At 31.6% G+C, this 72,089-nt stretch overlaps 7 protein-coding genes across 12 annotated transcripts in view; 4 read left to right on the top strand and 3 right to left on the bottom strand.

Moving 5' to 3' along the window:
- LOC109338539 (protein NETWORKED 2A-like) overlaps positions 1–3,353 on the bottom strand; it is a 4,376-nt gene extending 1,023 nt beyond the window's left edge. Inside the window, exons 1-3 of the mRNA XM_019575806.1 lie at positions 2,820–3,353; positions 642–2,422; positions 1–235 (exon numbers count right to left, since the gene is read on the bottom strand). The exon at positions 1–235 is cut by the window's left edge and continues 1,023 nt beyond it. Coding sequence (XP_019431351.1) covers positions 1–235; positions 642–2,422; positions 2,820–2,913 — 2,110 coding nt within the window. The 5' untranslated portion in view covers positions 2,914–3,353. The remainder of the gene's footprint in view (positions 236–641; positions 2,423–2,819) is intronic.
- On the bottom strand, positions 5,233–8,379 carry LOC109338507. 5 transcript variants are annotated; one of them, XM_019575787.1, is made up of 3 exons: positions 8,363–8,379; positions 6,707–7,250; positions 5,233–5,819 (listed from the first exon to the last, which is right to left on the bottom strand). In XM_019575787.1, exons 2-3 carry the CDS (start codon positions 7,167–7,169, stop codon positions 5,767–5,769), a joined length of 516 nt encoding a protein of 171 aa, XP_019431332.1. In that variant the 5' UTR covers positions 7,170–7,250; positions 8,363–8,379; the 3' UTR covers positions 5,233–5,766. The 5 variants fall into 5 exon arrangements, with proteins under 5 accessions (XP_019431332.1, XP_019431340.1, XP_019431314.1 ...); XM_019575795.1 differs by lacking the exon at positions 8,363–8,379 and adding an exon at positions 8,192–8,329 and having other exon boundaries at positions 5,233–5,816; XM_019575769.1 differs by lacking the exon at positions 8,363–8,379 and adding an exon at positions 8,192–8,328.
- On the bottom strand, positions 15,144–23,890 carry LOC109338500 (kinesin-like protein KIN-4C). The gene is made up of 27 exons (XM_019575761.1): positions 23,503–23,890; positions 23,204–23,350; positions 22,922–23,074; positions 22,581–22,825; positions 22,264–22,403; positions 21,931–22,055; positions 21,607–21,643; positions 21,420–21,511; positions 21,201–21,317; positions 21,010–21,123; positions 20,807–20,890; positions 20,511–20,715; positions 20,174–20,274; positions 19,874–19,972; positions 19,673–19,786; positions 19,484–19,600; positions 19,298–19,378; positions 18,661–18,732; positions 18,488–18,581; positions 18,383–18,405; positions 18,115–18,200; positions 17,535–17,603; positions 17,198–17,425; positions 16,887–17,031; positions 16,620–16,658; positions 15,971–16,534; positions 15,144–15,766 (listed from the first exon to the last, which is right to left on the bottom strand). Exons 1-27 carry the CDS (start codon positions 23,620–23,622, stop codon positions 15,347–15,349), a joined length of 3,831 nt encoding a protein of 1,276 aa, XP_019431306.1. The 5' UTR covers positions 23,623–23,890; the 3' UTR covers positions 15,144–15,346.
- LOC109338491 (RING-H2 finger protein ATL43-like) lies at positions 27,554–29,163 on the top strand. The gene is made up of 2 exons (XM_019575754.1): positions 27,554–28,535; positions 28,566–29,163. The coding sequence occupies exons 1-2, from the start codon at positions 27,787–27,789 to the stop codon at positions 29,128–29,130; spliced, it is 1,314 nt and encodes a 437-aa protein (XP_019431299.1). The 5' UTR covers positions 27,554–27,786; the 3' UTR covers positions 29,131–29,163.
- On the top strand, positions 41,295–42,468 carry LOC109328124 (transcription factor bHLH30-like). The gene is made up of 2 exons (XM_019561427.1): positions 41,295–41,851; positions 41,944–42,468. The coding sequence occupies exons 1-2, from the start codon at positions 41,585–41,587 to the stop codon at positions 42,466–42,468; spliced, it is 792 nt and encodes a 263-aa protein (XP_019416972.1). The 5' UTR covers positions 41,295–41,584.
- LOC109338478 (beta carbonic anhydrase 5, chloroplastic-like) lies at positions 46,803–49,558 on the top strand. 2 transcript variants are annotated; one of them, XM_019575744.1, is made up of 11 exons: positions 46,803–46,821; positions 46,898–46,968; positions 47,100–47,239; positions 47,346–47,395; positions 47,520–47,672; positions 47,773–47,821; positions 48,007–48,120; positions 48,246–48,299; positions 48,534–48,613; positions 48,717–48,822; positions 49,292–49,558. In XM_019575744.1, the coding sequence occupies exons 2-11, from the start codon at positions 46,950–46,952 to the stop codon at positions 49,493–49,495; spliced, it is 969 nt and encodes a 322-aa protein (XP_019431289.1). In that variant the 5' UTR covers positions 46,803–46,821; positions 46,898–46,949; the 3' UTR covers positions 49,496–49,558. The 2 variants fall into 2 exon arrangements, with proteins under 2 accessions (XP_019431289.1, XP_019431282.1); XM_019575737.1 differs by lacking the exon at positions 46,803–46,821 and having other exon boundaries at positions 46,892–46,968; positions 47,100–47,242.
- LOC109338469 (AP-4 complex subunit mu-like) lies at positions 51,445–64,142 on the top strand. The gene is made up of 13 exons (XM_019575727.1): positions 51,445–51,610; positions 52,553–52,647; positions 53,198–53,401; positions 53,821–53,937; positions 54,028–54,156; positions 54,619–54,745; positions 59,829–59,932; positions 60,046–60,150; positions 60,549–60,643; positions 62,353–62,440; positions 62,585–62,645; positions 62,738–62,811; positions 63,770–64,142. The coding sequence occupies exons 1-13, from the start codon at positions 51,553–51,555 to the stop codon at positions 63,866–63,868; spliced, it is 1,356 nt and encodes a 451-aa protein (XP_019431272.1). The 5' UTR covers positions 51,445–51,552; the 3' UTR covers positions 63,869–64,142.

Here is a 72,089-nt window from a genome sequence, read left to right as displayed (position 1 = left end):
AAAAAGGAGTTCTCACAGCATTTGCATCTGAATTCAAAGGTGAGATTTCAGAGTGCTGCAAGTTAGCTCCTCCTTCGGCTGCTTTTCGAAGAGCCGCTTCATGTGGTGTGTATTTGTATTCTGTGGTAAGGGTGTATGGACTTTCATCAGGAGTTGCCTCTGGAATGTTCACCTTCTGTTGTAAATAGTTTATCTCTTTATCTTTGTTGACAACAACATTCTTCAATTCCCTTAGCTGCACTGATAATTCTACATTAGCAGGGGGTAGATAATATGTATAGGTACCACTATTACACATATATATTTATATATATGACTTTTAAGCCTTGGTTTGTATATGTATGCCTTCTTTGTCTATTAGATTTTATTTACAATAAAATTTTATAATAAATTTACTCTATCATTTTACTCTCTTAAAAATGAGTGGATCTTTTCTTTTAACTTCAATACTATTATGCAAGTGGATGTTTGTTCTGTACTTCATGATTTGGACACCATACTTCCAAATCCAATACTAAAGTTATACAAACCATTACAAGATAAAACTATATGTTCTATTTTTGTTGTGAAATCTCATCTTATTTACCCATTTATAGATAATAAAATAAGTTCACTAAGTTTATAGATTAATCGTTGCTTACCTGAAGTGCCAACTCAAAAATGCTGTCCCGATTTTTCTTCTCAATATCATTGAGTTTTATTCTTACATCCTTATAGTTCCTTAAAACTGATGTGTACTCCTCGAACAGAATCTTTTCTCTATCGTCTAATCCACTTATAAACATCTGCTTCCAGTTAGGTTGATCTTCCTCTCCAATGTTCAAATCATGTGATTCGATGTTACCATTACTCACCTTGTTATCACCCTTATCATGTTGCATCAGTTTTTGATTCCTTTCATGCATAAAATTAACATTGTCACTCAAATTGGACTTGTTATTATCTTCATCTGAAGTAATGTCTTTCTTTAATGTCTTGACATCTTCAATTTCTGCCAAGTCACTAAAAGACAATGTGTTACCATGTTTAGGCTCATTTTCTGGTTCACAAACTGAAACACTTCTCTTCTTCTTGTGAAGTAACATGTTCTCTTCCTCCATGTCTGGCTTCATATCATTCAACTTTCCCGAAAGGTGTTCAAGATTGCAGCTAGCTTCAGTGAAGTGTGTTTGAAGGCTTTTGTCTTGGCTTCTGACGCTCCGGTTAAGAAGTTTAACTCTCCTTATCTCCTTCTCCAATTCATCCAGCCTCTTATTAGTAACTTCTGAACCTTCTATGAGCCTATCCTTGTCTTGTTCCAAATTCTTTATGTTTGTTTGAAGTTCACCTGTTTCTGATCTCAGCCTCTTTACCAAACCAGTCTGAGAAGTCACTGCAGTTTCCAACGAAACAACCTTATCCACAAGCTCATCAATTTTCTCAGCCATTTCAGTCACACTGAAGGACTTACCCAAGTCTTTCTCAAGGATTTTCTTCATCGTTTCTCGCAACAGCCCCACATCATGCGACTTTTGTTCCAATCCAACCATCTCTTCATCCATGCTTTCTTGTTTTGCTCTCATGCTTTCAGTTTTCTCTCTATTATTTTGGTCTTGTCCATTCAAATATTTAGAAATGAATTCATCTCTAAGATCTTCAAACATCGCATGAGCTTCCTTGACCCTTTGGTACTCCACTTTCGCTTCTTTAGATGATTGTTCTTGTATCTCCTGCAACTTAGTCAGGGTCTCTTGGCATGACTTTATAGCAGTGGCAGCCATCAAATTCCGAGCATCATTATCTTCTATGATTGTACCAACACCAAACTCATCTTGCAAGCTGCAAACTCTTTTTTGCATTTCTATGATTTGATCTTCAATATCCCAATACTTTTCATAGGTGCGTTCATACAAACTCCTCACAAACTCTTTCTCAGTCTGTAGTGCCAGCATTTCCTTCTGAAGCTTATCAATTTCTCCTATTGCTACATTCTTTGTTAGACCTGATGTTGGACTTGCAACAAAATTTGAAACTGTGGTAGCATTTTCCTTAGGTGCTCCCTTCCTAGAAAGCAACATGGATGGACTTCTAAAATCATTCTTCGGGATCTTCGGAACTTTAGGGATGACTTTTTTATCATGTGTTTGATTGTTTAGGTCTGGAGATGATGCATTTGTGCATGTCTCACTTTCTTCTTCAGAATCTTCATCGACTCGATATTGAACTTGGTCCGGGAAGACACTAGCAATAGTGCGGTTCGCACTTTGAAGCTCCTTTGATAAATGATCATATCTCTCTGCTAAGGCTCTATATGCTCGAAAAGATTCTTCCACAAAACCTAAAAGCTCTGGCCTCTTCTTGTAATACATTTCTGCCCTTTGAGCAAATGAGTCCCCATCATTATCCAGGATTTTGAGGGTATCTGTCACCTTCTCCTCCATATCTGTTATTTTTTGTTTGCATGTTATTTACAATGATTTTCTTCAAAAGATAATGTCTAACTATGTAGGACATCATATGAAGCTATTTCATGGTTTCACTTACTTTAATACTCTTCATACAAATTTACATTCAAATTTCAAAGAAAATCATAGGTGGCATAAGTCCATAAAACATTATTATAGAATGAATCAAATAATGTCGTAGTTTCTAAATAATCATAGTTTGGAAAATCAAGAGAAAATGAGAATGTCATTCTAAATTGCATGAAATTTGATATATCTTTTGCTGATGAACCTAATGACCAACAAAATAAATGTTTTGATGGTACATGTCGTGACATAAAACATGTAGATTGATCATTGAGGAAAATTATCTACATATATACAAATGAACATTACCTTGGAGGCTTTGATCCAACCATTTTGACTGTTTTGTCCTTATGTGGCTTGCCCACCACCATGAATATGCATTGCTTGCTGCTCTATGCAACATTTTTCTATTGGGTAGAAATCATGCACACTCAACCCATTAAAAATAAATCCTTGAAGATGAACCAACAATGTGACATAGACAATATTTTAAAACTTTATGATTAGAGAAAGTTTGTGATTTTCATGAATAATGAAATTATGGTGATAAGAAAAACATGTTGCCCAAAATGCTCACTTATGGGGTACACAAAGATAGGAGGATACTTTGCCAAAAGCATACGTGTAAGGTGTTGGATATTTTGCAAAGCTCAAATGTTGGAGGTTTTTGTTAGTAACATTTCTACACTTGGGAGATTTTGGTTTATCCAACTTGGCAACCTAAGAAAAGAAAATTGTTTAGAGTAACATGTTATGGAGAAATCAATACTTAGAGTTTGTTTTTCTAACAAGAACAAAATCCAATGCTGACAGTTACTTTTTCTAGCAAGGACATATTCAGTTTTAATAGACAGTTTTTCTAAGGAGGACATAGAGTCAACAGTTAAGAGTCAGTTTTTTCTAAGGGGGCATGGCTCTGGAGTCTAGACCTTTTTTTTGGTGATGGGTAAATCTTGAGGTTTGGCAAAGTTGTTTCATTAACTACTAACAAAAAATGGGAGAAAGAATTTGTTTAGCTAATGGAAAATTTTGAGAAAACAGAATTGTCATCAATAAAAATTGTTAAAACTAAGGCTACGGTTTCAAAAATAATTTTTTAAAAGCAGTTCATAATCATTCATTTGAACCAATAGCCATTGATAATAGATTTCATAATTATTCATAGGCATGACAACTGCATGTAGGGGCAATTTTGTCAATCTCATCTCCACCCTTTTGAGATCAAGACATATTTGGGATAAGATCGATGAATAAATTATACCCATCTCCAATTATGATGAAAATGAGAGTCTCGTGTAGGGGCACCTGTACAGTTTTTAAATGATAAGGAGATTCTTAGTGCTAATGTGTCTCTTGTTGAGAATCACATGGCTATCTTTAGTAAGGGTGGTTTCAAGGCTGTGTGTGAGGATGGGTACCTAGCTATATTTTTTCAACAAATTTGGGATGTGGTTGGGGATAACTTCTATTATTCTATCAATTCATAATGGAAGCTTGGCATAATTTTAGCTTAATGAGGATATCAATAACACTTAATTGGTCTTTATTCCAAAGGTACATGAACCTGATTTTTTCTCTCAATTCTGTCCTATAGCACCTTGCAATGTTGTCTGCAAATGCATTACAAGATGTTGTTAATAGACTAAAACCCTTCTTCAACAAATTGATCTCTATTTATCAGCTAGCTTGTACCAGCTAGGAATATCCAAGATAATATCATTACTGCTTATGAATTGATGCATTATATGAAAAGGATGAGAGGCAAGATGGGCTTTATGTCAATTAGTATTTTAAATTCACTCTGCAACCGCAATTATGTCCCTAATGTTACAATTTTGAGAATACCTGCAATGACAAGTGCAATTATGGCAACATTTGCAATTTAGAATACCAATATCGATTAAGCTTGATCTTGGAAATTCTTTGTTTAGAGGATCTCAATCTTCTAACTAATTTTTTTGGTAATAAATCTTCTAACTAATTTGATTGACTTGATGATGAGATGATTACATGTTTCAAAATTCTCTGGAATGGGGACAAAACTGTCAGGTTTCGTCCAACAAGGGGAATTTGGCAGGTGATCCTAATAACCTATCTCCTTATATTTTGTCATATGCGTAGACCAACTTTTTCATTAACAATGAAAGATGGAGACCCATTAAAGGTGGAATGAATGGTCCACTTTGCATATGGCCAATCAGCTTTGGATGGAAGGATGCTCTTGCTCAATTAGTTTTGGGGACCATGGCCACTTTCCACATGCATCACTCTAAGATTCCTATTTCGATTTGTTAGAGAGATTGAGAAACAACAATCAATGATCCAATCTTAATTTTACTAAGTGGGGTCGGCTAAATTGTAGAAAAATTTTATTTGGAGGAGTTCTTCTATGTACAGGAAAGTCCATTTAGTGAATCCGATATATTATATGAAATTGGAAGTCTAGAGTTCAAAAAATCTTTACCTTTTTAATGATGCCTTAATCATGAAGATAGGTTGGAACATGATAACTAACCCTAGCATTTTGGGTTTCAGTTTTAAGTACAAAAAACACATTAAGATTTATGGTGTGGTGCTCCTTGTTATGGCAGTGGAGGAATAAGGTCCTATTTATAATTTACTTTACTTTTGGGCATTGTTGCCCATTTCACTAAAAAAGCAAACAAAAAACACATGATTTTATGCTAGGTAGTAGTAAAATTGGTAAGTGACAAAGAGACCATATGCAATAGGTGTGTAGAGACTTTTGATTAGTTGAGGATCTATACAAAAATGTGTCAATTTAACTCCACACCCATGCCAAAAACACACATGTACATAATAGACCCATGCTATACAAAATTTATATACACGGTTATGTACAAAATTGAATACATCATTGAACATTCAACCAATTCCAATATCTACAAAGATATTTTTACATATTTTTTACATAAATGAATTGCAAGCTCCAAAGCCATATTCCAACAAGCACTTATCCATATCTTTCTCCTCTCTCAATTCCACCACAAATCAATGTTTTGATTCTCTAAGGAAAATAAACATCAGTTGAAGTTTGTAGATTATTCTCAGACAGTGCTCAAGTATCATAGCTGCTTTATTCTTAGACCATATCTGCTCCCCATAGAATTGTATTAACCATGATCAACATCATAGTGTTTCTTTACACAATATTTACACTATACATTGTTATTGTCTATATAAAACAAGGATTTTTCTCAGGAAGAATCAGGGCCAAATGAGGAATGTTTGCACTTCACGTATTTCGAAGAGACGAGAGCCAATTTTCCACATGTTTCATGCTCTCTGCTGAAGGGGAATAAAAAGCACAAATGTTACACTTCAAGCCATCAGAAGAAAAGAAAATGTACATGGCACATAACCACCAATATGCACAAAGTCCAAATGAATATTAAACCTCACATGTCAATCATCAATTTTACTACATAAAAATCACCAAAGTGCACTCCCCATTGGATTTAGTCACTAAAAACCAGCTCATTATTGTTAATAGGATTGATTCTAGCTACTGGCTCATAGCTCATGGACCATGCATAAAGCTAACCATGTAAAGGCCTCATATATCTTACAAAATAGTAAAGTTTCTTCCAAGCTAAGGCAAGGAAAAGTAATTAAGATAAATGAATTAAGAGTTCTGAATTAACACCCTATCATCCTCAAGCCAAATTACATGGAGTCATGGACAAACCTTAGGTGTTGGTACTTGTAGTGTTGTTTTCCAATAGGAACCTAACATGTTTAACACCTCTTCAATATAAATGTACAATGTGTAATAACTGCAAGACATGTTATGTTTTTTTGGAGAACACTACAAGCATCCACATAACAACACCTAAGTTTTGTCCAAATTATATTTGCCTCATATGGTCCTTAAATATAAAGGCGTAAAACAAGATTGCCAAGTTATATGCTCATCTTCATTTATAACAAAACGAAATAAAATCCTAAAACACAGTTATTTTGTACTTAGCAGTTAATAAAAGGTCACCTATCTTTCAAGAATAAAAAAGTGTGAACTTCTATGATGTTAAAAATAAAGAACCAATGCTTAGAACTGAGCTCTGAAATCAGTTTTACATACACAAACTCCAGAAAAAATTTTAAAGGCTTCGAGAAAATCAATTTCACCGCAGCACAAAGGTAACTCTGGTAGATGTTAATGGAAGTGCTCTTACCGTCTGAATAACTATCTGGAAAGTTCCCAGCACCATTTGGCAAGTTTCTTCTTGGATCATCCACCATTCTACCATAATCTTTTCCATAACAGGGAACCAGCACGGCAAAACTGTTATCTGTTTCATCATCACTTGGGAAGCCAGGTCCATGAGGCTCTAACCAGCCAATTGACCAGTCAGAATCATCAGATTCAGAACCAGAAACACATCCACCATCCGACGGAACCAGAACAACATCATATTCCCTATCTACCTTCCTCTCTTCCCTACTATGCCATTTGCGCTTCACCCTTCTTGACGAGGAACCTATATTTTGCTGCATAACCAAAGGAAACCTCAAAATATCTGATTCCCACACATTCGGATCGGCCGAAGAATTTATAGAAGAACCATTTGGGATCCCCGAGTCCTGATGCTTTCCACTCCACAGCCACCATGAGAGATTGGTAAAAGCCACAGCCATATGCAAAATGGTGTCAAAATTTCGCAGCGAACCTCTTCAGAAGCCAATAGGCACAGCCGCACAAGTTTTTGTTAGGGAATCCTAGTAAAAAGAAGTCGGTTAGTAATTAGAAATCATCATCTAAATTGAAGTGAAAACAATGCTTACAACTAAAAAAGTAAGAATTCTAACATTTTAATGAATCACCTTAAGCAAAAGCAAACCTTTGAAAAGATAAAAGAAAAACCCCTTTTCCTCTTTAATGGTTTCTCTACAACCTTGGACTTTAAAAATGCAGGTTTAACCAATCAAAACCAAAAGGTTCTTGGTAAAACTTAAATTTCAAGGACAAAAAACAAGCTAGTAGACCTGAATTTATAACTTTTATAATCACAATGTTTTAGCCACCAAAATAGTTACATGGTTCGTTGCACCAGTTCCGGTGCACGTACCTTTTCTCTACGGCTCGTCACTTTTTACATTATTATTACAAAACTTCAACTATATACAACCTGACATGGGTTGGTTGGGGTACGTTAACTAACAACAATCCTAAAATTTGCATGTGATACATTGAATGTGTACACCCAAAACCAAAAACCAAATCAATACTCCTAAATACATTGAATATAGACACCTTTTTTTCAAAACAACCAGAATCAAGAGGATTATAACCCACTTGACACATAATCAGTACAATTACATATTCAAAGCAGAAAACAAAGATAAAAATACAAATATAGTAAACACATAAAAAATCTCATCGAGGGAACCACCACTGAGGTAAAAGCTTCGGTTATGCTTCACCAAAAGTTTATTGAAAAGAAAAATTATAACCTTTTTCTTTAAATAAGCCAACAAAATTATGTCTTTTTTAAAAATGAAAGAAAACAGGCTGAAATAAAAGGAACTCAAAAGCTGAAATGAAAAATTTTGTCTTCAAAGTTAGAATTTTTAACAAAATCCAGAAACTTCTATTTAAGGAAAAAAATGAAAATGGAAATCAAGAAATAGAAAATCACCCTTAACCAGCGTATATATACCTTAAAAGTTAAACTGAGAAAGTAAAGTTTCAATTTTTCAATAAGTGCAATCTAATCGGAGCCCTAACTTAGATGAAAATTTGATCTATAATAATGGCTTTTTTTGAAGCTGCAAAATGGAAGAGGAAGAAAAAGAAAGAGAGACATAATTTCTATATAGTATGTAGATACCGTTCGATGATTTCAAAGTACACGTGGCTTGTTAAAAACCGTTGAGTTATCTGAGCTGTTCAATAATGTCAGTGGATTAAACAAGTAACAAATGACTACGTGTACGAAAAGAGAGTTTCACAGAACAAAAAAGGAGTATTATAAGGTGCGGCAAGTTCCACGGAATCAAAAGATGATTGTGAAATATCAACGACAAAAATAGAGAGGATTCAAGTTCACGTGACATGTGTTGATGATAAAAGTGTCAGTTCATTCATTTTTAATAACAATTAACTTTTTAGGAAAACTAATACTTTACGGAGTAAATTATATTAATATTTCCTGAATTTTAGCTAACTTATATAAACCATTTCTTACTTTTTTAGTTTTTACACCTACACAAATCTTCTACTTTTTATATTTTTATTACACTGATTACCCTACACGAGAAATAAGTGTGATTTTTTAAACAAAAATGTGATAAATGTAATTTTGTTAAACAAAATATGGTATATTGTGGATACAAATCCAAATAATATATGAGTCAATAGCTTTTTATTATTTTTGGCTCCTTATGATATAATATAATAGCGATTTAAACAATATATTTTTAGAATTGTTGATGCATTTTGTAACAAAAAATAATAAAGATACATTGATTTATATATTATTTGAACTTGTCTATGTAATATACCATGTTTTGTTTAACTTAAGTGCATTTATCATATTTTTTGTTTAAAAAATACACTTATTTCTCATAATGCTTAATGTAATGAAAGTATAAAAATTATGGGGTTTGTGTAGGTGTAGAAAAGTGAGGCGTGACTTGTGTAATTTCACTAAAACTCATGAGGTATCAGTATAATTTACTTTTTTATTTATTATTAAAGATATTCATTCCTCTTTGATAAGGAACTATCTTCTAACAAGTGTGACTCACAAAAATTTAATTTTGATTTTTTTATTTTCCCAGGAACTTTCACAACAGTAGATTAACTTCTTGTTAATAAACTAATACAAATGAATTGATACAGTAGATGTGTACAAAATTTTACACTTTGACACTACGTATTTGTTACACTCATACATTATTCACTTCAATAAAGGAATAGTGTTTAACCTATTTCTGTATGCATATTTTTCTAGGCAAAACCATGCATAAGACATTAATATGTGTAATATTGTTATTAGAAAACATTATGATAGATGCCTAGATATAACACCTAATTTATGAATGATTTTGGTGAGAAACAGAGAATAAAGGAGCACGTGGAGCGTAACACATGTGATCAAAACATGATGGGTAGAAAATGGCAAAGACGAAAGAAGGTGGAAGGGAAGTACATGGTCATAGAAGTAGTGCTGGTTGGCTGCTGAGAAAGTAATTTGGTGAGTTGAACTTCACCTAAGTTACAGGCTTACAGCTAGTGCTTTTGTATTTTGAGTGGATGTGTTGTTCAAGAAACATTACATTTTTTTCTTTAAACTTTACCCACTTGCAAAACAAGCCTTATACTTAGATTCTTTTTTTTGGTTTCCCATATATATCCTTGTATTGGAGATAGTTCTGTCCGAGTCGAGAACATCAATATGTATATAAGGCTAACTTTTCCAGCGAATATTTTTTCATCCACAAGACTCGAACCCAATACCTAGTTTAAGAGGAATCAAACATTACCACTTCAATCAACGCATGTTGGTAGCTTAGATTCTTTTGATGATTAGAGTCCAATTTAAATAAAAGATATGGTTAATTGAATATTACATTATCAAATATATATATACACAATCACTGTAATAATTTTATGTATTCTTATTGCATCATCTATTGTTCATATTGTTAACTTTACCCACTTGTAAAACAAGCCCCATGTGTGCTTAAGTTCTTTTGATAATCATACTGGAATTTAAGTTGAATGTTACTAAAAAATTGTATACACAAATATTGTAATAGTTTCATACATTATTATTGACTCTTCACAAAAGTATTACAAATAGTTAATGATCTAGTAAGTGTGTATTACAAATAGTTAATGATCTAGTAAGTGTGTGTAACTTTATATACTAACACTATATAGATATTACATACTTAAGTTAATTCAATTATATCTTATAGTTAAAACTTTAACGTCCTTTAAAAAATTATTTTATCGCTTATTGTAATTATATGAACAAGATTACCTCTTATTATTAGATAATACATCCGATTTAAATAGAAAAAGGGACATGTAATATTTTTTATAAATTTTGGACCTTTAATTTTTTTGCACCGAAGCTCGTTTTTTAATAACACATTTAATTAGAGTTTGAATCTTGTGGTACACTTCTACATTATTTTATGATCAAATAGGAAGTAAATATTGTTTTTGATGCATACTTTTTTTAATAAACCAGTTAAAGTTTGTCTAAAAATCTAATAAATAATTTCAGCCTTAACTAGTTTTTGATTTTTTGTTTACCAAATGTATCCTTTTACGTAAGAAACCAATCTATTTTAAAATGTGTAATTGTCTCTTCCAATAAATAATTGAACTATTGAACTTTTGGTTTATATCAAAATTTAGTTACATCTTATACTACTGGACCAAAATCTTGTTGGTTATTTAATACTAGTATAAATTTTCAATAGTTATTAAAACATATTTTATCATACTCTTAAGATAATAACTAATGATATCCATATAGAAAGATTTATACTAAGAAAACGTCAAAATAAAATATGAAAATATGGTCTAACAATGGTCACTGCCCACTGGGTCTAAAATCTTTGTTTGTCTTTCTTTGTTTTTGTAGCCAATCATGTTGCTACCCTATCCAAATGTGGCCAAATCATAACACCAAAGGTATACCCATCCTCAAAAGTGTTTGTGGTTGATTTTTAAATCCTCATCCACATCCAAGTCACTAAAAGCTTAGGTTTAGGATAGGTACACTCTTATATCTTAGTCTCAACCTAAAATAGATCCACAATTCTCCACCACATGTACAATTATTGAAAGTATAGTTTTTGCCTCATCTATGTTTTTTCTCAATCATTTGTCTTTATTATATTATAGAAACTAAAAAAGTAGACACAATTATCTTTTCTATTCTTAATGTCCGATGAAAGTTGTTTGTAATAAATTCAAGTTCATCACCCAACCAATTCACATGTACCATGTGTTATGTACAAGTGTGCAACTTGCTTTCTCAAAGAAACATCAACATCTAATTTTTCTTAGTTGGGTCCACAACCAAACATAATCAAAATTGTTTAATTATTAGATGTTTTATTTATTTGGAGGAAGAAACAGTAGAACGACCTTGCCGCTATTTTCTTGCTTAATCCAACAGTAGATTATACACAAAATAATGTATGAAATAATGTAAGAATTTTTTAGATTATCCGATCTACAATTTATATTACATTAAAAAAGTAGTGAAAGTATGTGAAGAATAAGCTATAAATACTTTAATATCTTCAAATCATAATCTTAATTATAATTTGTATTTTTTAATATAATTAAGGGTTCTCTAATCAGTTTAGAGTAGATAGCCCTCCAATGAATATTTGTTTAAATATGTGTAACTAATAAATACTATTCTCTCATCCTATTTTCATGACTATAAAGAATTGTTGTTGGCTAGCATGGGCAATTAGGGTTGCTCTGCCCGTCATGCTTGTTTTTAAATAGAGCATGAAATCATGTCCGCTCTAACTTTGGGCAGGGCGGGCTTGCAGGGCACCCTAAATTAAAAAAAAACTAAAAATAATATAATACATGGAACATTGCAAGAATATATTATATATTATCTCTTATTTTTTATTTCACTGCATGAACATTGCAACATTCATGCTATCATACTTGAGATTACATGGATGTATAATGTGACACTGTTATTCAAAACAAAACATAACACCTTGTTTTACATAAACTGGACAACAGTTAATTGGTAAGATATTATATTTTGAAAAATTATCATATTGTATTTGAGTGGTAAAAACATGAATTTTTTTGTCATATTTGACCCATCAAATTTCTTATTTTAGTATTAATTGATGTCTGTGGACCGCCCTACCTAGCCGTTTGAATGCCTATGGGCAACAAATACATGTTGGACGGAAATTTTAGATCAGATAGACATATTTTTCATACTCTGCCCACCCAAAACATATGGGCGGCCCATGGGCATGACCCAAATTGCCAATGACAATGGTGGCATATGATATTTATTATCTAGGCCCAAGAAATTGTTTTCCCTTAATAATTATGATGATTGTTAATTTAGATAGTAGGGAATTAAAGTCATTGTACAAATATTTTTTTCAATGTTGTAAGGATTGGATGATTAATTATTCGATTGTTGACCAGACTTAAAAATGACTTCAGTTTGTAGTGTTAACTGAATAAATGGTTAGACGGTCTTGAACCGAAGAAATTATGATATGATTATATTAAATTCGGTTAAAATAGACTAACTTGGGAAATGAATCGAACAATTCACTTAAAATATAAATAAAAAAAGTAGAATAATACTCAAATGTTTTGTTTTATTTTGGTTCCAAAAAATAGAGAGATATTATTTCAATATAATTATACATAATTTCTAATTATATAAAATTTTGTATTTATATATAATTATTTATTTAAATATAATTGTTATTTATGTATACATAATCTAATCCATCCGGTTAAACATAATACAATGCATGTAATTTGATGTCTAAGTGATTTTATTTACACTTTTGAATATTTTCACTTTAAAATAATTTTATTATTGGAAATTTTAAACAATAATTAGTGTAAACTCTCAATTTTAGATTTAACTTATTGGTATGATGTTGTTAATAATTTTACCAATTAACATTTATACAAATAAGATATTGCTCTAGTTATGTTAGATTTTGCTAGATCCCAAAAACTTAAAAGGTCAAAAGTTTAATTAATGAGAGTGATTATTGTTGAGAGAGACAATCACACACCTTAAAAGAACTAGTTTCTTATGCATATGGTAAAGAGATAACTTTGGTAGTATAAAAAAAATTAACATTTTTATTTTTAAATTTCATGAAAAGTATGTGATCTATAAAAAATGACATTTTTGTTCCTGATTTACCTATACTACTATATAAAGATAAAACATACCTAATGGGTGTTTAGGTAATTGAACCTGTGTAATTTCTATATTCTAATTTTATCTTTATGTAAATGCAAAATGTGGCTAAATGACATTCAGGTAATTGAACTCAATGTTATGAAACCCGAACCAGACATCAACCTAGAAGAGATTTCGTATAGGTTCTAACAGGTTAGATCGGTTAAATCATTTGTTCAGACTGGATTTTGCTCTAAATAATAGGAATTATTAGTTAAAGTTGTATTTGTAGAACTTGTGTAAATTTTAAACTCTATTATAAAAAGTCATTATACATTATTAATTTATTATAATGGACAACTTCTCTTGCAAACTATTCTATTTTTTTTACTTACTATTACAAATTGAAATAGTAAAATAATCCTCACTTAGAGAAGTAAAGCAAGAGAAGAGAATGGATGATGCAGTTTCTCTTCCTCCTTTTAGTTTCCATTCCCCCTCTCCCTTTACATACCATATTACACTTCATCAAAGTTTCATATTTTCCCATATTTTCCCACATTTTCTTCACATCCTATATATCCTTCTTCAATACTCATTCATTCTCTTCTTTCATAGGATTTGGTTTGATGATTCAACACAGGAGTGGGTGAGGAACAATGGTTGGGATGAGCGGTGTTAGTTTCTTCAAGCTTAAGTCTATCCACCTACTTTATTTTTCTAGTTCGACCGGATTTTCAACTATCAGAAGCAGCTTGAAAGAGTGTCCTGGTTGGGGTGAGACAGGGCCGCCCACCATGTCGGGCGACGGTCGGACCGTCCGGTCCGTTCCTATATCACTGATTGAACCTCGATAATTTCATTAAATTCTATTTAGTAACCACCGTAACATAATTTTTATATTCCAATTTTATTATTTTGTACCATCTCAATAATAACTACAAGAAACTTCCACAATTCACTTATTCTTTTATTTTTCCATCAATGTGTCACACTATTCCACACATTCTCATACTTCTACTTCTCTCTCTTCTATAACCCCAAGAAGACCAACTTTGACCAACATGAGAACATCTAATGACACACTAATCATTATTAGAGGCATAAATAAGAAATTTATATAAACTTTATATTTATATATATATATATATATTATATTAGAAAAATAAAAATGTAGGTTGACAGATATAAAGTGTCGGTCAATACATTAGTTTTCATGAGGAAAAAAGTGTTATCAAATATATTAACATTGATTAGAAGAATTAAACTATTAATAGGACTAGTGACTATTGCCACCATCAAAAAGTATTTTTTTTTAAAGTTGAAATTGCTTGAATATTATTTGATATTAATTATGATATAAAATTTAATTATAAAAGTTTGATAAATGATTTCGCGGCTCAAAAGCGAAAAAGGTGAAATGAGGATTATTGAGGAGGTAAAATGTGCTAGGCTAGGGCTCTCAACATAAATTTTGTCAAAGAACCTTAAAATTCCTAGACATGGTCCCTGTTTATGAATCAATTTTTCTTTTCTTATGCCATTTTTCCTTTACTTCATTTCCCTTTTCCACCCAACCAAACATAGCATTACTAAAAAGAGCAACCTGAGCATGTTCTTCCATAAAAAAAACTCAAGTTAACAGTCACCTCAATAAAAACAAGAACCAGCTTTAACAAGCTTTTTAATAAAACCAACCAATGGAGTAACTAGAACTTGTTATTTCTCGTGAGCTGAAGCCATTACTACATACATGCCGTTATACGTGCACAAAATCATCTTCTATTGGTCAACTGAAGACAAACGAAAATCATTTTAATAGATACTTGTGTTTCTTATCAACAGATAGATTCGCCATAAGAATATGGCAATCTCATGCTCTCAATTCTGGATTATACCCTTAAAGGGTAAGAAAAGGATGCACAAGATTTAACGTCCACTGTTCTCTTTCTCAAGTGTTCTTTTCTGTCGAGAAGAACTTCTAGCATCAACAACTTCATGCTCCTTATTGTTGACAGATTCATCTGGTTTAATAGCATTTATGTCCCCCAATGGAACACTAACTTTTGATGATACTTGCCTTTGCATAGCCCTTGGTATTCTCAAGGGAATATTTGTCCCAATGACATTATTCTCTGCCTTGGAGGGAATTGAAGAACTTTCAGGTCTATATGAGTGCATGTTCTGTGGTCTGCTGGAAGAGACATTTGTTTCACTAATATTATCATTTTCTTTCTTGGGGACCTCAGAATTACTCGGCTGCAAGGAATGCGGTGGATCTGAAACAAGAACTATCGAGGATTTCCTCCATTTCTTTCTCGGATTACCTTTTTGAGCATTTGATTTGGCCTGCAAAGGAAAGTAATAGTTAACAGTGCTACTACTATATTGTTTTAGGTCCAATAAAGCATAAGACATCAAAATAACACAGACATAGAGGACAGCCAAATAAAAAAATGCCAGTAAAACTAATAGAAATTTGAAGTTAAATGATTTTTCCCAATGCAGAGAGACTCGAGTTTCTTAAGTACTAAATAATAATAACTAACGCACCACTGTATTTCCAATGTCCGAGAGAGGCTTTCTTGGCCCACGATCATTGTTTGTCTCAGCAGGTCTCGCAATTAGTGCACCTTGAAGCAACTCAGCACCCTGAGTAGCAAGAATGTGGTCTTTGTCTGTTTCCTCAATTCTAGAATCATTCCCAGTTCCTTCAACCCCATATTGTGTTGGCTCCTGTGACTCATTTGAGACTGATGCTCTGTTGGTACACTTGGTTGCAAGGCAACCACAAGAACTCCCACAACTGCCGCCCAGAGCTCTGCACTTGCATTTTGTTGTCTTGCAAGACGAGGATTTACTACAAGAGCAGCAAACATCTGATGCAGTTTTCTCAGATGCACAATCGAGTCCTTTTGAATTATCTTTGACATCTTCTGAACTGCTATTTGTATGATTATCTTCCATGCTTAAACGTCCACTTTTAGATTTTCTTTTCCGAACCTGTAACTTTCCTGACTCAACCCATTCGTCATCAGTTGCATCTACATCATAACCTTCTGATTCTGCATCAGATATATCCATGTCCTCAAATAACATGATAGATCGACGGTTTTCCTAAATGATAACCAAATGATCATCAATTAGAATACAACAAAGAAAAGAAATTTACAATGAGATAGATTACATGCAAGAAGCCTACCAGCTTGCGCAAGTCATACTTATGTCCTCCCATAGAACTCTGTCATGAAATTTAAATAATATGGTAAATAGAAGTGTCCAATTCTAATTTAATGAAGAATTGAAGTGTCCAATTTGAACAAATGTTTCTTCAATTTTATGAAGTAATACTTAAAATTGGAAAGGGAATTTTTTCTCCGGTTTATTAACAAATTCTAATTTATAAGTTGCAATGAAAAATATATATCTAAAGCTTAATTCGGATTATCTCTCAGCCAATCATTCGAACCTGCAACTTCAACTGATGAATAAGTCCAGCATTGTGCATTTCCGACTGTTGAAGCGAACATCTTAACCTGACTACATTTTCTTTTAGATCTCTTATTTCCATGTCCTTCTCTTTGCAGGTAACTTCTCTATCTCGCAATAAACACCTAAGATAAAGAAAAAGCAGATAAAAAGTAATTGATATCTCATATCATCATGAAAGACGAGTTATGGAATACGTGTAATTTACAGGTACTGCATTTTAGTAGGGTGTCTCTAATTTGACAAGTGGTCAGCGCATCTGTTAAACTTGACTTGCAGATGAGTGACTACCTGGACGAACATGCTATATTGAACAAATAATTCATCACATTCTTGGCATCAGAAAGGAACCGAACTTGATTCCAACGTCCCTTGCCACTGAAAACTCGTTCCCTCTCCTCTGCTGCTGACAACTGAGATCCCATAGACACCACTGTTGGAGAAGAAGTTTCAAGCATGTTTTCAAGAGCAAAAATCCTTGAGTTTCTTGCACCCGGAGATATTGATATGAGGCCATCACTACGCTAGCAAACAGGTACATGTTCTCAATCATAGATCACTAAAGAAAAACTAGAAGAATTTACAACAATTAAACTGCATAGGTAAATGCAGGGTAAGGCTTTTTCACCTTGTGTTGTTTTGCTTCATCATCTCTGCTTCTTTTAATCTGGCAATTTCCTCAGCTATTTTAGCCCTCCTAAAATGAAAAGCAATAATTCAATGAGTTTGTGAGCAAAGCTCAAACATAATAGTAGCATATAAAATACCTTACCCTTGAATTGGAAGTAAATATATGTGTTCATCGATTAAAACATCAATTTGGTCCTCCAGAGATACATTAACAACCAAGTTAAAATGACCATGATTGATCCTTTGGAGGACATAGTTGGTGGCCATGTAAATCTTTTAGAGGCTAAAGGTACAGTTCATGGTGGCCATTTTACACTTTTAGGGACTTATTTGCTGACAATTTTCTTTGGAGGACTAACTTGGTAGCCATCATGATTATGACATTTTATTCTATATATATATGTAAATATAAAATGAATTTTAGAAAATATCAGTCCTTGCTATAAATTATGCTAGAATAACAGAGCACCTCAAACTACGAAGTTTAGAATAAGAAAATAGCACATTCTAGAAATTCAACTGTACACAATCTCAAGGTCATGTATTTTAGCGAGAGGGAAATAGAATGTAGCACATACTCTGCCATTTGACGCTCATATTCTAAACGCACTTCATGCACTCGGACAGTGACTTCAAGCTCATGCTCAATTGCCTGCATCAAAGCCTTCAATAGAAAAGGACATGTCAATTAGGCGTTACAAAACACCAAGACTCATGAATCACAAGTTATATTCTTCAAAATCACCATACAAGAACTCAAAAGTATAAAATCCATCAAAGCCAAGCACTTATCAACGTTTAGCAAACAATTAAACCCTTTTGTATAATTCGCAAAAATGGGAATACCTGTATTCCGGGACCATTCCCACCTGCAGCATTCAAATGAACTGCCAGTTATTAACAAGATCATAAAATAAGGGAAAGAGCTGATGACACAGTAAATCTCCTAACCTGCAGTTTCACGAGAGGAATGCTTCTTTGATTCCAAAAGTTCTTTAAGTCTTTTTGTCGCCAGGGAAGCTTCTTCTGTCTTCCTTTGCAATACCTGCAGTAAACACATAGATAGTGGGATAACTAGAATCCAAATAAGGCTACATAAGCTAGAGAATTGAACATCAACTAACCATCTTTTGTCTCTGATTCAATGCCAACATCTTATGCATCTCATATTCATTCCTCCTCCCTTCTTTTTTAAGCTGGCAATTAACCAAATTATGTATATTAAGACCCACTACTATAACTAATCATTTGTTGACAATATCTCAGACAGATGTTTGGGCAGTTCATGCTAAAAGATAGAGTCATTCCTTATATATTCAGCAAGTAACTTAACAAAGACAAAGTTATAATAAATTAGTTTAATTTCATATACTATGTGTAAAAAAAATATATTGTCAACCAATCATATATTATCATGTCTGAGTTTCAAGGTAATTAGTGGAAGAGCCAAACATTTTTAATGACATGACAATACATGATAGGTTAGAGGATGAGCTTTGGGACAACATTAAGGTTGTCGCCTTGTGGTTTGGAGGTGAGACTGCATATATCTACCTAGAAGCAATATCTAAGGGTAAAACTATCTACATTTGCCCTCCCTGTACCCTACCAAATAGGAGCCACTACACAGACCTTTACACTCGCTGCATAGAAATTAAAATTGTAATACCATGACCGAATGGAAGGAAAAAAAAGAATACCACAAACAGGGAAAATATTTTTTATCACAAAAAGTAGGAAATTCTTCCCAACTGCATTTACCTGCAGAACTTCTTTTTCACGTGCAGCTTTCCATAACCTAAATTGTTCAGATTCCTGCTTAATCTTATGTTGCAGTTGGACCTAAAGAAAATAAACTAACAGTAATGACTATCACAGAAAAAGAAAAAGTTAACAGCCATCTGCTTCAAACTGAAAATACAAGCTCCATTAACAAGACAATTGCACCTTCTGACATTTGATTCTATGGATCTCATCCTGAAGTCGTTTTGCAGCCTCGTCACTTTTCTGTTTTTGCCTCAAGAGTTGAACCTGAGAATCTTGCTTCTTCTTCAGATCAGATACCTGGAAAGCAAATAATCAGCTCACTGCATTGAGTGGTCGTAAGAATTAAGATGTTCCAAATAATAGACTCACCTGTGCTTCAAGAGCATTCAACTTTTGAAGATAATCTTCCTTTAACTTTTGAGCACCAGCATCAGAGGTAGATGAAATATTTGAAAGATTGCACCTAAGTTCCTCAATTTCTTTCTACCATTAACAAAAAAAGAAACAAGAGTTATTACAATAAACTTCTAAATGCAATACAACCAAGATAGCATATCATAGATCGATTACATGTAGAAATTTCTTCTCTTGTTCAAGCTCATGAAGTTTCTTTTCATAATGATTCTTGAGAACTGAAGTATCAGAGTTATTAAATCGCTTCATTTCAGCCTTCAATAAGATAAAAAAAAGGAATTAGGACGTAAAAACAATTGATAAAGTCAATAAAAAACATGTAACAAATACACAGTGCTTATCTTCTGAATTTGCAAAAATTGATTTAGATACTAGATACTGGCAAACCAAACTTGACATAAAAAGATTCAAGTTCAAAATCTCCATGAGTTTGAAACCAGATCTAGTAACTTTTACCTCTTTTTGTTCTAGTTTCTTATCTAATTCTTTCAGCTCCCTGTCCAACTTTTCTTGAAGAGAAGAGTGTTCGGACTCCTTTGCATGATCTACCAAGTCATCTGCATACAAGTACAATGCTAAAAAAACTATCTATTGATGTTTAGAATTAAATATTCATTCAAAATGATAAGCAAAATACAAATACAAGAAGTTTTGGTATCAAGTCCAAATGCTGCTATAATTCTAGCTTGAAGAAATCAAATTATCATCTAAATTTTTTGATGCACCTAACCAGAACAAGTTTATCATGATACATTGCAAAGTAAGTGATACTTAAAAAGTTCCAGTATGCTACCTGTTATGTCCACAGATCTGGTATCACAATCAGATGAATACTCGTTACCACATGCAAATACAGCATTCTTTGACCGGAATCCACCATCGTCTGATTCAGCCCAGTCGATGAAATGGCTAGATTTCACGTTTGAATTTTTCAAACGCAGCAATTCTCCTTCCAGATCTTGGATTTTTGACACATAAGATTTCACCAGGTCGTAATCCTAGAAACAAGTGCAGACCATGAGTTAGTGACGGCTCTACTTTGTCAATAAATTATAACCACATATTAGCAAGGACTTGATGCATTCAAACCTGATTTGAATTTGAGTCAACCTCATCCCAAGATTTACCATTTCGAACTGATTCTATTTTCAAGACAAGTTGGTCCTTTTCAACCTAATAATATTCAATACATTGAGTGAGACCCAACAACTTGATGTCAAACATAGCACTATTGTTGTATTAAATTTGCAACATTTTATTAAAAACGTCTACATGAGGGATTAAAGAAAGACCTGAGCATCACTAGCACGTTGTGCTAAATTGTCACAAGTTAATCGATTTTCTTGAAGCTCCCGCTGTAGCTCCGCATTACTTGCTTCAAGTAAGGATATTTTGTGTTTAAGAATCTGACAAAAAGGACATTAGAAATTATAACCCAGTCCATAAGGATCAAGTTCAGACACTTATTCAAATAATGACATACCTGGAGTTCCTCAAATGGTCCACCAGCATCACCTCTATAAAATATAAGCTCTGCCTGCAATTGCTCAATCTGGCTTCGCATTTTCTGCACCTGAGCTCCCACTGGATCGCGGTTAATCTAAAAACAAGTAAATTTAGAATTATCAAATGTAACAAATACAACGACCACCACCCACATAAAAAAAACAACAGATACAGAACAGTGATGCAAAGCACTTACAACTGCCTTGTTCTGAATGTTGCGAGCGCGATTTGCATACTTTAAAGTGTTTAATGTCTCTTCAGCGTTGGTGTCAGCAGGACTAACACAAGCTGCAGCATTTCAAGCAAATTAAATGATACATGTGATAATAAAAATATAAAAATTTCCAAAGTCTATCATCAAACAGTGAATATGTACAATGTACCTATCATCATAGTTTTGCTGTTTCCTCCAAGAGAGTCCTGCGTATTGATAACCAATTGCAAATTTTGCATGTCAAGATAACAAAATATAAATCCATGATATATATATTAAAAAGTAAACATAACATCTAAAACTTTAATATCACAACAACTAAAGAAATAGACTTCTAAATCATGAGTTAGAAGTCATAGGTAAGTTTGCTTTTAAGTTCAGACATTATTTCTCGTATTACTTGACAAAATAGACAGAATATCAAATATGATTGAAAATGCAGAGCTGTTAAAGATAAGCATTACTAGATGTAGTGCTTAAATATTGTGCAAACCTGCAGTAGGCGTGTTAATTTGCTATCACGATATGGCACATGACCTCCTTCTTTTCGCTTTCTTTCATCTCCCAATGCACTTATTACGTTCCCAAGAGCTAATAAACCCTTGTTGATATGAATGCCTTAACAACGAGAAACCATAAAAGACCATTAAATATCTTACAAAACAACTTGCATTTATAAAAAAACATCAGCTTGAAGTGAAGGCATGCATTAGCTCAAAATTCAAAATTCTATTACGACAAATATGATAAACTACAGCATATAAATTTTTGTATTTATTATTTTTCCTCAACCTAAAAATTAGTTGAATCACTAACAGTGGAATACCTTCTTTTAAACGCATTCCATCTGCACCAGTTCTTTTTGCACGCTCAGAACCAGCAAGGTCTACTAGATGGAGTTTGGCACATAAGACATCATCACCATTCTTTTGCTCCATTGTGATTGTGAATATAGCATGTGAACGACTAGACAAGTCACATAAACCACACAGTCAGCATATTATAGACTATAAAGTAATTTCCCAATTGACAAAATAAAATAAATCACAATTTTTAATGTGCTTTATATCAGAATCAAATTAATGCAATACTACAATAAAAAACTATTCATAAGACAAAAAATCTGCAGACTCTTTATATTACCTTGATTGACTGTTCATATTTGTACTCCCAGTGGCACGTGCCAATGAACCACGTGAGAGAAAAGATGCCATTTCTTCTTTTGTCTTAACTTCAGGTTCAGTAACACCAGCCAGCGTTATTCCACCATTCACCGTTTCTCTGATTTGTATAGGAACTCTGGCTGGCACGGTAACCTTTGCAGTACATAACACTTCTCCTTTGGATGAGTTGGGATCAAGCAAATCAAATACCTCCTCCTTGAATATCTGTCATTTTTTAGTAGTTCGAGTTAAGAGTCTGGCCTCAATTTCAAGTCTGGCCTTGAGTACAGAGAAAATCAGTTAAATAGTGGTATTCTTTACCTCAATAAAAGATACTCGAATCAAAAACTCCGCAGATTGTTTCATGGTTTGGACTCTTTTAAATATTGTCTCCATCACCCTGGGTATAATTCCATCATTGCTTCCCTCCCCAGTATAATTGGTTCCCATTGTGTAGGTTTTCCCAGATCCAGTCTAACAAAACGAGAACAAAAAGCTCAATTACAAAATTACCGAAATGCAGGCTAAGTTATAAACATAACAAACAAAGTTTCCCAAGTAAAAGTTTCACAAACCAAATAAATGTGAAATTGAAAAGCATACCTGGCCATACGCAAGAACTGTTGCATTATAACCATGGAAGAGTGCATCAACAAGCGGAAATACACAATCATCATATATTGCGGACAACGGCAACCCCGTGCTACCATAAACATGATCATATGTGAATGAATGGGAACCAATTTGGACCTATCACAATCCCAAACACGTTTTCATAAATTAGCTAAAGCTCAAACCTAAATACATCACATCAAATTTAACAAAATAAACACAATTACTAGCAAATGCAACACTTAGAAATCGTTTCAAACCCTAAAAAATGAAACAAAAAAAACAATCACCTGAGGTTCTCCTGGAACAACAGAAATGCAATCGGTGCAACCGATTAGAAGCTCAGATGTAACGAGAGGGCGAATGTTGACCGCCACTCGCACACATTGCATTGATTCTGAATGTTCCATGAATCAGAAACCTTGAAGCAAATATATGACGCAAAATTTAACTTCGTTTTTAACAGCACTTCAACCTCGATTCAAGAATTAGGTTATTGCGATTCGTGAAACTGAAAAGTACGAAGCTGATGAAGCTTCGTTCGGAAGAGGGAAATTGAAAACGAAGTGATTGGGAGAGAAGAGTGGTTATTTTTTTTTTGAACGGAAATGAGAGGGTAATGGTTGCGAATTTGAAAGTGGACGTGTTGGATTGGATTAAACTGGATTTGATGAAACGGCGCTCAGGTCCGAATTCAAATGTGGAATAAGATCACGCGCGTGTCACGTGCAATACTGGATAATGTTATATGGATGAAACTCATAACGGTCAAATTCAACTCAAATACTCGCAATTGCAGAATTTATTGGACAGAAACCTACCAAATGTACAATCATGGATTGAATTTTAGTTGAAGTTTAATATTTATGGTTATTGTAAAAAAAATATATGTCATCAATATATTAGATTATATATAAAAAAAATTTATTAAATTATATTCGATGACATTCTACAGGGTGCAACCCTTTTTTTATTTTTAGAACATCAGGTGGTAAACTACTTGGAGGAATGAAGTTTAAGTATTCATTATTTTGACATTTCCAGAATGTCACCTATTGAAATTGACAAAAGGTGTGTTTGGTTTCAAGAAATATTTTCATTTTCTATTTTCATTTTCAAAAAATAATTTTCAATTTCATGTTTTCATTTCCTAAAAAATGTTTGTTATTATCGTTTTCATTTTCGAAATTATTCATTCCAACCTTCACAATCCATGACACCCTTGCAAGTATCATACCCATGATTGAATTATTTCACCAATATCATATGAGAGGTGAAGAAAAATTGTTATGTTGAGAAAAAAAGAAATAAATTATATTACCAAGGTGTGTGGTGGTTTGGAAAGGGATACACTCATTGATTGAATTTTGGGATTTTGTTGATTAGTTGATAGAGTAATTGAAAAATATACTCCTCTTATTCTGCATATTTTAATATCTAAGGTTCTACACATAATTTAAAAAATTATTAAATAATATAAAAATTCAATACAAATTGACTCAATAATCAAATTTAATGCACATTAAAAATAAAAAAGAAATTGAAAGATATGGTGAAAAGACGAGTAATGAATAAGGGTACATTTTGAAAATATGGTTTCAAAAATATCAAAACTTTTAGAACAAAATGGAAATATTAAAATATTGAAAATGACATTTTTCCATTTTCAAAATTTATGGAAATGATGGTCATATTTTTTGAAATATGAAATGAAAACAGGAATGCAAACATATTTTCATCATCATTTTGTGTTTTTTATTTTAAAATAAAAACAGAAAATGACCAAATCAAACACACCTTTAATTTTCAAAGTTACATTTTGACTTTTGAATACTACTATTTATGTAATTCTCAAATAATTACAAATTCAACTATATTACACGATAATAATGAGGTTGGGTGAGCATGGATAGTACATGCTCCTACCCATAATTGTATTATTCATAAGTATCAATGAGTTTTCAATTTTAATTATTTTATATATTTTCAATAATCAATATATAAAAGTAATTATTATTTGAATAATATGATATGTATATAATAATTTATAATTATAATCGAACTACTAAAGTTATTATGAAATAATAAAAATTAAATAAACTAAAATGTTAAAATAATAAAAACAATTATAAAATATTTAATTAATATATATATATATATATATATATATATATATGAGTATCCACAAGGCAAATATTATAATAATAATCAACTTTGTTTACTATTACTAATAATATATTATTATTTATCACCATTTTAATATATCTATATCTATACTATATATAAAGCTAAAATATGGTGTAATTATCATTGTGGTATAATTTCTATATTTTTATTTTGCCATTCAATTTTTTAATTTAAAAAAACCATATAATCCTATATAATCACTTCAAACATATTAATTATAAGTTACATATTTTCTAATAAAGACAAAAAAAAATAATATAAAGTAAATATAATACAAAAAAGACATTTTAATTCTACAAAATAAAGTGTATAAAAATTAATTACTTAATACTTTAAAATAAGAATGTGATTGACACACTAGACAAACACACACTAGTAATTATAAAGGTGAATGTTCAAGTTTATTCATCATGTTTTACTTTTCAAAATTTATTGGTAGAAATTGATTTTAGGTTCCGAAAAAATAGTTTGTCAATTAATTAAAAATATTGTCATTTTTTGTTTAAAAAACTCAAATTGATTTTCAAATACTACTATGTATATAATACCGTCCAATAATTATAAACTATATCATACTATAATATATATTGTTTATATTAATAATAATATATTATTATTTTTCACTACTTCAATATAAAATTATAGAGGTGAAGATTCAAAGTTTCTTTACTTTATGTTCCTCTTTCTCATTTAGAAATTTAGTTTTTGTGAATCAAGATAATAATATTATTAATAACAAATATATTGGTTCGGAATTTCCTTACTAAAACTATATTATAGTTACAAAGGGCCAAAAGTATATTTTGAGAGTGCAAAAAAATTTGTTTATTTTTTTAATCAAGTTTTACATTTTGAAAATTTCTTCCATTAAAAATAACTCTAAGTTCCAAAAAACTGGTTGAAAAATCAATTAAACACCTATTTAGAATATAGTATAAGAGTGATTTAAACACATCTGTTGATACATTTTGTAACAAATAAAAAATAATGAATAAACATTGAATTTTATTCTATTTAGATTTTTTTTCACAATATAATATATTTTGTTTAACTAAATTACACACGTCATCATTTTTTTGTTTAAGAAATTACATTTAAGTTTTAATATAATTTAGTCTTAACAAAATGGTTTATTTTAAGAATTAATTATATTTATAACAATTAAAGTTTTTCATTATGAAAGTAACGAAGCTCGTTTAATTAAAAAAATCATCTCTAATGAAAATAAAATTATTTTTAAATTATTTATAATTTTAAATATATATATATATATATATATATATATGTGTGTAATATTAATATATTTCATTTATGATATTGATGTGTATACATATGTATGTTATTTACGTATTTTAATTAACTATATATGATATTAAGATATTATTCGGTCTGATCGAATGGTCTGATCAGTTAGAACCTATACGAAACTTTTTATAAGTTTTCATAAGAATAGTGCACGGTCTCGTTTTTATGATTGTCACAGTGATACTTATTCATAATATTAATAGAGGAGGTGATGAATACCATATAGTGATGCTTATTCAGGTTCATCATGCAAGCAACTAAATTTCAGAAGTTGAAAGCAAAGAGTATTATAAAGCTGGAGAGAAGCAAGATTAAGTTAACACATATATTGACATTATAAGTGGATTTGACTAGGATAATCTTGTTTTAGAAGGGTTTAGAATTACCGTACCTATACCTATTGGTATATGTAAAGTCATACTCTTTGGAATTTTGATAAATAGAGAAAAAAACTAAATATCTCTAGTTTAATTGATTGTTCGAATATTTTATTGACTTGTAGCTTATTGGCTCTCAGTTTTAAAATCAACTGAAGTATGAGATAAAAAATTTAAGAATGATGTGTAGTTAGGCTTCTCATATTATAAATTAAAGAGCAAGGGAATAATGTGTATCTCATTGATGGAATGAAATGAATTGATATTGAATGATTACAAAGAAATTAAAGAACTTATTATATAGAAAATGTAAGAGACTTAACTCTACATAACTTCTAACTAACTAATTTATTTTACACATGTTATAAAAATGTGTCGAAGACGTGATATACAAATATAAAAGTTACAATTCTAATTTATATCTAGTTGAATATGGAGATGGATTAATGAATGAAATTAAGTTGAGGAGTTATATGTATATGTGGTGTGTCTAACCCTCTTAGTATAAACATTTTTCTCTTGAATTCCTACCATAGAATCTCTCCCAAAATAGCTTCCATACTCTAACTATCCTCATCTTCCTCCTCCACATAATTAAAACTAATCTTTCATAATAACTAAACCTCCCCATCTTACTAGTGTCCTAATGTTAACACTTAACATAAATAATACAAGCACCACCATCACTCGCGCTTAACACTTGACATGGTTGGTGCACCTTCTTTCAAGCCATTATTCTTCATCACCACCATTCTCATCATTCTCCCTATCATCATTGCAATAACCAGTGATAATGATGATACTAGAGAAACCCATAATCAAATTCCTAAACCTAATCATTATAATCATGATGATGGTGATGATAATGGTGGTATTGCCACCACAGCACCTACGGTATCAAAGCATTTTGATCATGATCATCAAGGAAAGAAATCATCAGAACCATTGAAACCAAGCACAGCAATTGTTGTTTGTGTTTTAACAACTGTTTGTTCCATTACGTTTATGATTCTTCTTTATATTAAACATTGCATTGATTTTAACAATGCATCTTCTAGTTTGAACAACCCTAATAATAATTCATCTGAGGAAAGAAAGAACTCTGGTGTTGAACGTTCAGTGGTTGAATCATTACCCATTTTCAGATTCGGTTCTCTCACAGGTCACAAGGAAGGGTTGGAATGTGTTATTTGTCTCAAGAAGCTCGAGGATCACGAGTTTCTTCGACTTCTACCAAAATGCGACCATGCATTTCACGTTGAATGTGTTGACATGTGGCTCAACGCTCATTCAACTTGTCCTCTTTGTAGGGACAAGGTTGACCTAGAAGATGTTGCTGTCGTTGACCAACAACACCTTCCATCACCATCATTGATACATAACCAAAGCAATAATCACAACGAAGATTTTGATATTAACAACACAGTGCAACCGCAGAATCTGAGTCATGGAATGTCTCAGAGGGATTCATTGGTGAGGGAAAGCAACGATGGATTTATAGAAATAAATTTAGATCAGAAGGAAGAGACATCATCAAATAGAAGATCATTAGATGATAGTGCAATGAGAAGAATAAAGGGTAATAGAGAAGATATGACATTGGTTACACAAGGAAACGAGAGAGAAAAGAAAAAAGAGGAGGAACATAGGTTAGAGCATCGTATAATTGTATCTAATACTACAAAATCATCATCACCATATGGTAGTGTTCCCCAAAAACGATGGAGCAATGTTGAACAATGTGATTTGTTGTACTTAACTTCCGATATGATAATAAGTGAAAGTAGTGCAACAGCAACATCATTATCTCAGCAGCAACAACATCGAAATAAGAGGATGACATTGTCATGTAAAACACATGGAGGAGGAAGCATGCGAAACCAGAATGTTGAAGATGAGATGGAGAAAGGTAGGGTGAATATGAATATGAGGAGTGTGTCTGAGACGACGGGGATGAATAGGAATAGAGGGAGGGAAGGAGAGGAGGAACGGCACGAGGGTGTGGTTAAGAGGTGGTTGGCTTGGATTTCAAAAACACACTCGCCGTAAATTTGGACATGTTTGCTTAGAAAACAGATACGCTCGAGAGGCTCCAATATCTGAGAGGTTTAATACCGGATTGATGGAGATACTTACATATATCCCTGACATATTGACTCGGTGAAATGGTGAATAGATAATTCAATATAAGAGATTTAATACTGGATGAAGATAATGATATATGTCCATATATTATGTCTTTGCTTTTATTTCTATTTTTTAAAGTTGTATTAGTATAGGGTTAGTTTCTTATACATAATTAGAGGTTCATTTGATAGTGTTAATGCTTCTTTTTTTATCAATAATGCAATTTATTAAAACAAAAATAAAAAATAGGAAAATAAGTGGTGCTTTTTATCCACAATTTACAAAAATTAACAAGTACAAAGGCACTTAAATTGGATTCAACACTCATTCCAAATAAGATAATTGAAGGTATTATAATGAGCACTTAAGATATTCTAAGAATGTAAAAAGATAAGATCAATGACGTCTTGAAAATGGAACTGCAAATTCTCAAAAGTAATCATGTTCCTAATATACCAAATAGTTTATATAACTATTAACCAAAGGGACATCTACCTTTTCATATTCTTAGTCTCCATACACGACAAGTGCAAATGAGAAGAAAAGTTTACCTTAGCATTTTTGCCAAGAATTGAGGAAATACCAAAGCAAGAGTAGAGATGTTACCAAACTTGATAAGACTTCGAGCAAGTGAAAAAATAGATGACTTATTGCTTCCTCTTCCTCCCCGTATAGAGCACAACACAATATTTGTTCCTAGAACTCCTCTTTGAGAAAGACATAACTTTGGACTCCACCCAAGAAGATTTTTTACATTAAGCATTTCATCTTTAGTGGTACATTACATTTCCACATATTTTTGAAAATCACGCTCTCACCTCTTCCACCTTCATGAGAAAGCATCTTATATGCATTCCTAACCAAATATCGTCCTCCTTTGTCATGAGTTCAAATCCATCCATCCTTGGCATCATGCGTTGGTATGGATTTCCCAAGGAATTTTATGAGATCCTCATACCCCTCTTGCTCCCAAGTGTCAAACTCTGCCTCCAAGAAAGATTCAATTTCCATACTCCATTTCTCCATTGCCTATGGAACTAACTGAAGAATCTTTATCAAGAGCCACCTGAGACAATCTAGCAAAAGAGTTCTTAAGAAGGTCCCCCTTTCACCCATAAATCTGACCAAAAACTTACACTCTATGGAACCCAACCTCCTATGACAACCAACATCCTACCACCCATTCCCAACACTTACTTTCTTATTACTAAGGTTACCTAGATCCTTCCACCAAGTCGAACCACTCATAAAACACATATGTGTGTATTTGTTTCTTTCGAGTGGCCAATAACTATGACTGGTTACTTTAAAATAAAATTTTACTTTAGCAGCTGAAATCTATAATATATAGAAGTATTTCTCAAATAAAAGGTAATCAACTAATCAAATAAGCTTATTTTATAAAAAATAAACTATTTGCCATATTTCTTACAAAACTATTAGGAACAATAGGGAATAAGATTTGGTACTTATAGACTAAAAGAGAGAGAGATAAAGCTATGACTAATATTCTCCAATGACATTGGTTAATGATGACTAAATAAAATGGAGATGATACATATATTTGGTTCTACAATAAAGGAGATTTTTACGTAATTAGGAATTAATGTTTACCAGACACTACAATACGATGAAGGAAACAATGAAAACGTTATCTTCAAAACACTAAGGTTAAAGTTCATGTGGACAAACATGACATGCCTAGCCTGGAAGATTATCATGAACGATATACCTAGAGAGTCATAAGGTGGTTTAATGGTGATGATAGAGGGCTTAAGGAACAAGATGCAGGAGGTTGTGAGGTCGAGCCTCACAGACAACAAAAAATGGAGTTATAAGATAGTTTGATAGTTAGGGTGAAGGAGTGAGTGAAGGAGATTGAGGGTTCGAGTCTCACCCATTATAAAAATACTAACATACTAACAATTGCCGATAAAAATGATATACCTTTAAAATAAAATTTGCAAAGAAGAGACGATTTGGATCAATCCTAACATTCCAACAACATATCCTATGTATGGCTTTCTGGAACAATCAGTCAATCATGTTTTTTCTCATATCCAAGGACTTTTGATATTTTACAAAAATCATAATCATGGTTCAAACTTAATTTTGTATTTCATAAAGATGTTAAAACCCATTTTCTAAACCATGAGGAAGCGGTTCAAGCATGATAGTCAAAAGCGCGCACCAGAACGTGAGATCGCACGTTTTTACGTATTCCGGTGGCAAAATCGTGCTTGATCCCATAAACGTGTTCAAGAGGAGGTGAAATCGTGAAATCGTCAGGTAGGATCGTGGAATCGGCGCTTCCACCATTCCTAGGTTGCGGAGGTTCAAAGGTTCGGGTTGCAAACCGTTTCTCGACCCGTTTTACAACCCAGTTTGAAAAAACCCTAAATGCCTAATTGAAAAGACCATGCCAGCTTTGAAAGAGGGTAGAAGTGTGGAAGTAAGATTAAAAATACTAAAATCAGACTTACACGACCATTTATAACTCTAGAGTCTAGAAGTTCTCCTTCTTCGTTCCAAGAATTATATAGTGAATGTAACTTCTTCTTCTTTACCTTCTTCTTCTTCTTTTCTTTTTTTATTCTTTATCTCCCTTTCTTTTTCGTCCTTCCTTTCTTTCTCTTCTCTTCTTTCTTTCCCTTCATTCTTTGCTTTCGTTCTCTCTTCTGTTTTTGTTATTTTCTTCAGGTAAATGGTAATTGGTAAGGAGAATTTATGTATATGTTATTTACGTATTTTGTTTTATTTATTAGTTTAGGTAAAATATATGTTATTTATATATATGTTATTTTTGTGTTCGGTGTACTTTATATTATATTTATTGTGTTTACGATAATGTTTCATTTAATGTGAGATATGTGGTTAATTAATGTATTGTTGGTAGTTCTTAGGATTATATAGTTTTTTTGTAAAAATTAAATAACGTTAAGGGCAATATAGGAAATGAAAATTACACCATGAGGGAAGTTATTTCAAGTTTTGACTTTATATATAGTATAGAAGTATAGATATATATGTTAGTTATATTTTTTTATTAATTGTTATTTGTTTATGTTAAATTAACATACATTTTTTTTAATTTTTGCCCACTGACTATTTTCATTGCTAATTTAAGGAAAAAGTGATTTAATATGTTTGGAGAAGATAACTCGAACTAAAGCCCAACTTTTGGAGGCTCAAATAATGCTCTTGAGTCTCAAAGTACTACTTCTAGAGTGCTGCCCATGAATGCAAGTGGAAATAAAAGTGACATAGCATGGAAGCACGAGATTGTAGTTGATGGAACTAGAAAAATATAATGCAAATATTGTCAAAAGGTTGTAACTGGATGGCATATAGATTGAAGCCTCTCCTAGATGGAACTAACAAGGTTGTTGAACCTTGTATTGTTGTGAGTGATGTACTGAAGAAGGAAATGTTATTGATTGTTGCAGGTTTACAACAAAACTTGGTCAACAAGTCCAATTCCTTTTTGAGTGAGGAGGACAACCTAAAGTTTGTGAAAATAGGAAAGAAATTGAAAACTTATTCAGGAGGAAGGGGATTAGACTCGAAGAACACAAGGCTGGGTGGAAGAAAGTTGGGTGTACCATAATGACTGATGAATGGACCGACAAGAAGATGAGGACAATCCTGAATTTCTTAGTGCACAACCTCAAGGAACAATTTTCTTGAAGTCTTTTGATGCATCACACATTGCAAAAACTGCTGATAGGATCTTTAAGATGATAGATGACGTTGTTGAGGAGATTGGGGAGGATAATGTTGTTCAAGTTATGACAGACAATGCATCCAATTATAAAGCTGTTGGAGAGATGTTGATGGAGAAAAGGAAAAAGCTTTATTGGACACCTTTTGCTGCTCATTGTATTGACTTAATGTTGGAGGAGTTTGAGAAGAAAATTCTCATACATGTAGACACAATTTATAAAGGTAGAAAAATTACAACATTCATATATGAAAGGACTTCTCTAGTTTCTCTTTTGCAACAACACACAAAAGAGAGAGATTTAGTGAGATCGGGCCTCACTCGTTTTGTCACTTCATACTTGACTTTGGGTTGCCTTAATGATAATAGAAAAAGCTTAATAAAAATGTTCACATCAGCAGAATGGAAGGCAACCAAATTTTCTAGGACACATGATGGGAGATTGATTGAGGATCTGGTGTTGAATAAAGAATTTTGGAAGAGTATCATTTTTGTTTTGAAGGGTGCATTTCTGTTAACGAAAGTTCTTCGTTTAGTTGATTCGGATGACTATGAGAAGCCACCGATGGGATTAATATATGAAGCAATGGATCAAGCTAAGGAGAAGACACAAAGTGTTTACAATGGTGTTGAAGATAAGTAAGATTCATGTACTATTTGGAAATTAATATTCATTTATTTATATTTGTTTGCTCTTTATTTGCAACTAACATCATCTTTTATGATATTCTTTATAGTTATATGCTTATATGGAAAATCATTGATGATAGATGAGATAGACAGCTTCATAGACTATTACATGTTGCAAGATATTTTCTTAACCCTCAATTACATTATGCTCATGGGTTTACTGTTGATCTTGAAGTTAGAAATGGATTGTTTGATTCCATAGGGAGGATGATGTGTGATATTCAAGATCAATAAAAGATTGTTGTTCAGATGAATTGTTTTACTAATAAACGAGACATTTTTTTGGTAAGAATTTGGCTTTGAACATGGTGAACCGGAAGACTTCAACAGATTGGTGAGAGTTTTTTGGGGATGAAACACCAGAACTTAAAAGGTTTGCTCTGCGTGTACTAAGTTTAACGTGTAGCTCCTCTGGATGTGAGCATAATTGGAATGCTTTTGAAATTGTAAGAATTCGATTGAAATGTATTTTTATTCATTATTTGTTTATGTCCACACAAATGTGAGCATAACTATATTTTATTAACTATTTGTTTAAGTCCACATCAAAAGAAGAAATAAATTAATGCAAAAAACTATGAATGATGTTGTTTTTATTATGGCAAACTCAAAATTATTCAAAAAGAAGCAAGCTAGGAAGGGTGTCGAGCTGACTATTGATGACATCACATCTGAAGATGAGTGGATCGTGGAGCACAATAATGATGATGAGGATGTACCAGAAGGTGATGTTGATGATTTGATGAGAGAAATCCTTGGAGAAGATATTGGGGAAGATATAGACGATGTTGAAGAAAATGAGGATGAATCCCCTTTGGAAGATGATTATATATAATTTGATATGAACGATTTGTTAAATTAGATTTAGTTGCATTAAAAATTATGTTTTGATATTAATTTGGATTTGGACTAATGTTTTTAGCAAATTTATGCTTTGAAATTATGTTTTTATCAAATGTATGCTTTGAGATTGGATTTGGAATTATGTTTCTAGCAAACAACGTTTGAATTTGGATTTATGTCTACTATTTTATATAAATATGAATTTATTTTCATACATTTCTATTAGTAGGTAAGATCTTATGAGTCGTGTTACGATCCTACATTTACGATCTTTGACCCCCTCCCGATCCTAAGTAGAATCTTAATTTTAATTAGCTTGTGTTCAAGTGGTTAAAAAGAAGAAGCACAAAATTTGGATCTTTATTTGGTTTACAATCATCTAGACTATCTAACAGCTTAGGAACGTAACAAGATTGTTTTTTGAGAATATAAGTTTTCATATGGAAGAAACAATGAAGCTAATCTATCTAAATTCTTGGAGCATTCTAAAAGCACCCTATCCAACTTTTAATAATTATTTTTATGCAGAATAAGTATTAAACCCTTTATTTTGTATTACTTTTTGTTAACATCTCTTTAGACTTGAGTGGATTGGAGTAAAACATTTATCCATATCCTCCTTACTTTTTTTAATAAGTTAGATGGAGTAAACCAGTTATAATATTTTCATTATAATAAATTTCATTTTTGTGAGGAACATTGACTCAGTATTATTATTTCTCTAATGAAATAGCATGATTAAATCAGTGCAGTACAGAAGGTAGAATTGGTGAGAGTCCTTTGTCTCACTGCTGCTGCTCTACCAGGCAATGTCACCATTCCACAAACACCTATCAAGACATATTTAGGGATAGAGCACCTTTCATTTTGTTTTCTTTATAATGAGAATGGACTATTCAATTTGTGTAGAGCATACGTTGCATTTTAACCATCTTAATCCAATTAAGACAAACATAAAGGTAATGATATATCAACTTCCAAAATGTATTTTAAAGTGTTACTTTGTATCACATGACATCACTTCTTATGGGATTAGGAGGATTTGTAGATTAATTTTAAAAGAAAATAAATTATTGATCTTTTCTAATAAAAGTAATGTGCATAGAGACACAGGTAACCCATGATTATTACACTAATTATTATTATTTTTATAACCAAAAGAACTTGGATTATTACACTTTAATAATTGCAACCTACACCTCTTCCTTCAGAGCAGTGTTCTTCCATGTTCTTGCTTTAAAATGTACTCCATATATTTTCCCTTCTCTTTTTAGTTCTATTACTCGACGTTATTATATTGTTGCAAAAATCATGCAAACCAATGATGTTATTATTTTTCTTTTTTTCCCATTTCTCTTATTCACTTTTGCTCTTTCCCTAGTGAAACATGACATGATAGGGGAACATAGGGTAGAGTTGGAGTATTCACATAGCGACAATGGGGTTATAACCATGCAGCTTTTTAGGACAAGTATAAAGACAATCCGTATGGTCTGTTACTGTGACAAATTCCTTTGCCCTTAACACTCCAACCCATTGTGCTGTATCAGTACCCTTTTGTCTCACCTTTTTACCCTTTCTTTTCTTTTTCTTCCCACGTTTTTCTTTATGAAATTTTGAGACCTGAATAAATATATTGGAATTTGGTAGGAAAAACTTTGGGGTCAGTACGGTATAAAGAAAGGTACTTATGAAGCATGTTACCAAGAAGGATAAGGGCTACCCTATATGCATGTATATATCCTTTTAACATTAAGTCTAAGATTATAAACTGCAAAGATTACATTCCATTAAGATTATAATTTATTTATATTTAGGTATTTTAATTGAAAACTGAATATAAACTAATATGTTTTGTTTGCGTAAAATAGAAAATTTGTTTTTACCTAATAAATTACAGAAAATGGTTTTAGGTTATTTATTTATATTATGAAGGTAAAAAGGAGAAGAGAGATAAATTTATGATGAAATAAAATGAAAAGTAAAAAAATTAAAAAAATAAGTTAACAAAAAATAAATCAATCCGTGATTTTGGACCTTCTACTTTTGCCTTATTGATTCAAAAACAATTGAGTTTATAATTTCATTTGATTGCGAAACATACATAGTTTATATTTTCAGCTTATTTTTCAAAAAATAAGCATAATCTAAATAAATTAATCTATCACAAACATGAGCTTAGTTTTAAGATAAAAATGTCATTATAAATATAAACAGAATGATATAATAGTTATTACATCTTTTTTTTTTGCTTTTTTTCCAGCATATCTTTATCACGAGAGAGGAGTTTGGCTAAAAAATATATGATTTGTGAAATTAGTTTCTATAAAATATATATACCTTACTCGGAAAATAAAAAAAATAAAAAAATTGAGCATTATGATTCTCTTTATTTATTTATTAAAGAGGTAGGTGTTCATATGAATTGAAGAAATTAAACTAGTTTTACATATAATGTACTTCATTTGTATGTGATACAAAATACAAATGGAGTGAAGAGCGTTTGACTAAATCAAAAGGAAGAGTAAAAGAAAAATGAATTGATTACCAATTAAACTAAAGATAATTTATGTACTTGACAATGTAGTCACAAAAGACAAATAAAACTTGTACCTTGAACCAAACTAAATAATAGAAGATATTTTATTACTTAAAATATGAACCTCCTACTTTTTTTATCTTATCTAATTGTCCTACGAATAAAGTGTTGGTCTAATGGTGTAAGGTTTCATTCGATCCTCAAAGTTGAAGGTTCAATTATTGTGAGCGAAACTTGTTGGGAAGGACAATCACGAACCTGAAAAAAATTAATTTCTTACCCAACAAGGTGAAAGGATACATTTGGTAGTACAAAAAATATCTACATTAACCTTAATAGAAAACTAATCATTTCCACGTAATAAATATTGGAATAATTAATTCAAATTGATGTTAATCATAAAATAGTTTAGGGATATTTTTTGAAATGGTAACAAAGAGGCAAGTTTAAGTGAGCCAAACACAAGTCGTTTATAAACAAACCAATATCAAGCTTTAAATTTAGCTCGTTTAATTAAACAAGTTAAATTCGAGCCACCAATTTCTCCATAAGACAAGCTTTAACTGTAAATATTTTTTTTAATAAGTTTTAACTTTAAATATTTGGTTTGATTGGGTTTACCCCTACCATTGGCTTAAATATGTCTTTGCCTTTTTGTTTATTATTACTGAGGAACAATAGGTGGGGGCTCACCTGAAAGCTGAATGAGCATTGCATTAAGGTTTTAGGTCTAATTAATTCACATCAGACATTAAGGGCAGATCGAATAGAAGAGTGAGGCATTATGGACATGTCAAAATCATAGTATGAACCCAACTATATATGAATATTAGTTGGAGAAAAAATAGTTCCATACAATAAAATTGAAATATCATTTGATTAAGTGGTGTTTTTGTGCAGTATAATAAAGATGACAATTGTATCTCAGGCATGTTATCACTTTTAAAATAATGTAAACAAAGATATAAGAATATATATTATCAAATATGTTATTAAAAATATACAGATAATAAAACTTGAGAAAATAATAAAATAAAGCAATTTATTTTAATTATATAGCAAATATTATTATTGTAAAAAGCATTCTTGACTTAAAATCAATAAATTATTCAAAATCAACTACTGAGCATGGTTATAAACTCCTACCCTAGCGGATCATTAATTTCTATATCAGTATAGTATAATAATTATATTGATTTGTAATTATATTAATCAAAACTATCCAAGGTCAGTCACCCAACTAGTTGTCATTTAAACTTTACGAGTTACATCGATTAATCTTCATTTAAAATTACAAGTTTACATGAAAATAACTTCATTCTTACGGAAACAATATTGCGGAGAATCAAACACATAATCATTATATTTGTTTATACTTCTAAAAACATGATATACCACCGATTCACACATTTTGTTTTAATTAATATTTAAATAAAATTATTTATCATATTTTTTATTAGTATAATATATTTAAATAAAATGTAATTAGGAGAAAGGATAGTAGTTTTATATACAAAAAAAACTTTAGATGTTAATAAAAAGAAGAGAATTATATGATATCTTAACAGAATCGGTTTAATGATGGATAGAATATTAATAATAGAATTATGAGCAATTGATAGAGCATGAAATAATTTGTTTAGCACTTAGCATGCATGCATTGACATGTGCAGTACAATGTGGCTTATGCGGTGTGGTGGGTGATACCATCTGAAGTCTCATCTGCTCTTGCTGCAGCCGGAACACTGACACTCGATGTTGATCTTTCCTTCTTTCATTCTTACCTTTGTGGGGGTCCACCCGACATATCACATGCATTATTCTCATTTTTATTTATTTACTGTTTACAAAAGTAAACCTACACTGCCACACTACAAGGAATATGCATGGTAATTAAACCAATAGGATGAGGATGAAAAGAATATGTCAGCAAATAATTGTGTGAGTGATCATTTACAATAATGTTATATATTGAATATGCTTTATTCTACTACTTCTAACGTGATGCAATTCCTTGAAAATCCATTATTGCAAGTTTTGCGTATGTTAGTATGAAAAGTGGCTAAATCTAAACCCTTAGTCAAATATGTTTTGTGTACGTACTGCATTTTATCATGTTCATTCTTTGTGGTTGAAGTAACAACACTCTTGCTACACCCTTTAATAATTTTTTCTCACAAAAAAAGAAACATAAATACAACAATTTGGATGATGGCTCATATAAGATAATCAACATGTAGATTATATGGAACGTGGGTTCCATATTCATTATTTAAATGAAATTAAGCAATCCCGGATAGTCGAATGAAAATCACATATCCTATTTTTTGTGTCTCAATGATGTCTCAATTCAAAAAGAAAAATTATAAAAACAAATAATAATTTTTTTATATTACTTGATGGAATGTGATTAACTTTGGATAAGGAGATAAAAAATTTTGAGATATATAATCCTATTGGGAATGTACACCATGTAATGAAATAAATTCAAGCAGATGCGTTGCATATTCATGCATGCATGTGAGACCGTAAGTAACTACTTCCATTTTCTTGGTGTTTTACTTTTACCCTTTCATTAGAAGTAAAAAGTAACAAGCTAACTATATAAGTGATTCTCTTAGCTAGAACCAAATCACATGAGATATTGTTGAAAGGTAATTTTGGTTTAGGAGGTCCATGGGTTTGGGAGATAAAAATGTGATATGAATAAGACCATTCAATTCACAATTGGAACAAAAGGGGTTGTTTGAAAGCGATACATAGCTAGAGTGCATATACTCTATACAGAGAAACTGAACCATGGGACCAAAAGAAGTTGTCGGGTAAACACAACATATCACTCACTACATGTCTAGTTTTGATTCCATCTCCTATAAAGTTGTCGGCGCTGGCTGCAGAACTGAGTCTCTAATGAGTAATAGTGCTTTTGCACCCTTTGAAAAATGATTATTGCATCCCTCATTTTTCCTTTTTGCACCAAACATCACCCATTATTTGTTTCTCTCAAAGCTTGTGAACTTCGAATTTGTATTCATTACCTCTCACTATCCCATTCTTACTCAGATTCACTGAGATTGGTAATGATATTATTGAGTGCTTCTACTTCTTATCCATTTTTGCCTTCTCATCCATTTCCCAATTCTTTAATAAAATCATTGGGGATTCTTCATTTCTTGGTAATATACAATAAAGATTTCTATTATTTATTCTTCAACTTTGAACATTGTATTTAATGTTATGAAAATTTATTTTTTGTTTATTATTTTTTCAATATTATGAACATATATAGAAGAATTACGCATTAAGTGATTTAGATATATATGTGTGAAGAAGATCGATAAAAATTCTAATAAAAAGTAGATTAAATGAGGGTTAGTACAATTTCTAATTGAAATGAGATGCAAAAAACCACATGTGAAATAATTAGAAAAGATTTAGAAATCAATATTTGTTAATAAAATGCCTATAAAAAATATTTATCAATAAAAATAATTTATGATAAATATTATATTATTTATTCGATCTACATAATCAACTTTACTTAATAGAATAAAGATTTGATTGTTGTTCTATATACAAAAAAATAATATTCCTATAGTAAGTTTATTTGAACAACCCATAAGCAAACAATGAAAACAAAAAATATATAAGTAAATGTGTGTTAGCATGTCAATGTACAACAATTATGCGTAACATAAAGTACAAATAATGTAACTTTTTATATACATGAAAAAAATCAACATATACTAAGAGTCCCTAAGACCATCTCATCACTATTATGTTTACAATAATATTATGAGTACAATATCCAACATTCACATCAAATATTGACACTTTATTTAGAGAAAGAAAAAACTCAATTTTCATACAATCCTTTCTTGCTGGAATGCTTAAATATTTGATATCAAATTTAAGTGTGCCTATAGTATAATATAACATAACATTGCTCCTAAAATTAACCCCTAGCCTCAATAAAAGGACAGTCAATTTAATTCCAAAAGATTAAACATAGATTAAAAAAATTACTACAACATTTGATGGTTTATTGTCAGCAAATAAAAGTACAAATTAATAATGAGATGTGTATTTGTCATTCCTCATCAACTCTCTGTCTCCCCCTCTCTTTGTAGACACATGTACATGTATTACTTACATTTCCTAAAAAATCATATTTTAATCTAATTATATTATACCAAATAATTTTAAATTTTTTTTTTTGTAATAAATTTTTAAATAAATATCATTTTTTAATTAAATTAATACACAAAAAAGATACGTACGTTTAACATATGATCTCTATATGTTGCATCTCTCATCCTTCCCATTTAAACACTTCAAAGTTCAAAGTTTGCTCCTTCATATTCATAGACACTCTCTTGAAACCTATATCACTATCTCTTCTTTGTTTTTTTTTCATACACTACGTACTCTCTTCTTCTACCTATAAAGCTTCTCCATACAACGAACACCGTATGCCTAAACCACCACAACACAAACACACACTAAACCATATACACACATATATCTAATATCACTTCATCACATTCAAAGTTTCCATTTTTAATTTCTACTTAACAACAAAGATGCTTCCTCCTATTGGGAAATTCTATGGGTTAGAAAAGTGGGTAGAAGATGATAATGATGAATCATCAGGAGTAGGAGAAGGGTATGTTAATCCAGAACCATCTCGTTCGTTGATCAAAGCAATAGAAATGAACGATAGGAGATCAAAATCTGAAAGGAAATCAACGGAAGCATGCAGGAGTCACAGGGATGCTGAGAGGAGACGCAGGCAGAGAATCAATGACCACCTCACCACCTTACGTTCTCTTCTTCCTAACACCGTCAAGGTCATTTCTTAATTCCCATTATAACCTTCCCCTTGTTCACCTTCTTTCTCATAATTCAAGGGCATCATTGTAAATTGTAATTGTTATTACAGTCTGATAAGGCGTCGTTATTAGCGGAAGTGGTTCAGTACGTGAAGCGGTTGAGGAAACAGGCTGATGACGTGGCACTCAGTGAACCCGGTTCGGTTTGTTCCGGTTCGGTTTTTCCTGGAGTGTACGATGAGGCGAGGGTGAGTTATTGCGACGGGGAACCAAACCGGATGAAGGTAACAATGTGTTGCGAGGACCGACCCGGTTTGAACCGGGATTTGACTCAGGCGATTCGGTCGGTTCGGGCGAAGACGGTTCATGCGGAGATGATGACGATTGGGGGCCGGACCAAGAATGTTGTGGTGATTCAATGGGAAGCGCAGGAGGAGAATGAGGTTGGGGCTTTAGAACGGGCTTTAAAAGCGGTGATAGAGAATCGGGCTTTGGTGGAACCTTTGATGGGCCGAGTTGTGGTGGGTCAAAAACGGACTCGAGATAGTTATGGTTGGCCTCTGGAGGTTGACTATGCCTTCTTATTGGGGACCACCCATAACTCGGGTGAGGATATCTCAACTCAATACAAATAACAAGATTTATTGTCCAAATCATATCTCATATCAATGACTAAAAATAAAATAATTAATATCATAAGCACATCCATAACTACTATGTGTTCATCCTTGATGTCAATTTCTCCAATTAGAATATATATGACAATAGTACTTACCACTTTTTATGCACTTGTTTACGAAGGAAGACTATGCTCTCTCACCTTATGTCGATAAAATATTTATTGTTATATAACATGAATAATCACATGCATTTTTATATAGATGACTTTGGTCTTGATGTTCTTATTTAATCTTCAAAGTTATTTTTAGGTTTACATTCTTATATAAAGATACAAATATACTATTTCATGTTTATCATTTTCGTCATGGATCTGTGTTAATTAAACTTGTTATAGACAAATTTCAATAAAAAAATTTGTCATGGTCAACATTTAGGAATGGTTATGAAGCAAGTTTTACTCTTCGTAGGTAATGGTAATAATTAACAATAATTAAGTTTGTCTTTAATAGATAAACCAAGTCAAAGCTGTTATGCTCCAACAAACAGCATAAATAAATTAGGCTAGTCAAGGTTGATATGCTACAACAACAACATAGATAAACTAGATAAATCCCTCTTGAATTCTGGTTGTATTTTCTCCTAGTTTGTAGGCTTTGGTTACAATTTCAAACCTTCTCTTATAATCTATTTAATCTGCTGTACACTCATAAAGCAATCAGTAGAAAATACAAACTCTTCAATCTTTTCCTTTTAATCCGACAACAACTTGACAAAAATGTATAATTGAACCTTGGGGACCATTTCATATAGATGAGTAGATGTTAACTTAGTTTACAAGAGCATGCTAATAACTTTCATTGAGTATGTTTTGTAGTTTCTCTTCTACTAACTGTAAATTATCTCAGAATGTCACTATATTATAATTAAGATATTTTAGAGCATTGTCTTAAAATTATTTGATGATCATATGTAAGGTAGTTAAAATTGAGAGAGGAGTAAAATATTGTATACGTAAGATTTATTAACACCACCGATTCGATCCTACTTATCAACTAGCAAGTTACTATACATGGGGCGGTATTTTTTTTGTCACATGGTTAAGAATACACATTAAATGTGTATTTACATGATTAATAACACATATTACTCGTATATTTGCATAGTTAAAAACATACATTCGTATTGTTAAGAACAAACATGTGATATGTACATTGTAATGGTTAAAAACATGTATTCACATTGCTAAGAACACACGTGTTACTCATGCATTCGAATAGTTAATAAACACATATTACATGTACACTCGCATTGTTAAGAACACACATTACTCGTATTACCAATGCAAGTATAATTTTATAAAATGATTACACTATTAAATGTTATTATTAAATAATATATTGAGTAAAGAACAACAAGTAGGGATATACTTTAATCTTGTATGGGTTGATGTACATTAAGAAAATGTATTATTTTATGAGAGAAAATTTTCCCTGAGATTATGACATGTATCATAAGATAACTTGGCAAAACCTTTTTCTATTATTATATAATATATAAATATATATGCAAAAAAAAATTCGCAAATATATATTACTGGAGACTAAGATTTTAACGATATAAATAGCATCATGCATAGAGAATTTAAAAAATTTCTCTTGTTTCAGCTATATCTTTCAGTATAGTTAATAGAGTAAATTTAGTTTAGAGATTATATATTGTTATATTAAACAAAAAGATTAGAGACTTATAAAGACACATGCCTCATTGAATAAATTGGTAGAGATAGATGAGTATGGGATCATTCTCTTAAACAATTTGATCAAAACTTAATAGAGACATTAAAAAAAAGGAGATCTAAATCGATAGAGAATAAATTAGAGAATAAAGGAAAAAAGAGTACCACATGTGTTTAGGGTTTTAACCAACCTAGGTTAAAGACCCAAATGTGGGAAGATGGAATCTACAAGTTTGTCAATTACATGAATTCTATGTTCCAACAAGACGATTTCATATGATTCTACAGTCATAAACATGTTGAGATTGAGCACGACTAACTCTTCAAGATTGTAAAATCATACAATCCCATGAAGAGGATTACTATTTTAGCTACCATGATGGTATAAAGTTTTATAAGCCTACTATTGTTATCGTATTCTTTATCTTTATCCCTCTTATTCGAAGCTTTTGTAGACCACCATTATTGTTTCAACCGCAATGTTTATTGACCACAACTATATATTGAACCATCACCACCAAATCACCATTATACCATAGCGACAATGTAAATTTCTAGCCTAAATACCAAATGTTCATAAACCAGTACAAAATTTTCAAATATCAACAAGTAGTGAAATGAAAAAACAACTTACAGCACCATTGAAGATTAGTGAGGAAAAATATGGAGCATTGTTTTTTATTTGCCATAATCTCTAACCATAGTTATTATTCAACCTGCCTTCTACATGGCTCAAGCAATCTATGCTAATGACCATTTTTTCCACTAGCGCTAGACGTACTTCTCACATGAGGGCACCTATAAGTTAGATTATGAATATAAGATAAGGTTATAAGAGACTCATTGGTCATGTTTATTTATAGAAGTGGGATAATAATGAGTATTTCCTTGAAAGCATGGTGGCCATCATGAGTGGTGGTGCCATCTTGGTCACATGGAATCAAATTCTTCAATCATTGCCTTATTCACATCAGGCCTAATCAGCTATAGTTTTGCCCCTACTAGAGTACGTTAATGCATTTGATGCACCATGAAGGATATGACAAATAGAACAAAATACAAAGGATAAATGACTTATTATTGGGAAAAGGTGAAATGTATTATAATACTTTGTGTTAAAGGCACATTTAGTCATCCTAAAAGAATAGGAGTTATAATGGAATATACAATGCAATACAAACTATATTATCATTATTTGATATTTTCTTGTATTAGGTTAGCACCCCTTGTACTTCTTTTAATACATTTTGCTTAGCAAAAAAACTATATGATCATTATGCTTCAACCAAGTTATTATATTCCACTTCTTAGAAAGATGTGTTCAATCCCCTCTTTTGAGTTAGACTCCTCTCCATTAATGGAGAGGTAAATTAGGGAGAAATACACTAAGAATTCAATAGACAATGACATTTATGACCTTTACTTTTTATTGAAATTACAATTTTGGCCTTAAAAATACAATTATTGAAATTACAATTAGGGAAGAATTAACTTTGTTTGTTGACTCCCTTATTCTTTTGTAAATCAAATATGGAGCCTAACCAACCTTCTTTACATAAAGATGATGGGCATAAGGTTTGAAGACACCTTCTTTTACTGGTGGGCCTAGTCCATTTCAGGCCCACTATTCTAGTTCAAATTAATGACTAATCTATTCTTCATTTTATTTATGAATTTATAAAGTTGGGTATGATGTAGTTGACCTAAGAGCTCTTCAAGGGTATCCATGCCCATGGATTAGGAACATAAATCTGTTATCACATATCATGTCAATGATAATAAAGTAAAAACAACGATAATAATAAATATTTGAAAAAAATTAATTAATGTTATGTTTTTAATTTTTTATTAATGCAAGACATGATTTAAAATATGATTGAGACAACAAATAAGAATTAATACATTTTCATTTCATTAAAGCAACCAAAGATAGAGGACACAAGTTGGATTACCCCAAAATATACTGACATACGCCTCCCAGTTGAAGCTGTCAAACAATCTTTTAAAAAAAATAACAACTGTTATGATAAAAAAACTTAATCACACTGTAATTCATTATAAAGAAAATAATTATATAACAATTCATTATTAAAGAAACATAAAAAATGTCAGCGTCCATAATGCTTAAGAATATGATGGACAGTACATGATAAAACTCTTTAATAAAGAAGCAGATAGCATTGCCAACAGCGAAAGTGACTCAAGACAATTAAAGATATTGTTGATTTTTGGCTACAACTGCAAAGGAGTCCCACAAAATGGGATATTTACATGCCAAGTGTAACAATTGGATAAGCCTGTATAATTGAGTGTCTTCTTTGCCATCCTTCAACAACCACAAGAATCTTGTTATCTCACCACATAAACTATAAAAAATAGAAAAAGGTGTCCAGTACACGAGATTTTTCATTCCATATCTAATACGGGTTGAGAAAGTAGATATATATAGTCTTACTCACAATTGAATAGACTGTTTTCAAGATTTAAAACAAGAATTAAGTTACTGGGCAAATAACTTTATTATAAAGCACCTTATAAATTATACACTTCCAATAGTTTAGTTTAATGATGGATAAAGATAAGAAAAAATATGGCATGCAAGTTTTGTCCTTTTTTGTATTTGTGAGTTCTATTATTATACATCAACACATTATTTCAGTTATAAAAAGCCACTTGTGTCCAACTAAAGTGTCAACATGCTTATGTTCAAAAAAGCATCACTAGCACTTTATAATCTGCAATTGTAATAGAAGGGAAGAGATGGTGTGGCCAATTATTGGTGAGTAGCACAATAATATTTCTAAACCTTATAGTATACTCTTCAATTCTCCTATAAGTGTTGTTGTTTTATTTTAATATAGTTAAATCAATGATAATGATGTAATGTTTTTACTTGCTGATGCATCATAGGGTACAGAATGTGTTCACTTCTCAGATCAAAGGTACAGTCTATGGGATCATTCATCCATAGGGAACCTGTGTGGTGTTTACCCTTTTCTGGTCTAACTAGCACCTCTGTTGTTTCCTCTAGGACAAGGCCTTTGACAAAAGTTGTGAGTTGTTCAATGTTGTTCTTAATCATTCTTCATAATTGTTTGGTTCTGGATCCTATGTTGCTTTTTTGTTTGATTTTCTTTTGTACTCCTGTGTTTTTAGATGAGTTGGACCAAACCCTATTGTGGCCATGCAGCTACATCTTCATTCAAGTAAGTTGAATTTTGTGATAACAACCAACAAGGAATGAAGTTTATATGTAACTTTTGTTGAATTTTTTAGGTGAATTGTGCGACATAAATCTCTTTGTCTCAAATCTTGTTCCATGTGTTGTAGGGAGCAACAACCAGAGGATTCAAGTAATTGTCACAGACTCAGTCCAGAAAACAAAGACCTTGATGTAGGGAATATGGCTGAAACTGATGGCAATCAAGACTTGTTTGATTTGATGAAAAAGAGGTTTTTGAGTTTCAAGAAGCACGCATATATGTAAGCATTTGGCTAGCACATTTTTTGAAGTTTCAGCTGTGCAAAAATTAGTTCCTTTTTGTTGGTCTAGTATTTAATATGCTATATTTCTTTTAGACAGAAAAGAGTTGGAACATTTTCAAGCCCTTGCTGAAGCTCAGTCCCCAAAGGTGATGAAAAACATATTACAGTGTCTATCTAATTTATTTGTTAAAAGAACTTTTCCATTTTTTACATAAATAATATCAAGCACATGGAATTTTAGCTTAATTTCTTTGGTTCCTGTAAGGTGTATTGTTCTATGTTGTTGTAATTGAACTCAAAAATTGGTCTTAACTGATAAATCCAAGTACAGTTTCTGGTAATTGCTTGTGCAGACTCTAGGGTATGCCCTTCTAACATATTAGGATTCCAACCCGGAGACGCCTTTATGATACGAAACATTGCGAATCTTATACCTGCCATGAAGGTATTTTTATAATTGCCTCTGATTAATGAACATTATTTTTTTGTTGAAAGGCTAATTAATGAACATTTAAGTAATTATTATTGTTATATCTGTCTCATCATTTTTTTCCTTGTGTTGGAGGGCAGAATGGACCATCAGAGTGTAATGCTGCTCTTGAGTTTGCAGTAACTACTCTTCAGGTATGTACTTATTTATAAAGCTTTTGTGTTATAAGCATTATACACAGATCAAAACTATAGAACTGAATGGAGAAATATATTTGTTTCAAAGTAAGTACCTAAGTAAAAGCATAAGCAAAAAAAAATCAGAGTTATGGAAATGACATTGCATATTTATGTCTGTAGTTGTGTGCATAATTGAAAAATATTTGTGTGTGTATATGTATAATTGAAAGAAGTTCCTGAAATTTTTAGGTTGAGAATATATTTGTCATTGGTCATAGTAGATGTGCTGGAATTGAAACTCTGATGAATATGCAAGATGTACAATCAAGGTATATCTTTGAAATTACAACAGCTGAAAATATTATATTTTTTGCATAAAATTTGTTGTTATACTATGGTTCTAGTTCTCATAAGAGTTCATTCTTTAACCAGAAACTTCATACACAAGTGGGTTGCCAATGGGGAAGTTGCTAAATTGAGGACAAAAGCTGCCACAGCTCATCTTAGCTTTGATCAGCAATGCAGATTCTGTGAGAAGGTATCATTCATATTTCATTATACATTCTCCCAAATCATTACAGTTGCCCTTTTTGGAATCTTACCCCATACTAGAGAGTCGAGTATTGGATGAAGATACTTACATGTGACACAAATGATTTTTAAACGATCCTGATTTTAATTATTTTTTAATAAGATAATATTGAAAATCACAAAATTCTTTCCCCCCTTATATTCTAGTAGACGATCCAGTATTGGAGAGGATCCCAACTATCAATTCATAATCACTTCACTCGGGTACATGTACTTGATTTGTAGTACATTACCAATCAAATACATGATATGATATGATATGCCTAGGATATACTTCGATATATTTCATTATGTTTTATTTTGTTTTGTTAACACTTAATCAAACATACTTAAAATAGTTCTGTTCCATGTAAATTATGGTAAACTCATAATTTTTAAGGCTATTGATTAAGTGATGTTTATTCAATTTGATACAGGAATCTATTAACCAGTCACTAGTGAACATGCTCAGTTATCCTTGGATAGAAGATAGAGTGAGAAGAGAGTTGCTTTCTCTTCATGGAGGATACTATAATTTTAAGAATTGCTCATTTGAGAAATGGACCCTTGATTTTAAAGAATGCAATGTTACAGAAGAAGGAAGAAGTTATGCAGTTAAAGAACAAGAATTCTGGGGCTGAATCTGCTGCTTTATTTTATCACAGTGGAGAAAGGAAATCTTTTGTAAACACTTCTATGTAACATTTCATTTGTCATGATTGAGAAACAATTAATGATAAAGATAATAAGCTATTTGTTTATGACAAAAATAATGAGATAAACAATGATATAAATTCTTTGTTCGGAAGCTATAATTCATCCCATATAAATTCATATTAAATGCTAATATCTTCCTGTAAATGATAATCACATTCTTGTCTTCCCACTTGAACTAAAACAATTATGAATTATCATATCATAACAATTAAGTTCGAAGACATTGTCTAATTGTGTAAGGTGTCATTGGATCTCTAAGGTCGAAGATTTGATTCCTAGGAGTGGCAACACTTGTTCGAATGAGCAGCTACGAACCTCAAGAGAGACTAGTTTTTTACCCAAAAAGCTAAAAGAATACTTATAGTAATACTAAAAAATTAATTAAGCATGGTGATAGGCTAAATGAGCTATATAATAAAAGGCTCATTATTACCTAAATGGATTGCACATTATATCAAGTAGAACCTTCTATTTTGATTTCCGTTTTAAGAAATTATCTTTTAATCAAAATGTTGTCAAGTGTAGGGCTATTATCATAATTAAAATTTACTTATTATATTTAAGTTGAATGACTTTCCTTTGATAATATATGAAAAATATCTAGAGCATTGCTAAATCTCTCTTTTTCTCTCTGATTTTCAGAATTATTAATACTTATCGGTAGAAACCTTCTACCACATGGTTACGCTTAAACCAAAATAAAACTCATTTATCTTCTGATTTAAGACTAATGGCATTTGATCAACCACACTCTTCTCCATTAGACAATCGAATATTTGATTACAAGTGTAAGAGGAAATGAAATTTATAATTTATTTTAATAAAAAATAAATTAAAATTACGATTGTTAAATTTTTATTTTCCCTTATCTCACCACGGTAATAGACTCAACTGATACAAATTCTATTTATGACATGGCCATTCTCTCTTACCGATTAACTCCACTTTTGGCTTTGCATTGGAATCTAATTGATTAAAATGGTAAAAGCAACAAACATCAAAAGCTGAAAGTTAACCTGTTAGTTAATTTACAAATAATTTAATATTGTATTGAGGCACTATTAGAATTTAGAATAGTTGAATTTTTTAAATAATGACTGATGATCAAAATTTAATGATTCTGCATACTTGATAGTAGGAACTTTTTTTATTACATAACATTAGAGTGCAACAATTTAAATTACCAAAAAAAAATTGGGAAAAAATTCTGTAACATGTACTGCCCATAATGTTCATCCTTTGGTTTTTAAACTATTAGGAGTTACTACTATAAAATCTATACGTTGTAAATGTAAAGATTTATAACATTCATTCTATCATCTATTATTTATTTGAATTACTTTTTTTGAAAAGTCAACAATAATTAAATATCAATAATAAATTATGCAATAATAATGTATAAAATTCGTACACTATGCATGTATATGTTTTTTTCTCTAAGTTAATGACTAAATACATGAATGATGAGTGTAAAAAGGAATTATTTAACTCATATTAATATCATATATTAATCCTTATTTAAATCATGTATATTATTTTATATCATCATATTTTTTAAAGATTAAAAAAAATGTACAAAATTTTACAGTGTTGGCACACTATCTACTATTGAGATTATATTTAACCGACCAACACGGTGTTATTCTAATAGTGTAAAACTCTACTAAATCCACATAATTAAGAGTTTAATTATTAGAAATGACACTTATTAGAAAAAGAACCACAAACCTTAAAAAAAATTTAATTTTTTATCAAGAAAGATGAGGGTTATTAGTAGTACAATGTTAATTATATTCAACACTATATAAAAAGTTTGAGTTTAAATTATGTGCTAATAGAAATCAATAAATATAAATCTTTATTGTGACAATTATTAGACTCTAATTATCGAAGGAATTCAAATATTTATTTGTAAGTGAAAAATAACGAAAGCAATAGTTGCTGGAAGCGCGTGCATCGAGCTAAAAGGGACGCCGGAGCCATGATCTCACAGTTCTTCATCCTCTCGCAGCGTGGCGATAACATCGTTTTCCGAGACTGTTAGCTTTCTCTCTCTATCTCTCTATCAACCACACTTTTCAATTGCGATTTTCGATTTCTTTGTTTTCAGATCTGATTCTGTTTCTATGATTTTCTATTTACCTCGAATGTTTTAGTTTAGCTTGATTACTCATTCGTATCAACATTATCACTGCGATTTACGATTCCGGATCTCTCACTATAATCGTATCGTGATTGCGTCCTAATTCGTAATTATTACTTCCATGGCAAAATCAACACAATCTGAATATTTATCTTAACGAGATATGTGAATTTTGTTGATCGAGCTCAATCACATTGGAATACTATGATTTCAGCTGATAATTGTTAAGATCTGTTTCAGATATTATGATGTAATACACTATGGAAATGTTTTCTATTGGTTCCTTGCTTCACTTTTGTTAGCAATGGAGTTGCATTAACCATAATTTGAAATCATGTGGTTCTTCTGGTTTTACTTTGTTCCTTTTTTTCTTCTTCAGTTTCCTGAAGCTGTATTCCCATGCTATTTTGTAGTTGCTTCTGATTTTAGATTTCCTTGGTCAAGCAAACTGAACCTTGAGTCATATTTGGTGCACGGACAGAAAAGGATGTTGTGTTATGTTCTCTTTGGTTCCATTTTCATCTCTTTTATTGGAACAAAAATGTTATACTTTTTACTCAAGTGTCCAGTTGTATCTTATTTGTAAAGTAAATGAAATATATGATAGAACATATATGTTTTGTTTTACCAAATACTAGCTTAGAACATTATGTTTTGCTGTGGAATGGAATTACAAATATATGTCTGTTTCTAATCTGCAAATGTTTTCGAGATGGGTGAATGGAGTGGAGTGAACAGCATTACACTAGAAAATAGAAATCGGGAGTTATTATATAACCAAAACCTTTCGACTAATTCTAATGCTGGAAAACTTTGCTACTTATTTGTTTTGTTGCAGACCGTGGTGAGGTGCAGAAAGGAAGTGCCGAGATATTTTTCCGTAAAGTGAAGTTTTGGGAAGATGGCGGGTTGGAGGAGGCACCACCTGTCTTTGTAGGTATTATCTGTCTGAATCAGGAAGTGTATATTGTAATGTGCTTTGGGCTTGAAAGAAGCATGTAACACAGCTTATAGTTGCATCTTGTTTCCCCTGGATCAGTTTTTTTCTATCATTTAAAGTAGTTATTTTCATTGTTCACCCTTGCTTTCCATAATTAAATTGAAAAGGTTGACACGTTTAGAATATTGTGAATATAAAATGGGAGGGGGAAGAGAGACCCCCAGTCTGTTGCTACTTGGTAAATGAATGACCAGCAATGCTTCTAAATTCTAATTATTGCTAATCATGTTCCGCCTTCAATTTGTTTAACATATTCAGGAATTCTTGAATCGTTCGCCATTGTTAATATCTGTTATTGTCATGCTCTTATGTTGGTAATAGTGATATAAAAATATGAAGTTGCCCAAATTTTAAAATCTCTTTTTTAGATATCATGAAATGGGTTTTGTGCAAGTTGTGAATGTCTGTTCATGTTATGTCATTTGCTTCTCTTCTGGTAGAATTTGCTGATTTTTTTATGTTTTTTTGTTTGTTCATTGACAGAATGTGGATGGTGTAAATTACTTTCATGTGAAAGTTGTTGGATTATTGTTTGTTGCAACTACAAGAGTGAATATATCACCTTCCTTTGTCTTGGAGCTTTTACAAAGGATTGCTCGTGTTACTAAAGATTATCTTGGAGTTCTCAATGAAGACTCGTTGCGAAAGAACTTTGTGCTTGTCTATGAGTTACTCGATGAAGTTATTGTGAGCTTTGTCTTACTCCGTTTAGTGCTTTACGAGTTTACTTATCTAAAGCCTAATTGTGGTCCTATATTTTCACAATTGTAATGCTTCTTTAATGGATTAAATTGTCTCTTTATCCAGTCCATCTCCCTGGTGTGTATTTTTTAACAAACCTAATCTTCACAAGAGGCTTGTTTTCTTCACTGTCAGTTCTATCTTGCTATCCATGAGAAGTAATTCTTTGGACGTTAATGTTGCGTTTGGTTGTCTTTTTAAATGAACTGCAAATGCCTATTTTCAAATTTAATCCATGTAGCCAATCCCTCCTAGTAACAGTCAGCTTTACTATTACGCTACTGCTTTGACCTGAGATTTATAATCAATCAGTTGTACGTCCAAAAATTTACTTACGAGAAAACTTATGACATTATTTGATCCAGGATTTTGGTTATGTGCAAACAACATCTACTGAATTGTTGAAGTCCTATGTGTTCAATGAGCCGCTTGTTGTTGATGCTGCACGTTTGCCAGCTCTTGGACCTGCCTCAATTTTTGCAGTATGAAAATGTTTAATAGGAACTTAGTAGTTTTATGTAATTATCATTTTCATATATGATGCCATTAATCATTGATATTGATTCATACAGCAAGGGACTAAAAGAATGCCAGGGATAGCTGTCACAAAATCTGTTGTTGCAACAGAGCCTGGGGGTAGAAAAAGGGAGGAAATCTTTGTAGATATAATTGAGAAAATCAGCATCACTTTTAGCTCTAGTGTGAGTACATACATCTTATTTGACTTTGAATATCACAATTTTGGTTGTATATTGTTTGATTTGTCATGTTCATGAGTACAAAAGTTTTGCTTATGCTTTTCATGATTAACTGAAAAAAATGATTATAATATGTTGATGGTCTTCAATCAGAGACCAGATCCCACTCCTGAGAGTACTTGAAACTATTTTATTCTAAGTGAAGAACCATCAAGTCCAATTTCTATTTATGGATTGTTTGCTTCTTCAATGTAGGATGGAAAGGGTTAACTTGTTTAAGGAAACATTATGAGTTACCTTGAATGAATTTTTTGTGATGCATTGTAGTAGGCCAGTTAAATTTTTTTCTCACTTATATTTTGAAATGCCACCTAGTGTGATAAGGCCTGGTTGTTGTTCGCTCTATTTTCAAGTTGTTGCCATATTTTTATTTATCATTCTTAGTTTTTTATGTGATTTAATCAGGGATATATACTGACTTCTGAGATTGATGGCACAATACAAATGAAGAGCTATCTTACTGGCAATCCTGAAATTCGTTTAGCTCTTAATGAAGATCTTGCCATTGGAAGTGGCCAAGGACCAGTTTACGGTATCTTCTTTCAGTTTTGGTGGTTTTTCATTTCCAGTTCATGCTCTCCTTTATGCTTGAAAATTTATACTTAGGAATTCTTTTTTTCCTTTTCATTTTTTTAAATGTGGACATTTATGAGTGCCATATCTACTATTTTTAGGTTTTTAGCATTTGAAACAATATGTTGATCTTATGAGTTATTAATAGAATAATATAGTAGTTACGGTTGGATGATTAGTTAGAATGCTGTTAGGATAAAACTAAATCAGTTTTTATATAAACTGAATTAGTTTAAGTTCAAAGGGCTAGCTTTAACACCTATAAATAATCATCCATTGTTCACTTTTCACATTATCAATTGAATAATAAAAGTTCCAATTCATTTCTCTTTACTTTCCTGTTCTCTCTCTATCACTCCCGTTTCTCTTCTTCCTCATCTCTGGTTTCTCTTTCTCACATGGTATCACGCCATGGCTACCAATACTACGAACACTGGGATTTCTCCTCCGATTTCACCTTCCGCTGCTTCACCGCTTCAAGCGGTGTCTTCACCGTTGCTTCTTCCTCTACCTTCGATGAAGCTCACTGAGAAAAATTATCTGGTATGGAGACACTTCATGCTTGCCACATTAACCTCTAATCGAGCAAATAGATATGTTTTGGGAACGGAAATTCCACATCGATTTCTTAATGACGATGATAGACTCATCAATCGTGTAAATCCTGCATATCTACGCTGGGAGGAAGTTGATCAAACGGTTTTCTCTTGGATTCTCAACTCGCTTTCAGAAAGCCTTCAACCGCGAGTTGTAGGATGTGTTCATTCATGGCAACTGTGGGAGGAGTTGGATGCATTCTGCAACTCTCAAACAAAAGCTCGAAGTCGTCAATTGCGCTCTCAACTCCGTTCTATTTCACAAGGTTCGTGCTCTATTTCGGATTACTTCACAAAAATTAAAGGATTAGTAGATGCTCTCATCTTCATCGGAACTCCAATTTCTTCATCTGAACACATTGACTATATACTTGATGGATTAAATGAAGAATATCAACCGGTGATAACTTCAATTGAAAGTCAAATGGATTTACCTACTGTTCATAACCTAGAATCGTTTCTATTGACATTTGAATCAAGACTTGAAAAGAACAAAACGAAAGCTATCTCGGATGCTCTTTCAGTGAATGTTGCCTCTGATTCACCGATTTCTTCAACTCCGGTTTCATCTCATTTTAGATCCTCGATGCCTCATCAATCAACTTACTCTCCTAAATCTGAATCGCCACATAACACAGGAGGTTATGGTAATTTCAACAACTTCCGTGGAGGGAGAGGTCGTCGCGGTGGCTATGGAGGTCGTGGTGGCTATCGAGGAGGCAGGTCTCATCGTGGTGGTGCTTCTCTGTTTTGTGTTTATTGCCATCGTCATGGTCATGATGTGGTGACTTGCTACTATGCGCCGCCCAACTTTGGTGGGACGCTATCCTACGCTACTCCAGCTGGTCAACACGTGCCTCACATGACGTCTGGTTATGAGACACGTCATCCCGCATTTCATTCATTTCAGAACACACATGGACAGTCCAGGTACCCGACCCATTTCTATCCGGAATATATACTTGACTTTTATTCAGGGAATGGTGGACATTATGGAACCTCATACACAAGGCATTCTCTTCTTGGGCTTGGTCTAGCTTACAATCAACACTCCAACTATCATCACTATCCTATGTCAGCTCATGTTGCCAACAGAGAACAAGCTTCACCTCCTCCTTCACGTGACTCCAAGCCTGTAACGTGGTATCCAGATTCCGGAGCTACTAATCATCTCACAGCTGATGCATCACTGGTTCATGAACCTATTGAAACATTTGGTCATGAACAAATCTACATGGGTAACGGAAGTGGTATTTCCATCAAATCAGTCGGCAATTCTCACTTTACTTCTTCTTTAAACTCCACTGTGTCATTATCTCTTAATAACTTGCTTTATGTTCCTTCCATTACCAAAAATCTCTTAAGTGTATCCCAATTTACAAAAGACAATTCATGTTATTTTGAATTTCATCCTAATACTTGTTTTGTCAAATCACAGGCTACTAATGAACTTCTTCTCCAAGGTTTCCTTACTAAGGAGGGTCTCTATGCCTTCCATGGTCTTCTTCCTAACTTCACCAGTTGTCAACCATCTACTTTTACTCACACTAAGGATTGTACTGGTTTGCCTGTTTCTAATCCTTGTAATAAAACTAGTTTACATTCCTTATGGCATTACAGGTTAGGTCATCCTCATTTCACAGTTGTAAAGGATGTCTTGAAACTCTGTAAGATTCCTTGTGCAAATAACAATGACTTTGAATTTTGCAATTCATGTTGTGTTGGTAAAGCTCATAGAATTCATGCTCCTAGATCTACATCTGTTTATAATGCCTGCTTTGAGTTAGTCTATGTTGATCTTTGGGGTCCTGCACCTGTTCATTCTATCACAGGGTTTAGATATTATCTTTCCATTGTTGATGCTTACACTAAGCACACATGGATTTTTTTGTTAAAACAGAAATCTGAAACACTATCAGTGTTTCAGTATTTTTTGAAATTTGTTCATACCCAGTTTAACACCACTATTAAAAGTGTTCAAAGTGATTATGGTGGAGAGTTTAGGCCGTTTAGTGCGTTTCTTAAAACCATTGGGGTTGTGCATAGGATTTCTTGTCCTCACACACATCATCAACAAGGAACTGTTGAGAGAAAACATAGGCATATAGTTGAAACTGGTTTAACCTTGCTCACTCATGCTCAATTACCTATGAATTATTGGGATCATGCCTTTATAACTGCAGTCTTTCTCATAAACAGACTTCCTACCATTACTCTTCAACACAACTCACCCTATCAACTTCTATTTGGTCACTCACCTGATTACAATTTTCTCAAAGTATTCGGATGTGCCTGCTTCCCTTTGCTTAGACCATACAACAAACATAAACTTCATCCTAGGAGCTCTGAGTGCACCTTTCTTGGCTATTCTCTAAATCACAAAGGGTACAAGTGTCTTTCCAAAGATGGAAAAATTTATATCTCAAAGGATGTGATTTTCAATGAGTCTAAATTTCCCTTTGCCAATGAAATATTCAAAACAGATGATCATCAGCGGAAGGTGAAATCGGAGGAGAAATCCCAGTGTTCGTAGTATTGGTAGCCATGGCGTGATACCATGTGAGAAAGAGAAACCAGAGATGAGGAAGAAGAGAAACGGGAGTGATAGAGAGAGAATAGGAAAGTAAAGAGAAATGAATTGGAACTTTTATTATTCAATTGATAATGTGAAAAGTGAACAATGGATGATTATTTATAGGTGCTAAAGCTAGCCCTTTGAACTTAAACTAATTCAGTTTATATAAAAACTGATTTAGTTTTATCCTAACAGCATTCTAACTAATCATCCAACCGTAACTACTATATTATTCTATTATACCCCCTTGAAGCTGAGGGTGCACAGATTGACTAGCTTCTTGAATGATGATCTTGGATCCTTAGTTGATTTCTAAGAGTTATGAACTGATTGTGAGGAAGAGGTTTAGTCAAAACATCAGCAGTCTGAAATGCAGATGGTATGTGCTTCACAATAAGGGTCTTGTTTTGAATTTTGTCCCTTACAAAATATAGATCCAACTCTATGTGTTTGGTTCTGCTATGTAGTACCGGGTTGTGAGACATAGCCACTGTACTTAGATTATCACAGAGTATATAAGGAGTGTTGAAGGGAACTCTGATTTCTTTAAGAAGAGATTCTATCCACATTAACTCTTGAGAAGCCAAAGCAAGACTCCTATACTCAGCTTCAGTGCTTGATCTTGAAATAGTGTTCTGCTTTTTGGACCACCATGTGACAAGATTAGGACCAAGATATAAGCATGCACCAGATGTAGACTTTCTATCATCAATATCAGAGGCCCAATCTGCATCACAATATGCAACTAGAGGGAGAGATGTGTTGTGAGTAGCAGCAGTGATAGTTAGTCCCATAGACTTGGTGCCTTGAAGATATCTTAGTATACGTTTCACTACTGTCCAGTGAGAATTTAAAGGTTTGTCTAAGAATTGACATACCTTATTCACACTGTAAGTGATATCTGGTCTAGTGATAGTGGCATATTGTAATGCTCCAACTATGGACCTATAAAAAGTAGGATCTTCAAAATAATCAGTACCATGCTTAGTTAACTTGCAATTACTAGCCATTGGAGTATTGATGGCTTTAGCAGAAGAAAGATTGGCTCTGTAAAGTAAGTCTCTAATGTACTTGGACTGAGTCAGGAATAGAGAACCATCTTTCCTGTGTTTGACCTCAATTCCCAAGAAATAATCCAGAGGACCTAATTGTTTTAATGCAAAAGTGTTACTAAGATCCTTAATGACTTGTTGAACATGATGAGTTGATGACCCTGTGACAATGATATCATCTACATACACCAAAGCAAAAAGTTGATGTTTCTCTGAGGATTGAAAGAAGAGAGAGTTATCACACTTGCTGACTTGAAAACCAAGTTTGATGAGAGAGCCTTTGAGCCTTTCAAACCATTGCCTAGGTGCTTGTTTGAGGCCATAGATAGCTTTATTTAATTTGCACACTAGAGTCTTGTCACTGTTTTAAAATCCAATAGGCTGAGTCATACATACCTCTTCATTTAGGAAACCATTGAGAAAAGCATTGTTAACATCTAGTTGCTCAATTGGCCAATGATGTGTAACAGCCAAGGTCAACAAAATTCTAATGGTTACTGGTTTAACCACAGGAGAAAAGGTCTCATTATAATCAATCCCTTATTTTTGATGATGATCATCTGTTTTGAAAAATTCAAAACAACTAATATTTCAACATATATGATGATCATCTGTTTTGAATATTCACTGAACTTTTCACATTATGTCTTTGACTGAACTTTGGGGGCACTATGCTAGCTTCTTCAGCTTTTCATTATTACTGCTTTTGTATATTTTCCATAGACTTTCTCATTGAATCAAGTAGAAACAATTATTTCCTGCGGTCTCCGGAAATTTGTAATTACCTGGATAACTTATTTTCGGTTGTTTCTAGAGCAGGTCATAGAAGTTCATCTGGCTCAGGACCAGTGATATTAGATGACTGTAATTTCCATGAATCTGTTTGTCTTGATAGTTTCGATATGGATAGAACTTTATCCCTGGTAAGTACAAAATAGTGTTGAAGATCATAACAAATTCAGATATGAAATTAATTTATCCCCTTCCTTCCTTTTGATTATTAAATTTAATAGTTGTTTCATGTTGCCAATTGTAGATACCACCGGATGGTGAGTTTCCAGTTATGAACTACCGCATGACCCAAGAATTTAGGCCCCCTTTTCGTGTTACTGCTTTGATCGAAGAAGCAGGGTCCCTTAAGGTGATGCCCCATATTCAATAATGTTATATTGTTCATTCTTTGTCTTTTGGCTTACAATCCTTTGAGGTGCAATTGTGTTGAGAAATAATATTCTCGTAATTCCATGTTTTTTATAATTTATTTTTGCACCATGGTAACAGTAGTCTGCTCTTTTATATTTGTTATAATGTGTCAAATCACAAAGATGTTGTATGAAAGTTTCCTGTCCCTTATGGAGGGGTCTCTGTGTGCATATCCCTCTTCTTAGGCTGGAGATCTTCACTGTAACTGAAAAAATTAAGATATAATTTTCCTTTCTGAAATATTTTATCATATACCAATTAGGTCATTCTTTTTCAAATCTTAAAGAAATATGCCTTTCCTAGCATTTAAGTAACTCTGTTAAGATTGCTATGCAGGCAGAAGTGATTCTTAAAGTACGTGCTGAGTTTGCCTCAAGTATAACAGCAAACACTATCAAAGTGCAGATGCCACTACCACAATTTACCACCAGGTTTGTTCTATGCTCTCTATATCATTGAATAACTTCAAGAGTAAATTACACTGATACCCCCTGAGTTTTAGTGAAATTACACAAACCACCCTTCACTTTTTTACATCTACACAAACCTCTCCTAGTTTTTTATATTTTCATTACACTGACCACCCCTGCATAAGAAATAAGTGTAATCTTTTAAACAAAAAATGTGATAAATGCAATTAAGTTAAACAAAACATGATATATTGTGTAGACAAGTCTAAATAATATACAAATCAATGTATCTTTATTATTTTTTGTTACAAAATGCATCAACAATTCTAAAGAAATATTGTTTAAATAGCTCTTATAATATAGTGTAACGAACCAAAAATAATAAAGAAATATTGACTCATATATTATTTGGACTTGTCTCTACAATATATCATGTTTTGTTTGACTTAATTGCGTTTATCACATTTTTTGTTTAAAAGATTACATTTATTTCTTATACAGGGGTGGTCAGTGTAATGAAAATATAAAAACTAGGGGAGGTTTGTGTAGGTGTAAAAAAGTGAGGGATAGTTTGTGTAATTTCACTAAAACTCAGGGGGTGTCAATGTAATTTACTCTTAACTTAATTGCATTTATCACGTTTTTTGTTTAAAAGATTACACTTATTTCTTATGCATGAGTGGTCAATTGTGATTCCATTTACCGGAAAGTAATTTTGACTGTGATTTCATTAAAATTACTAACTTTGACAGAACTTATTAATGCATTAAAACTGAAGTCATTAAATCTTCATGGCCATGGTTGTCTTACAAAGGTGCACCTAATAGGTTTGCACTGGGGTAGAGCTAGGTTTAGAACTCTAGATGGACCAAACTAAAATTGTTGACAGATTCTAAGATAAAATTTGGGGGTACTAATTATATCGTTTAATAATTGAAACCAATTGATTAAAAACAATTGCATTTCAACCTTTGTTATGCTGAAAGAAATTTTAAACATAAGTATTACCGGTTAATAAATATGCATGATTTGTGATATTATGGAATCAATTGTTGTATTGGTTCTTTGTGATCATTGTCACACTCATTCAGCTCACAACATTTATTCATATTAATTGATATTTTTAGTTTGGGAAAAGAGTTCAAGGGGCCATTATATCAATATTGAAAGAATTACAGACCTCGTTTCATTTATGTGACCAGCTCTCCTAAAATCTTAAACTAGTGGATGAACTGTGAAGGCCTGTGAATAGTTTTATATCGGACATGCTCCTTCAAGGTAGAGCCACTTGATCTTGAAATGTGGACTATGCACAAACCCATTTTTCCTTTTGCTAAAGTTCAAATTTCTTTTTAAGATTGGGGTGGTAAGGATCAAGGAGCAATTATCCCAAATGCTACCATGTCAAGAAGCGATTCTCCTAAATGCTTAGGCCTTTAGGTAAAGGTTCGTGAATGGTTTAATATCTAACACTCGATGTTGTATATGGTAGAATCTAACAAAGCAAATAATAAATTTTGAAGGAATGTCATCAAGTAGTTTGAAGAACACTTTTAAAAAATCTACTGTAGATGTTAGAGCATATAATGCTTGTTACACATGTCATACGGATAAATTAAAATGCAGCATCTTGGGAAATCATAATTATTTGTATGAAAATACACATAGATGGTATAATGACGACTGGTATTATAATTGATTATCTAATTTATTATCTGGAAATGTTTCAGAGTTAGTTTTGAGCTGGAACCAGGATCTGTTGGACAAACAACTGATTTCAAGGAAGCGAATAAGAAGCTAGAGTGGAGTTTAAAAAAGGCAATATTTCTTGTCATTTCTCAAGTTTTTTTGGATGTTGTTGACTATCATTCTGCAAAAGCAAGCTTAAAGTATATTATTATGTGATTGTGGTCATTATTTTTTCTCTGGAGAAAATGGTCACTGATTAGTGCAACGAAACAGATTGTCGGGGGATACGAGCATACTCTACGTGCAAAGTTAACCTTTTCTCAGGAATCACATGGTACTTATCCTTAAAGTTGGTGCATGCACAATAGATTTTTGTTTTTTCTTAGGTTGAATGATTAATATCATATTTATGCAATTTTTTAATAGGTAATTTAACAAAAGAAGCTGGACCTGTTAGCATGACATTTACTATACCTATGTATAATGCGTCACGGCTTCAGGTAAAGTGATCATGTCAACTTTCTGATGTTTATTTCTAATTTTGATTTAACCAATATCTTTGCTCTATCGTTGGCATTCTCTGTCCAAACATTTGACACCTTACTAGGTTCGATTTGATGGTCTTCATTCCGATATCTCGTTAAAACTATATTTACATCAGGCTCACATTTTCTATTACAATAAACAATAGGCTCACATCAGATGTGTTATTGTGTTTCTCCTCTATTGTCATGTGTTTTCTATTTGCTGTGTTGTGTTTTCTATTTGGTACCCTTCTAAGCAGTCTTGTTACAAATTTGATTTGATTATGCTTGTAGTCTTATCAGTTATCTCTGAACATGGACTAGATTTTAATGATAATTAAATACTGAATGTGATTTTTCTATAAAAGGGGGTGTGGTACTCAATGTTTATTGCAAATGTCATTTCATTCGTAAGGATTGCTAGCTGCCTGGAGTTGTGGGTCAGTTAAATTAGGAATTCAGCTAGTGTCAAATGCCTTGTATAATCTTCATATTCGTTAAGAACATGAAAAGCAAATGAATTTATAACTCAGCCATGCATATGTTAGTCTTGAATCTTGATGCCCCGCGGGGAGTGTTTGATTTGGGGTGTGTTTGAGTAAACAGCTTAATTAAGCGGTTATTCAATATTTTTTTTTGTAATTAGGTAAAAAAGCTTCTTTTCATAAGCTAACAAGGGTTAATAGAAAAGCCATAAGTTATTTTCATAGGCCTAAATAAGTTTTCTACTTTTCCAAACGCCCTGATATGTCACTGATGCATCTCCCCCACCCATCTCATGCCCCATTTCCCTTACCTTGGGCCCCTGGTAGAACACCCTAGGTGGTGGGACCAAAGAAATTAATAAAATAACATGAAAAACTGCTTTTCTAGCTAAAATAATACAACGATTTATTTGAATGTGCAAAGTGATTAATGGATTTCCTAAATGCAGGTAAAATACTTGCAAATAGCAAAGAAATTTGGAACGCATGAGCCACATAGGTGGGTGAGATATGTTACACAGGCAAACTCCTACGTTGCTCGTATGTGATGCAGTTGAGCAACCTATCCTTTCTCTCATTGATGGCTCTCTATAATCTTTGTTTTTGTTGTATTTGCTTTATTCTTTATTTTTAAATTACTTTGTAAGTCAAATATAGACGACATTAGTTGTTTGTTTTAGTATTCACTACACACACCACCAGCACTTGGGATGAATTGCTTTGTTGGTTTTTCTTTCCCATTTTCATATCATAGAGCTTTTATGAGAACATTTGAAAATCTCTATGCAGAAATCTTGTGGAGTAATGTATTTTTACTTGAGACATTTTGTTAGTAGCTAAGATGTAAATATATCATATGTGTATTGCAGGGGAGGAGAGTAGTCTGGGTAAGGGAGTATTAGTGGGTTAAACATATGAGAATAAAATATTTCTCGTATCAGGCTATAAGTTATAATCTCCAACTACTAAAATCATGATATTGTCCTTTCTTTTTTAATTTTTCGATTTTTTTTGTAGAAAGAGTCAAATAGAACACATGTTATGATTTTAGTGGCTGAATGAGATAATTTATGTCCTCATATGAGGAAATATTTTATTTGTTAATAGATAATTCAAGGGAACGTCCCATCAGAAAGGAGGTAGTTTCTTTGGTCTGTTAATGAATTAGCAGCTTACTTTGCATTTAAAAACCTACTTTTTAGGTTAAAAACAATTTAAATTATAAGCTGTCTTGGAAATAAAATATTATAATCCAACAATGTAACGTAGAAAAGCTGATGTGTAATCCCCTGCCCATTGTTTCCTATACATCCGTGTGTTGGATGCTGGTGTTATTGGTGGAGCAGTTCAACCAGCAAGTGGATATTCTTTTATCAATTGCATATTTGCATCTTCCATCAAGAGACATATCGGTTCCATTTTAAATAAAACGTACCTAAACTAGAGATCACTAACCTCTTTCCCATGGCTTCTAAAGATGATGGACCTCTGCATTCTGCAGTTCATATTATCTAATAAGACTTTGACTTTAAAAATGCATTTTTTTTACTATTTTTCTTTGTCCTTTTCCCTTCCATTCTACCCCAGCTTCAACCTAGCCTGCTCCCTGTTACATGCTCTACCCCAAACTAGAGAACCCACCGTCCGCAGCTGCTGCCATCTTGTGCTCCCACCTTTCTCTCAATCTCTTTGATTTTGACTTTTACTAACAGGTTGTTGGGCTAGTCATGCTTGCTAGATCTCCAGAGATTAAAATGTTAAGGGTTCTGTCACTGAAAGTGATACTTATTGGAAAGAGTAACCGTGCATCTAAAATTGATTAATTCTTTATTCACCCTTCATAGTACTAAAAAAATGCCTTTGACTTTTTGTATCTTCCGGTGTCGCCATTGTTTTAAATCATTTTCAAGGGTGAAGAATCAACTTAAATCAATTGTCAAAATAAATCATTTCATGGCTTTGACTGTTACAAGTATTTCCTTTTGTTAATACAATGCATTTATAATGAGGCGTAATGGTAAGGCTTGAACCCTCATTTGCTAACACAACGTATTTATAACATAAAAATGTGGAAACTGGAGAGAAGAATCAAATCAAAGTCAAGTGTTAATAATTGATACAAGCTTGCGGATTCAAGAGATTGAGGGGTGGGGTTATGAATGTAACTTCCCAAACAAAAATTATTCTAAAATCAATCAGAACATATGTTACAATAATACGTGACTTAGGTCATGTACACGGACAATAATACGTGACTTAAATCCAGGAAAGTCAAACCCACAGTATTTAGGATCGATTTTAAAAATAAAAATGAAACTACAGTAATTAATTTGAAAATGTGACACTCATATTTCCTAAGGGCACTCTAAGAAATAAAAAAAAGTAAGTTAAAAATACAAATTAACTGATAGTTCAATATTTGTTACAAGTAATTTTTTTTACTTTCTCACTATATTATTCATTGTTGATGTGTTTTAATTTTATTTAAAAGTGAAAGATCATTGACATTTAAATGGTATATAATACTTTGGCAATATAAGACGGATCTTCAAGTAAATAAAAAATGTCAATGGTTCAATTCTTGTGAGTGACACGTATTAGGAGGGGAACTATAAAAAAAATGATTAGTTCCTTATTTGAAAAAATACTTTTGCTTATACATAAAATATAGAAAAATTAAACAATAAATGAATATACTAAAGTTTAAAGAAAACAATAAATTGTTTCTAATTGTTAAATGATACTCTTTTCAAAATATTATTAACTAGTTATATTCTGTGTTTCTATACAGAATATAACTAATTAGTCATAATTTAGACCTTGTGATTCAAATAATATGGTATACTTTTTGTTTATGACGTAGTCCGTATGAAAAAATGTTTTATGTATATATGAGAGAAGGTCAGTAGTAGTGATATAAAATGGATCACTTGGTCCGTTTTTTCGCTGCGTTAGTAAAGTGTCTGCAAATCTAAAATGGACGTGAGTATATTTATTTACGTTTTCTGGAGAATTTTTCATTACATATTCATTTTAAAATAGGCTGGGCTACTACCGTTATAGGAGTTGATAAATAAAAAAAAATTATAACACAAAACAAAAAGAAATTAAACAGATAAATTGAATAAATAAAATATATTTTTATGTTATATGAACTTGATCAAATTACATTATATTAAAAAATAAGATATTAAATCATATTACAATATAATTGATTTAACTCAGAGTCAGTCACATTTCTCAATATGTATCACATAGGCTTAGCAGATAGATGAACAAACATATTAAAGATGGACCCATAAACATTGTCCATTTTATCATCACTAGATATGAGATGAGTGTGTTTAAACATTTTAGGAAAAGTTCATAAAACTTCCTTAAATTATTGTGTTTTGTAAATACGTATCATAAACTATTTTTTCTTCCTAATTATTTCTTAAACTTAACTATTGATAAAATTGGTTCCTATATTAATACATTTTAAATTACTAATTAACAATGAAATTGAAATTAACCTACTATTTCTTCCTAATTACTTTATCTTTTGCTATTGCTTATAATATTGGAACTCTACGAAAAGGGAACAATATTTCTCCAGCATTTAGACTTGTGCAAATATATAAACTTCAATCAAATCCTCTCCTACAAGCGTTAGAAACACAAACATCAATGTCAGTTACTTTCTAGGCATGATCGATTTTTGATGCATGAGCATGGGGATATTCTATTTTAACATGTTTTTGTAGCTCCAAGTAACTTTCCATTAATTTACATTGATGCTCATCACAATGTTTATCTAACCTTAAACCATTTAATATATTAATTTTAATTTCATTCTTAGTAATTTAAAATTATATATATAGGGACCAATTTATCTAGTAGTTAAAGTTTAAGAAGTAATTAAGATGAAAAAATAGTTTATAATATTTACTTGCAAAACATAGTTTATAATATTTACTTGCAAAACATATAAAATTTGATGGGATTTTGTAAAATTTTCACAAACATTTTTTGTACTATTATTTAATAAAACAAACTTTTATTTCATACAAACATACAAAACAATTTTCATAAAACTGATGTCTTCTAGTTAAAGTTAATCTAAAAGTCAACCATAATCAATAGATTATTATATTCTTTAAATATGAGATTAGATGCTTGACTATAGTTATATATTTAACAAAGAAATTTATTAATAAAAATAATTCATTTCAATAATCTCTATAAGTCAGCTGAAAAGACCTTTTATTTACAATTAAAATTGATTGTCTTGTTTAAATTTTATACTATTTGAAGGAAATATGAACACTAAAAAAATCAATCTCGCCAATTCCTATTTATAAGAATTATAAGTTAATAAATCTTTATTTTTTCATCTTTTTATTTTTAATTTTCACAAGTACATTATAGTTGTTTACAAGGTCTCCTACTTATAGGAATTACAAGTTAATTAAATCATAACAACACCATATCAAAATTTTCGAAAGACAATTAACATATTTTTTATAAGATTGATATTGTAATCAATTAAGATAAAAAAATCATGATAATTACATAGACGAATACCATTTATGTAGTTGATAATTGAAGCAACTAATGCATCACTATTTGACCAAACTAAATATAATGATTAAGGTTAGAAATTGTTACTGTTTAAAATGTCAGATATGCATTGTGGAAGATTTTCGCCTCAAAGCAAAGGACAACAAAGATTGGAAAAAGGATCATTCCTTATGACCCAAAATCAGTCTATGAATCAAAGAAGTCCTTATCATTTTATCAAACTCTCTCCCTATGCTTAGGCCAGGTACTCAGTGCCATTAATGTTCAATTTTCATTCAACATCTATCCCTTCATATGTCTTATCTGTAATTCTAAAAGAGAAAATTATATAATTTGTATGTGTTATTCATCATTCATATTTAATTAGCATTAATTTTTAAAAAAATTAATACAAATAAATGATAAATGAAAATTATACAATTTTCCTTAATTCTTCATCATTCATATTTAATTAGCATTAATTTTTTAAAAAATTAATATAAATAAATGATAAATAAAAATTATACAATTTTCCTTAATTCTTCATCATTCATATTTAATTAGCATTAATTCTTTTAAAAAATTAATATAAATAAATAATATTTAGATCATATAAATATTTAAACATATAAATATTAAGTTCTTGTAGAACCCACTCAGGCGGCTTAGTCTTTATTTGAAAAATTATGTGTGATATGCCCTATGCTTATACTGATATATATGTATGGTATTTTCTTGATGAATAATATCCCTTAATTTTTTATTTTATTTTAAAAAAGATTTTGGATGCTTCTCCAATATTTATTTTATATTTTGTTATATGGTCAATATATTTTTAATTTTTTTATTGTAAGTATAAATTTAATACTTTGTACTTAATTTTATAACTTTTCTTTTAATAAAAATATTTTTTATATCTTCTAAAATTTATTACTACATCTATCAAACATACTCATCTCCCACCTCTCTATATTTCCTTTCTCTCTATAGAATTATATGTTCAAACCATTGCTATGAGAGCCAGACCGGACAATCTGACCGGTCTAACCTTTTATTGGACTTGAAAATTGCTTTGTTTGTAGTCTTAACTGAGCTAGAGTTGAACCGCTTTGAATCGGGAAATTCTGGTCCGACCGTGTTAAACCTGGTTCAACCACATTAATCTGGGAAGTAAATTGGACAGTTAAATTAAAAAAACAGAACACCACTCAAACATTTTGTTTTACTCTAGTCGAAAAAAGATAAAGATATATTACTTTAATACAATTATACATAATTATTAATTATATAAAACTTTATATTTACATATAATTATATTTTTATTGATAGAAATTATTAATTATGTATAAAATCATCGGTCAGACTGAAAGGTTTAACCGTTTAGATAAGTTAAACATAATACGAGACCTCTTCCGATTTGATGTCCGGCTCGGATTTCAGAATATTGGTTCAAAGTTTATTACTATCAAAAGTATTTTTCTTTTAAATTATGATCATTATAGTTGTTATGTACTCATGGGAACTAAGTCAAAATATCAAATTTTTTCCAATGCATATTTTTATGCATGAACATATATCCTTTTTATGTGTAAATATATGTTAATATATCCTAAACAGTATTGTATCTTGAGTTTCAAAAAATTCTCGTATCTGTGTTGTATTGTGCCCGTCATGTACTAAATACTTAGGATTTATAGGCTACCTCTCACTCCTTAATAAAAACCCAACGACAAATATTTTTTTAACCATGTAATTAGATAATGTATATATTAATTGGAGTGTATATTAACAAACATTAATTATTGAAATTTCTTCAATGGAAATAATATTTATAATTTCAGGTGATATTGTAAAGGGATTTTTAGTCAAAAAATAAATTATTTTATATTGTAGTTAAGACATTCCATGAATAATATGTATGTCTTACCTTAGAATGACAATTAAAATAGGACTATCATACATATCAAATATTTTATGAGTATAATGTATATACCAATGGTGTAAAGATTTATCCACAATAATTATATCATTCATATCCATCTGGATTACATTTTTAAAGAAACAATAATGATTAAATATGAATAATAGATAATATTGTGATAGATATAAAACTCATACATTATAAGTACATATATTCATTTTTCATGATTTATGATCATATTGATATTCATCTCAGAACTAATTGTTAAATATTGATTATTAATTTGTTAAAAATCTATTTGGTGTCCATCATAAGAGAAAAGATAAGATAATTTAACTTATCTCTACTAGCATGTTCACATTCTTATTGTTTAGAATCTAGTATACAATTTTTATATGCTAGAACTTCTTATAAAAAAAAGTTACCTTATAAAAAAGAATAAGCCAATAATCATTGATTATTGTTTTTGACACCTCTTTAAAATTGTAAAGTTTCTCATCTAAAGTTATTTTTTCACTGCAAAATGAAAGACACAAAAGCAACTCATAAAAGGACACAAAGAATCAACTAATAATACTAATGAAAAAGAATTGAGATCAAGAAAACTAAAATGGTCACCTTATAGAGTTACCCATATAGGTGCATAAGATCTTAGAATGAAAAAAAACTGAACTTTAATGATATGAAGTTAGAATAAGAAATTAAAAAGAAGGAAAATGTAAACATGAGATATTATGGGTAAAAGAGAAAGATAGAGAAGGTAGAAGGTGAAGAATTGAATTTGTGGAAATTGAGAGAATGGGAAGGTGTATATATGCATGAATGTGAACACTTGAATGATTTCTTCTTGTGTTACTGTCTAGAACCTCTCCTAATATGTTATGGTATATTGCCAAAGTTAGACTAATAAAAAGCTTGAACAAAAAATATATTTAAATTAAAAGTTTAATAATTAAATATTTTTCTGACTAACCACAATTAGTATTAACATATGAAATGATACATTTTTTAGAACTGAAGATGTATACCCCTTCAATGGCGTTGAGACAATTGATAATCATATTAATTCTATAACATTTTAAACCACCAATACTCTTATTCATTTATCCAAATACAATTTCGAAACCATCAACCCTTTTTTTTTCCTCATGTATCCTCGTACTGGAGGCAATCTTGTCTGAGTCGAGAACATCCACATGTTTGTGGGGCTAACTCTCTCAGCAGACATTTTTTTCCAATCACAAGACTCAAACCCGAGACTTTGCTTAAGAAGAATCAAACATGTACCACTTGAACCAACGTCCTAAATCATGCTTTAATCTATCATCAATGTTTTCATAAGTTCAAACCAAATATAGAAAGGGGCAACATTGTAACATAGGAATTAGATTTGTTCAATTACCTAATTGAAGTGTTGTGAGAATCGGACCAGACTGAACAGTGTGATCAGTCTGACCATTGACTGGACTTGAAAACAGTTATGTATTACAGTCTTAATTGAATGAGAGTTGGACCGCTTTGAATCAGGAAAATTTCAGTCCGACCGTATTAAACTCGGTTAAACTAAATTAACCCGGGAAGTAAACCGGACGGTTCACTTAAAAATAAAAAAATGGAACTGCTCTAATATTTTGTTTTACTACCATCCAAAAAAAGATGAAGATATTATTACTTCACTATAATTATTAATTATATAAAGTTTTACTTTTATATATAATTATATATTTATAAATAAAAAATATTAATTATGTATGGAATTAACCAGTCAAACTAGACGGTTTAATCGTTTAAAAACCTAATACGAGACCTCTGTTAGTTTGACTTCCGACTCAGGTTTCACAACATTGCCTAATTGTCCATTATTCATGTTTTGTTTTTATATAGTAATGATATAGATGTAATAAATGATTTGATGAGATAGGTGAACTAGGTTAGAAATTGTGAGTATATAATCAAGAATTTTTTTCTCTTCTTATTTTTACCATAAACTCGTGTTGCATCTTCTTTTCCTCCTAGAGTAGAAAAAATGGTAACATTCATCAATACTATCAATAATATATATCACACCACAATTAATGTTGTCTCTTCACTCTAATTTTGTCATCCTAAATTCCTAATTACACCATATAATAAAACATACAATTTTAATAAATTATTTTCAGTGTCATTAATTCTAAACCTATTAAATTTTTACCATAAAAGTATTTATTTAATAATTACTATATTTATTAAAAATAAAAAAGAAACAAAATTAATAATTATGATAAAAATATTTATGGTAAAAATAGTTACCATAGTTATTAAGG

This window comes from Lupinus angustifolius, chromosome LG02 (assembly GCF_001865875.1).
Source record: "Lupinus angustifolius cultivar Tanjil chromosome LG02, LupAngTanjil_v1.0, whole genome shotgun sequence".
Lineage (NCBI taxonomy): Eukaryota > Viridiplantae > Streptophyta > Magnoliopsida > Fabales > Fabaceae > Lupinus > Lupinus angustifolius.
The sequence above is the reverse complement of the archived record's forward strand: the minus strand, read 5'-3'. Positions and strand labels throughout refer to the sequence as shown.

Bases quoted from the DNA above. Each gene is read 5' to 3' on its own strand.
- LOC109338507 (XM_019575787.1), bottom strand. From the start codon at position 7,169: ATGGCTGTGGCTTTTACCAATCTCTCATGGTGGCTGTGGAGTGGAAAG. The intron at 5,820-6,706 runs GTAAGAGCACTT...ATTCCCCTTCAG, and splicing joins TCCAGATAGTTATTCAGACG to CAGAGAGCATGAAACATGTG.
- LOC109338500 (XM_019575761.1), bottom strand. From the start codon at position 23,622: ATGGAACATTCAGAATCAATGCAATGTGTGCGAGTGGCGGTCAACATT. The intron at 19,787-19,873 runs GTAATCGATCTA...TGTTAATGGTAG, and splicing joins AAGAGAAGAAATTTCTACAT to AAAGAAATTGAGGAACTTAG. The intron at 15,767-15,970 runs GTGCGTTAGTTA...TTTCCTTTGCAG, and splicing joins CGGACATTGGAAATACAGTG to GCCAAATCAAATGCTCAAAA.
- LOC109338491 (XM_019575754.1), top strand. From the start codon at position 27,787: ATGGTTGGTGCACCTTCTTTCAAGCCATTATTCTTCATCACCACCATT. The intron at 28,536-28,565 runs GTCTCAGAGGGA...GGTGAGGGAAAG, and splicing joins CAGAATCTGAGTCATGGAAT to CAACGATGGATTTATAGAAA.
- LOC109328124 (XM_019561427.1), top strand. From the start codon at position 41,585: ATGCTTCCTCCTATTGGGAAATTCTATGGGTTAGAAAAGTGGGTAGAA. The intron at 41,852-41,943 runs GTCATTTCTTAA...TTGTTATTACAG, and splicing joins TTCTTCCTAACACCGTCAAG to TCTGATAAGGCGTCGTTATT.
- LOC109338478 (XM_019575737.1), top strand. The intron at 47,396-47,519 runs GTAAGTTGAATT...CATGTGTTGTAG, and splicing joins GCAGCTACATCTTCATTCAA to GGAGCAACAACCAGAGGATT. The intron at 47,822-48,006 runs GTGATGAAAAAC...ATCCAAGTACAG, and splicing joins CTGAAGCTCAGTCCCCAAAG to TTTCTGGTAATTGCTTGTGC.
- LOC109338469 (XM_019575727.1), top strand. From the start codon at position 51,553: ATGATCTCACAGTTCTTCATCCTCTCGCAGCGTGGCGATAACATCGTT. The intron at 53,402-53,820 runs GTGAGCTTTGTC...TATTTGATCCAG, and splicing joins AGTTACTCGATGAAGTTATT to GATTTTGGTTATGTGCAAAC. The intron at 59,933-60,045 runs GTAAGTACAAAA...TGCCAATTGTAG, and splicing joins TGGATAGAACTTTATCCCTG to ATACCACCGGATGGTGAGTT.